Source organism: Micromys minutus (assembly GCF_963924665.1).
Source record: "Micromys minutus genome assembly, chromosome: 1".
NCBI classification, from domain to species: Eukaryota; Metazoa; Chordata; class Mammalia; order Rodentia; family Muridae; genus Micromys; species Micromys minutus.
Genome location: NC_137969.1, coordinates 129,317,071 through 129,386,235, shown reverse-complemented (window position 1 = coordinate 129,386,235; position 69,165 = coordinate 129,317,071). Strand labels below are relative to the sequence as shown.

Here is a 69,165-nt window from a genome sequence, read left to right as displayed (position 1 = left end):
TGCAAAATATGCCATTGCTTTACACAGACATTGTCTCAATTTAAGGACAGATTAGCACTGTTATGAGATACAATGTGGCAGTTGGCAGAATACCTAGTAGCCCCATGCCAAGTGCCCCCTCCCCCCCAGAAATCACCATGTGACACACCTGGTATAAGGGTGGGTTATTTAGGAAAAGGGAGGGGAGTGAGAAACTAAAGAAGGTGTAGACAGAGGGAACAGATCCACCAGGGCAGAGACGTGGGGACAGAAGAGGACAGAAAGAAGGACAAAAGGAGACAGGGAGACAGAAACCAGCTGAGAACGTGTGGGAACAGAGAAAGAGAGTGAGGGAGGGAGGGAAGGAGGAAGGGAGGGGGAAAGAAGGGAGGGAGGGAGAGAGAAAGAGAGAGAGAGAGAGAGAGAGAGAGAGAGAGAGAGAGAGAGAGCTGAGGAGGAAAAGAATCCTGCACCTGGTAGCAGGTAATGGCCCCAGGTGATGACATAAGCAGTTGCTAGGTCCCGGAAGGAGCCTAGCAGAATCGCCTGGAAGCTAACGTCATCACATGGCTTCACCTTTATCCCCCACCTACCTGTCATTTATTTCCCACATTCCCACCCTCACGAATCTAAATCCACGGTGGGTTTAGTCACGGACAAGAGCCCCATCCCAATGTCCCGCCTCCCTCCTCTTAACGAGAAAGGCCTCTCATTCCCCCCATTGCTGCCCTTCCAGCTCCCACATTGGAAAGGTCAGTGATGAATGGGAAGAGACAAGCACTGCAGAGAAACCAGCAGAGACAGACAGACAAGGATCCTCAACGGTTCTCAACCGTGTCCCCAGTAACTTACTTCAAAAGGGCGGGGGGTGTGATTTTTTTAAAAGCCATAGCAATGTGTTATGCTGTTCTTTTGGGGCAGCAAAGTGTCCAGCAATATACACATAGCTGCAGGGCAAAGAACCCCCTGGTGTGGGACTCCGCGGTCTGCTGCCCCATCTACATGATGTACTGTGTGGGCAAGTCACCCAATCAAGTCATAATTTCCTCCTCTGGAGAATGCCAGGATTATCTCTTGAGATCTAGCCCCAGCCTGTTAAGGTTGCCTCCCATCTTAGGAAAGAGTTCAGGAAAGCTAAACTCCTGACAAGACTATGTTCTGTAACTCCATTCATAAGGTGAAGATTTGAAACTCAAAATGTGTTTGCCCAACAGAATCATGCCACGTGGCGAGATGCCAAGGCAAAAAGTCAATAGATTCCCAACATGATGTGATTGTATGCCAGAAATCATCGTAAGATGAGAAGAAGAGGGGAGAAAACCTCACAACCAATGTTATGCTGCCACTTCAATAATATCATAAAATATATTCATCCAGATAAAGGCGTTCTCGGATCTGGGGAACCCACAGGTTATCAGATGCTGGAAGAACCGTTTTAAGATGTCCCAGGCTCCATCTGTCTTCCTGTGTTGGTGCAGAGATAACACAAGGAAACAACCAGCAAATGTTTGCCTTCAAGCCCGGTGGCCCCATGATTGACACATGTTCCAGGTCCAAGAGACTCGCTTTGTTCTTTCCCTTGTCAGAAGCAAGAGACACGAGCGAAAAGCTCAGGCACCGACAGCCAAAGTTGTTTAACAGAAGAATGAGAAGCACAGTGTCTACCACACAGAGAGCACTTGTGGAGATTCGATGGACTGTGGGCTTTATGTAAAGGCCCTCTCTACAGTAAGAACTCTAAATGTGACAGTCACCATGATGTCTGCACCCAGCATGAACCTTACCTTACTGAGCAGGCAGCAGCAGGTAGAGAAAGTACAAGGAGAAACTATTTGTATATTTTTAAACACACACACACACACACACACATATATATACATATATGTGTGTATATATGTATATATATTTATACACATATATGTATATATATGCATATATATGTATAATGGATTTATAGTAATACTGATAGTGAGAGTTTCTGCTCATTAAAAGAAAGAACTAATAGGGTTTCACACATCGAAATGCTTTGAAGAGCACTGATTTCTTCTTTTAGAGAACTAAAGCAAGGACAGTTATACCTCTAACCAGGTGGTCCCTCCACAGGAACAGCAAGCTAATGTCCTCAGCCACATAGGAAATCTTGAGTCTGTCCTTTTAGAATGTACCAGAAGCAAAGTCCTAGTCTCTTAAGGAGGTAACAAACTGGAGGAAAGGCAAGGGAAAGGGTTAGAGGAATGACCTCTGGTAACTGACCAGTCAGTCAAGCAAACTGGCCATAATCTTGGAGCCAGGAAGCAGGTTACTTCTCAGGGGTCTCATTAGACAGAGGAGTAAACTTCCCATAGAATTCACTAGAATTCACAAAATAAAGGAGAAAAAAATAAAGTCAAAGATGGTGCATGGAAATGGGTCTCCTCCTAAGATTGAGAAGCAGGTTTGTGGTAGCACCAGGGGCAAGAAGGAAGGAGTAAGAAACGGGCTGTAGGTGAAGGGCAAGTGTCTATCCTGGGGCCAGATGCTTTCTATGTGTTTGACACATGCGTGAGCCTGCCTCAACCCAAGCGCTAACCCCTTCAGATTTCAGGGACTTTGGATGGTGGCAAAATTGATATTCGGAAATGTCACTTTTCATGGTATGCAAGAATGAACTATATATCCAATACTCAAGGTTTCCCTGAAAAGACTTTCTCTGCTTTTTTTTTTTTTTTTTTTTAAGAGATAATGTGATTGGAGGGCGGAAGGCTAGACCAGAAGTCCTAATTTCTATTACCAGCACTGTCTTTGCACAAGTTGTCTCAGGCCTCAAAATTCTGTTTTTTCACCTAAGGGGGAAAAAGAGCTGAATTCTCAGACTTCCACTTCCTTCCAGCCCCATGGAAAGGATGCCGTGGGAATATTTTTCTAAAGATTCACCTATTTCACCCAGAGACTGAGCACAGAAGACGTGTATTGAGCATGTCTGATCATTTGTAACAGGTCAGTGTTTGGCCAAGTGCCTCCCGCTTTTTTCTTAATTAATTTTTTTGATGGCTATTTTGAGACTGCATTTCACTGTCTAGACCATGATGGGTAACCTGGGACTTACTCTGTAACCCAGGTTAGCCTCAAACTCAAAATTCTCTTGCCTCGGACGCCCTGGTGCTAGGTGTCAGGTGCACATCCCCACAGCTAGCTCCAAGTGTTCTTCGGTGTCTTTCTTTTGCCATTGTTTAGTGATTTTGCAGTTCATGACTTGAAGGGACCGGAAACCATCCACTCTCCAGAAGCCCTTTAATATAGACTAATTCTGTGAGAGAATAAACACATTTTATTGCATCGGTATTAGGTTGTAGAAAGCTGTAGTCATAGTCATCAACTACTCTCCAAATCCATGGGAATCTAAGTAGATATCACAGCCTCCCCTTTATCCTTTATCTATAAAGGATACATCTGAAGACCTTCAGCAGATGCCTGACACCCAAAAACGTACCAAACTCTGCGTGTCTATCTATTATCTATCTACCCATCTATTCATCTATCTATCTACCTACCTACCTATCTAGCTAGCTAGCTAGCTATCAAGTCTTATTCTATACCTACATACCAATTATTTTTATACAGACATCAATTTCTAAGTTAAGTATAGGATTTTCATAAAGATGACCAAAAGTAAAACAGAATAGCCATTATTACAATAGAGTATAATAACAAATTAAGTATACGCAGTCTCCTTGAAAGTATCTTGTATTTCCCCCCTTCCCTTAAAGGAAACACTTTGTGGCTTCTCTTTAATGTGCCCAAACTCCCAGCAGCTCTCCCCTTGCTCTTTGGTAGCATTATGAAAACAAGGCCAGTGGATGGTTCAGTGGTTAGACGCTCTTGTCACCTAACTTTCATTCCCTGGATCTGCATAGGAGAAGACAAGACTCGACTTCACAAGTTGTCCTCTGGCCTCTGTATGTGAACTGTGGCACGTGTGCCCCGCTCCACAAATAAATAGAATTTTTAAAGTGTCAGGAAGAGCCCACGCAGATGCACCATGTTTCCGTGACAGTGGATTTGATCATCAGGGCAGATGCTGGCTAGAGGATGAGTGGTGTATACAGTGTGAACACGTGCGCGGGGCAGAGATGCGGTTCACCACACGACTCGGGACACCGTCCAATTTTACATCTATGTTTAGTTCTGGTTTTCTGTCTCATATTTTTAGGCACAGTTAAACTTAAGCAACTGAAGTCACAGAAAAGAACAAGGAAGGCTACTGGCTCAATGGATTGAGATGGGATGAATGTTGCAATGTATTGAACATAAGCACCTTCTCTTCCTAATTTAACATCATAGCCCAGTGTCACACAGATGGCCCTGGTTGAGCTAAATGTGTAACAAAATAGAACTAATAATCATGAATCTTAGAAAGGGGTAGTATGGTGGTATGGGTGGGGTGGGAAGAGAGGGATTGGGTGAGAAGAGGGGGTAGGTGGGAAGAGAGAGGGTGGGAGTGGAAAGAGAGTGGTGGGGTGAGAAGAGAGAGGTGGGGGTGGGAAGAGAGGGGTGGGGGTGGGAAGAGAGAGATGGGGTGGGAAGAGAGGGGTAGGGTGGGAAGAAGAGAGGGGTGGGGTGGGAAGAGAGGGGTGGGGTGGGAAGAAGAGAGGGGTGGGGTGGGAAGAGAGGGTTGGGGGTGGGGAGAGAGAGATGGGGTGGGAAGAGAGGGGTGGGGGTGGGAAGAAGAGAGGGTTGGGGTGGGAAGAAGAGAGGGGTGGGGGTGGGAAGAGAGAGATGGGGTGGGAAGAGAGGGGTGGGGTGGGAAGAGAGGGGTGGGGTGGGAAGAGAGGGGTGGGGGTGGGGAGAGAGAGATGGGGTGGGAAGAGAGGGGTGGGGTGGGAAGAAGAGAGGGGTGGGGGTGGGAAGAGAGGGGTGGGGTGGGGAGAGAGGGGTGGGGTGGGGGAGAGAGGGGTGGGGTGGGAAGAGAGGGGTGGGGTGGGGAGAGAGGGGTGGGGGTGGGAAGAGAGGGGCGGGGGTGGGAAGAGAGGGCTGGGGGTGGGAAGAGAGGGATGGGGTGGGGAGAGAGGGGTGGGGGTGGGAAGAGAGGGGTGGGGTGGGGAGAGAGGGGTGGGGTGGGGAGAGAGGGGTGGGGGTGGGAAGAGAGGGGTGGGGTGGGAAGAAGAGAGGGGTGGGGTGGGAAGAAGAGAGGGGTGGGGTGGGAAGAAGAGAGGGGTGGGGTGGGAAGAAGAGAGGGGTGGGAAGAGAGGGGTGGGGGTGGGGAGAGAGGGGTGGGGGTGGGGAGAGAGGGGTGGGGGTGGGAAGAGAGGGGTGGGGGTAAAAAGAGAGGGGTGGGGTGGGAAGAGAGGGATGGGGTGGGGAGAGAGGGGTGGGGGTAGGAAGAGAGGGGTGGGGTGGGGAGAGGGGTGGGGGTGGGAAGAGAGGGGTGGGGTGGGGAGGGAGGGGTGGGGGTGGGGAGAGGGGTGGGGATGGGAGAGAGGGGTGGAGGTGGGAAGAGAGGGGTGGGGTGAGGAGAGAGGGGTGGGGTGGGAAGAGAGGGGTGGGAAGAGAGGGGTGGGGTGAGGAGAGAGGGGTGGGGTGGGAAGAGAGGGGTGGGAAGAGAGGGGTGGGGTGAGGAGAGAGGGGTGGGAAGAGAGGGGTGGGGTGAGGAGAGAGGGGTGGGGTGGGAAGAGATGGGTGGGAAGAGAGGGGTGGGGTGAGGAGAGAGGGTTGGGGTGGGAAGAGAGGGGTGGGAAGAGAGGGGTGGGGTGAGGAGAGAGGAGTGGGGTGGGAAGAGAGGGGTGGGAAGAGAGGGGTGGGGTGAGGAGAGAGGGGTGGGGTGGGAAGAGAGGGGTGGGAAGAGAGGGGTGGGGTGAGGAGAGAGGGGTGGGAAGAGAGGGGTGGGGTGAGGAGAGAGGGGTGGGGTGGGAAGAGAGGGGTGGGAAGAGAGGGGTGGGGTGAGGAGAGAGGGTTGGGGTGGGAAGAGAGGGGGTGGGAGAAGAGAGGGGTGGGGTGAGGAGAGAGGGTTGGGGTGGGAAGAGAGGGGTGGGAAGAGAGGGGTGGGATGAGGAGAGAGGGGTGGGGTGGGGGAGAGAGGGGTGGGGTGGGAAGGAGAGAAACTAGACTTCAGTATGTACATGTATAAATTGTCCAAGGATAATTCAATAAAAATTGTGACCTCAGTCATGTAGAGGGACAAAGCAGGGCACTGGAGACTGGGAAGTGTGGGAAGAAGCAGAAAGCAGCCCGGTAGAAGGCCCTGAAGCCCACGTCTGCATCTCTACAGCACAGCAGATCCTGGTTAAAGAGATCCATGACCATTTCCAAATGGCTGCTGTAAAAAAAGCTCTAGCACATAAAACCGATTGACATCTGAGGCAGCAGAAGTGCTTGACGCCCTGGCTAGTTTGTCAGACACTGCCATCCTGTGTCAAGCTATGAAAGCCCACTGCATCAAGATATGCCCATGTTATATTTCAATAGAAAAAAATGAGGCAAAAAATAGAAGCTTAAAAGTAGCACATCAAAAATAAATGGGAACAGGAGAGAGAGAGAGAGATGTTATTCTCATCTTAAATATAAAAAAAATATATAAACCAACCATGATATCCTGTCAGCCAGCTGTACTTTATAAGAAAAAAAGAAAGTTGATAAGTTCCAAAAAATATTAGAAAGTATTTACAGAGATATTATTAGGAAGTTTCAGTTATGGAAAAATACTGGAGAAATATTTATACAGTTTTGCTCTGCTTATTAGACAGGGATGATCTGCATGTTGTCCCTCTCCACAAAGGGAAGAAATTAGGTCCCAGAACAGCTCATGGTCCTGGACTCAACCAGAGAACACTGGTTCTGATGTTAGTGTTAGCAAGATGCCCAGAGATGTCCATAGAAGTTATTTAATCTCTATAGATTTCTCCCAAAGTCGTAAGATGACTTGCTAAGACCACATGACATACTGAGCTCACAGATTAGAACAGTCTTTAATGATCTCAACCATGGTACCATTATCTCTAAAGCATCCCTCATCAGGAATCAGGACGGCAACCCCACCACTTAGGCTGGACTCTCCATCTCCCCTCCAATGCAGTACCTGTCCTAGGAAGGGCCTGCAACCAGAGAAACTGACCAGCCACACCCCTCCCCCATGCATACCTCTCCCCCATAAATGCCTCTCCCTCATGGATACCCCTCCCCCACACATACCCCTCCCCCGGATATACCCTTCCCACACACATACCTCTCCCCCACGAATACACCCAAACTGCCAGGGCCATAATTTTATCCTGGAATCCAGCAACAGCTAACATCAGTGAAGCCAGGGTGGTTAGAGGCACTGGGGTAAGAGACATGAATCAAAAGAGATTACATGACACTAGTGTTACATGCTTTGTGTGGCTAGAAATGGGTACTTGATGTGAACAGAGGGCACTGTTGTATAAAGTATCAAGGGCGTCGTTAATATGTGTGATTTGTAGAGACCACAGCAGTGATGTCTGTAGAGACATTGTACCGTGCATTTGAGTTTTGTCCTTACGTCTTTCCAACTCTGGATCAGTGGGATTTTGTTTTTGTTTTCTGACCTACCTTCCAGGTAACAAATTTCCTCCAACTACTTGTTTATTCTGATGTTAATTTATTTCAGTGAATTTTTTTATTTCAGTTGTAATTTTTTAGAGTTCTAGAATTTATTTTCCTCTTTTCCAACCTGTTAGGTAAGTCTTTACACTTTTAGTTTCTTGCCAAAATGTTCAAACTTGGCTTCTCCTTAAACCTGGAAATTGCATTGACTTTGTAGGCTGGATCTGATTAATCCCACTCTGGAAGCTTCATTAGGTAGGTGTGCTTTTCTTGTCTGCTGTTCTATTGATAGTGGTTTATGCTCAGTCATCTTCGACTGTGTGCTGGACAGTGTATCTGAAAACACTGCAGAAGTGACTTCATTCATATTGTCTTTCCTAAGATTATTGATAGAAAAAGAATTGTTTTATCTGTACCAGTAAGACATGTGCATGTGTTACACATTTTGTGTGGCTAGAGATGGGTACTTGATGTGAACAAAGGCCACTGCTGCATAAAGTATCAGGGGCGTCATTAATATGTGCGATTTGTAGAGGCAGCGGGGATAAGGTCTGAGGAGTGTGTGCACGTGTGTTCTGTGCATATGGAAGCCATGTTAACATCAGGTGTTTACCTCTGTCACTCTCTACAAGTCTGTCACTGAGCCTGGCACTCACCCTCTCACTGGCTAGATTAGCTGGTTACTGAGCCCCCAGGACCTGGCTCTGCCAACACTGGCTTTTTGGAGGAAAGCTGCCATGACCGGTATTTTACAGAGGTACTGGTGATCCAAACTCAAGACAAAGTCTTGATGCTTGTGCAGCAAGTTACTTACCCATTGAACCATCTTCCCCAGCCCAAATGTTGCTGAAATAATTGATCACAAGTCAGCGGTTTTATTTTCCCTACGTCCTATCCACTTTATTTCTGGCAGTGTTGGGAATTGAAACTAGGCCCGACGCACACGAGGTAAGCCCTATACCACCGAGCTCCGGCTCCAGCCCTGAGCCTAACTCTCTTATATTAACACACTTTCTTTTTTAACAAAAGTGAGAGAGATGCCTTTATTAAGCGACATAGCTTATGAATTGATGGAATTCTCACTGCATGATGTCATCTTTTTTCATTTCTTTCTTTTTATTTAACTGCTCAGTTCTTCATGTGTGTTCTTCCATTTTCTTTTAAACTCTTCTTTGGGCTGTTACACATTTCCCCACTCGATAATGATGTCTTGTCTTCAAAGGTTCAAACGAAGTATTTGGGCGTGCTCATGTGGAAATGATGGGTGTTCTCATGATTGTGTCCTTCTTTGTAGGAACCAAATCTAAAAACAGAAAAAAACTGACATGGGAAAATGTCACAGGATACAGAGGGGTGTGTGTGTGTGTGTGTGTGTGTGTGTGTGTGTGTGTGTGACTATAGATAGATCATTTTATCCTTTTTTCCTTACATTTGCTAGGTTGGTATTATTGCATGGTATATGCATAGAAACAAGTGTTAGGTCAGCAAAGTGACAAAGTGACAAAGTGAGGTTTTCTATGCTCACCCCCTCATAGAAACACTGCTTTACACAACTATCCACATGCAAAACTACCTTCACACAAGTTAAAGAATCCAGGTGCATGATAAAAGCACTATAAAGACATATATATCACCTAACCATTTATTAACAGATGTATGATACTTAACATACATGGATCTTTTTATCGATAAAACAGTTACTTTCATATCATTCACACACTGCTGTGTGGCCATAGCTTGTCAGGTCAATCATTGGTACAGCTTACTGTGTTCACAGGCATGTAAGATTGTTGGGTAGCTTTCTTCTACTGTAATATGACTAAAACATGAAATTGGGCAGGGGAAGGGATGGGGGATAGAAAAGAGGGGAGGGGAAGGGAAAGGAGGAGATATGGTCTTAAAGTTATGAGATGTTTTGTATAAGCTCATGTAACTACAAAGAAAATCCTTGGTAGATGAATCAAGTCAAAAAGGAAGTCATCAGGAGAGGGAAAATACAATAACAGAACCTCAAAGCCATCAAAAATGATTGTTTAATGGAAATTCTATAAGTTCTTTTCTATCAACTGCTTTAAATGTAAATGTATCAAATTCTCCACACATGAAACAGATCAAAGTCAAATGAGTTTTTTGGCTTTTGTTTTTTTAAGATCCATCTTTAGGCTGCCCATGCAACTCAATTTAGTTTTAACAGCTTACACAAGCTGAAAGTGAATGACTGCAAAAATACTCCATTGGAACAACTAAGAGAGGACAGTATGGTTATGCTCACAGCAGAGAAAATAGATTGTAAGTCGAAAACTGTCACAGGAGACAAAGAAGGTCATTATATAATAATAAAGGATTCGGCTTATCAATAGAATATAATTGTTATTATATGTACATATAACATCAAAGGACATAAGTATATAAGGGGAGATCCCAAAGAATGGCATCAATAGAAGAGGAAGTCAACAACAGATGCAGGATGGAGCATACACAACACTAGAGCAAAATGAACTCAATAGATATATACCGTATAGTATAGGAGCAGATGAAATATTCCTTTCAAATTCACACATGGAACATTCTCCAGAATAGATCCTTACTAGGCCACAAAGCAGTCTAAATAAACTTAAGAACACTTGGACCATATCTATTATCTTTTCTAAACACAGTAGTATGAAACTGGAAATCAGTATCTGGAGGTAAAAGTCGCATAATTCACAAATATGTAGGAAGTAAAACAACATATTCACAGACGACCAATGACTCAAAAGAGTAATAAGAAAAAAAATTAAAATATTGATGTGAGTTGAAATGGAACTACAACATACGAAAACATACAGGTATACTAAGACTGGTTTTAAGAGAGAAGTTTGTGGACTAAGATGGAAAGACTTAGAAAGCTAAACTTTATGTGGTAGTAAAGTTAGAGCAAAAAACAAAACAAAGAAACAAACAAGAACCAGAGTCAATGTGAGAAATTTTAAAAAATGGAGCAAAATAACGAAAAGATAGAGAAACAAGATCAAAGGACTGAAGGTCACCCTCTTGAAAAGATTTAGAGACTGGTAAACCTTTAGCCACGCTTACTAACATTAAAGAGAAACCACAGTTAAACCATGAAAGATATCACAGAATCGCAGATCACCAGAGACTACCATGAGCGATTATATACCAACAAGCTGGATAACCTAGAATTGGATTTATTCATAGAAACACGAAACCTATCAGGACTAGACTTCAAAGAAATGTAAAATATAAACAGTTTAGCAGTGAGTAAGAAGGTTGAGTCAGTTATCAATCATGCCCCCCCCCAAATCAGTTCAAGACCTGGTGGTGTTGGTGACCTCTACGCAATACTTAAAGAAATGTTAATGCCAGCCTCTTCAGACTCTACCAAGAAGTTGAAAAAAGAAAGAAAGAAAGAAAGAAAGAAAGAAAGAAAGAACGAAAGAAAGAAAGAAGAGGAGGAGCAGGAGGAAGAAAAAGAGGAAGAAGAAGAAGAAGAAGGAGGAGGAGGAGGAGGAGGAGGAGAAGGAGAAGAAGAAGAAGAAGAAGAAGAAGAAGAAGAAGAAGAAGAAGAAGAGGAGGAGGAGGAGGAGGAGGAGGAGGAGGAGGGGGAGGAGGAGGAGGAGGAGAGGAAGAAGAAAAAGAAAAGGAAGAAGAAGGAGGAGGAGGAGGAGGAGAAGAAGAAGAAGAAGAAAAAGAAGAAGAAGAAGAAGAAGGAGGAGGAGGAGGAGGAGGAGGAGGAGGAGAGGAAGAAGAAAAAGAAAAGGAAGAAGAAGGAGGAGGAGAAGGAGAAGAAGGGGAAGGGGAAGGAGAAGGGGAAGGGGAAGGGGAAGGGGAAGGAGAAGGAGAAGGAGAAGGAGAAGAAGGAGACCAAGAAAAACAAGAAGCTTTCAAATGAATATATTTTATTAGGTCAGAATTTTTTAGTCAGAAAATGTGACAAAAATACACAGGAGCTGAACAGAGACCCCCCCCCCCCAAAAAAAAAAAAACAAATAAAAAAGTTTCATTCCAACAACTGACAGTTATATGGGGGAAATGCTACCAACCATTAACCAAGGAAACACAGGTAGAATCACAAGGAAGGAGATGGTCCTGTAAGATGGCCGAGTAATGCTGCCTCTGTATGACCTGGTTAAAGGGAGGAGTCAGCATAAGAAAGAATACACTCAGGCTGGGCTGTAGGTCCCTTGGTAGAGTGTCTGCCTTGCAAACAAGAAGCCTTGAGTTTGGTACCAATACCAATACTGCATACACTAAGCGTAGGGCTGTGATTGCGGCAAGCAGGGGGCCAAGGTCATCTTTGTCTATATAGTGAAGTTGGGATATAGATCCTGAGAGAGAAGAGGAAGAGAATAGGGGAAGAAAAGAAAGAAAGGTGGGAGTGGGGGTGGTGAGTATAGTTTACGAAAGAGAGGAAGAACTTTGGGAATTCACAAAGGTACTGATAGAACAGCTTAAAAATGTACTGAGAGAAAGATCGGCCATGACAACAATAGAAAGCTAGCCTCGTCTAACCCAGTTCTGTGTGGCTTTCCGCTGGAGGGAGGAGAAACAGAAACCTTGCAGGTAGGAAGCCAGGAGGCCCCACTGAAAAGTGACTGAGTAAGCTTCCCCACAGGGCATATATACAGTGCTTACAAAAACCTCAAATCCAGTCAGAGGCTTTGATGAGACGGTGACTCCTCTCAGCATCCAGATGGGTCAGCAGTGGAGAAGACTCTAAAAGTCCCATCCTGTATGAACAGGAGGGGTGGCCATTGCTGTCCTATGGCAAGGAAATTACAGTTTAAAGCTAAGCCACCTGAGAATGAGGGACAGCCATAAACAAATCAGAAAGCTTGAAATTGACTGTGCAGAGCCTCAAAGTGAGGATGGGGCTGTTGTGGAAAGCTGGGAAGGAAGCAGGTGCTGGCGAGCATTGCAGGAAGTCCACTCGCAGAGCTGGGAGCAGATGTCAACAGGGAATACCCATGGACTGACAGCCCTGAGCCTGAGGTCAGCAGATGGATGGCTTGGGGCGCTGTCTGATGTAATACAATAGAGTCTGGCACACTGCCACTCTAGTAGAATACTTGACAATCACTGCTGCACTGCCTGGGGGTGATCAGTTCTTGTGGGGCTTGGAACTACAAGATCTACGTTCTGTGGTTGCTTCACCTTTTTCTCACATATATGCAAGATGTCCTCTGTTAGAATCTCACCACCAGAGGCAGGAGGAGTCAGAGGGGAGCCCTGGGGAATCTTGGGAGAGTCAGACCTGCCCACCCACAGACATCAAAAGTGCAGGCGGCGGCTGCCCCTCCCCTAGGACTCAAGAGAATCTACTTAAATGAAAGAGCTCTGGCGGGCATCAGACTAGTGGCTAAGATAAGCTCAGCATCCACATAAACACAGAGAAGATGAGAGTCTCCAAATTCACTGCACAACCTTGCCGTGTATAGAACTCAAAGTCCACCGTTTTTTGAGGATCCACAAAAAAAGCTGAGCCAACTCTGCTTCCTTTTCTGTGCTTTTCTCTCTTTTTTTTTAAATTGGATACTCTCTGTGTTTACATTTCAAATGCTATTCCCTCCTCCCCCACTCCCATCCCCCCTCCCCCTCTACTTGCTACCATGAAGGTGCTCCCTCTCCCAACCACCCTCTCCACCTCAGTGCCTTGGTATGCATCTACACTGTGAAAAGGCACCTTCACTGGACCAAAGGCCTCTCCTCCCATTGATGCTAGACACTGCTATCCTCTTCTACACATGCAACTAGAGCCATGGGTCTCTCCCTATGTGCTCATTGGTTGGTGTTTTAGTTCCTGGGAGTTCTGGAGGGTTTGGTTAGTTGATAATGTTGTTCTTCCCATGGAGTTGCAGACCCTTTCAGCTCCTTCAGTCCTTTCTTTAGCTATTTCATTGGGGTCCCTGTGTTCAGTCCAATGATTGGCTGCAAACATCCTCCTCTGTATCTGTATGACTCTGGCAGAGCCTCTGAGAAGGCATCCATATCTAGCTCCTACCAGTAAGCACTTCTTGGCATCAGCAATAGTGCTTGGGTTTGGTGGCTGCATATGGAGTGTATCCCCAGGAATAGAGTCAGGGTCTCTATTCCTGCACAAACTTCATGACCAAGAAGCAAGTTGGGGAGGAAAGGGTTTATTCAGCTTACACTTCCATATTGCTGTTCATCACCAGAGGAAATCAGGACTGAACCCAAGCAGGTCAGGAAGCAGGAGCTGATGCAGAGGCCATGGAGGGATGTCACTTACTGACTTGCTTCCCATGGCTTGCTCAGCCTTCTTTCTTATAGAACCCAGGTCTACCCAAGCCCAGGGATGGCGCCACAATGGGCTGGGCCCTCCCTCCTTGATCACTAGTTGAAAAAATGCCTTACAGCCGTATTTCATGGAGGCATTTCCCCAACTGAGGCTCCTTTCTCTGTAATAACTCCAGCTTGTGTTGTGTTGACACAAAACCAGCCAGTACACCAGGTGAGGCAGTCTTTGGATGATCTCTTCTTCAATCTCTGCTCCTCTATTTGTCTCTGTATTTCTTTTCGTGATCATTTTGTTCTCCCTTTTAAGAAGGACTGGGGCATCCACATTCTGACCTTTCTTCTTTTTGAGCTTTATAAGGTCTGTGAACTGTTTCTTGGATATTCAGAGCTTTTGGGGGCTAGTGTCGTTTATCAGTGAGTACATACCATGTGTGTTCTTTTGTGACTGGGTTACCTCATTCAGGATGATATTCTCTAGTTCCATTTATTTGCCTAGGAATTTCATAAAGTCATTGTTTCTAATAGCTGAGTAGCACTCCATTGTATAAATGTACCACAGTTTCTGTATCCACTCCTCTGTTGAAGGACAATTGGGTTCTTTCCAGCTTCTGGCTATTATAAATAAGGCTGCTGTGAACATGGTGGAGCATGTGTCCTTGTTAGATGTTGAAGCATCTTTTGAGTATATGCCCAGGAGTGGAATAGCTGAGTCATCAGGTAGTACTACGTTCAATTTTCTGAGGAACTGCCAGACTGATTTCCAGAGTGGTTGTGCCAGCTTTCAGTCCCACCAACAGTGGAGGAGTGTTCCTCTTTCTCTGCATCCTCACCAGCATCTGCTGTCACCTGAGTTTTTTATCTTAGTCATTCTGACTGGCATGAGGTAAAGTCTCAGGGTTGTTTTGATTTGTATTTTCCTGATGGACCAGGAATGTTGAGCATTTCTTTAGTTGCTTTTCAGACATTCGGTATTCCTCAGTTGAAAATTCTTTGTTTAGCTCTGTACCCCACTTTTTAAATAGGATTATTTGATTCTCTGTAGTCTAACTTCTTGAGTTCTTTGTATATATTGGATATTAGCCCTCTATCAGATGTAGGACTGGTAAAGATCCCAATCTGTTGGCTGCCATTTTGTCTTCTTGAGCGTGTATTCAGCCTTAAAGAAACTTTACAGTTTCATGAGATACCATTTATAGATTCTTAAACTTGGAGCATAAGCCATTGGTGTGCTCTTCAGGAAATAATTCCTGTGCCTATGTGTTCTAAGATCTTCCCCACTTTCTGTTCTATTAGTTTCAGTGTGCCTGGTTTTATGTGGAGGTCTTTGATCCACTTAGACTTGAGTTTTGTACAAGGAGATAAGAACGGGTCTATTTTCATTCTTCTGCATGTTGACTGCCAGTTGAACCAGCACCATTTGATGAAGAGGCTGTGCTTTTTCCATCGAATGATTTTAGCTCCCTTGAAAAAGAGCAAGTGACTATAGGTGTGTGGGTCCATTTCTGGGTCTACTATTCTGTTCCATTGATCCACCTGCCTGTCTCTGTACCAATACCATGTTTTTGTTTTTGTTTTGTTTTGTTTTTAATCACAATTGATCTGTAATACAGCTTGAGGTTAGGGATGGTGATTCCCTGGGAAGTTTTTTTTTCTTGTTGAGAATAGTTTTTGCTATTTTGGGTTTTTTATTATTCCAGATGAATTTGCAAATTGCTCTTTCTAACACTATGAAGAATTGGGTTGGAATTTTGATGGGGATTGCATTGAATCTGTAGATTGCTTTTGGCAAGATGACCATTTTTACAATGTTGATCCTTCCAATCCATGAGCATGGGAGATCTTTCCATTTTCTGAGATCTTCCTTGATTTCCATCTTCAGAGATTTGAAGTTCTTGTCATACAGGTCCTTCACTTGCTTAGCTAGAGTCACACCAAGGTATTTCATATTGTTTCTGACTATTGTGAAGATTGTCATTTCCCTAATTTCTTTCTCAGCATGTTTATGTAGGAGTTCTCTGGTGAAATTTTTAGGGTCACTTAAGTATACTATTATATCATCTGCAAATAGTAAAATTTTGACTTCTTCCTTTCCAATGCTTTTACTTTCTCTTTACTGCACCTTCATTTTCTCTTAGTTATACTAAAAAAATAAAATCTTTATGAGGCCTGAAGAGATAGTTATGTAGTTGAGGGCACTTATTGCTCTTACAGAGGACCTGAATCCCATTTTCACTACCCAAATGATGGCTCATAGCTATCCTGAGTGCAGTTCCAGAGAACCCTGTTCCCTCATCTGACTCCTGTAGGCAACAAACACACATACATGGTTTGCATTCATATATGGGGGCTAAGCATTTGCACATACAATAAAGTCAATACATCCTTTAAAAAAACTTTAATTATTTTGTACTTTTTTTCCCACTACCAGGCAATCTTTAATCATTTTCTTTTTGTGTTCATTTATTCTTTGTTTTTTTTCCCCACCCCCTGACCTGCATCTTTTTCCCTTCTTTCTCCTTTCCCCCACCCTGCATTCTTTACCCTGTTTCCTCCCCTCCCCCAGGAACTGCTTAGCACTGGCACAGAGGTGTAACCAGTGGAATAGAACAGAAGAACCAGATGTCAGTCCACACAGCTACAGCTGCTTAATTTTCAACAAGTTTCTCAGATCAGTCTGTACCACAGAGCAACAGTGATTTAAAACCTCATGGAATTGGTATAGAAACAGACATGTGGATCAATGGACTGGAATTGAAGATACAGAAATAAACCCACACCCCTATAGATACTTGATTTTTGACAAAGAAACCAAACAATGGGTGGGGGGGAAGAAAGCATCTTCAACAAATGATGCTGGTCAAACCGGACATTTCCGTGTAAAAGAATACAAATAGATCCATATTTATCACCTTGCAGAAAAACTCAAGTGGCAGTGGATCAAAGAACTCAACATAAAACTGAATACACTAAGTCTGATAGAAAAGAAAATGGAGAAACTGGCAACAGGGAGGGGGTGGGGAGAGCATGTCCAAGCCTTGTGGGGTTCGCTTGAGTGAAGAAACCCATATACAGGTGGACGTCTTCAGACAAAATCTTTTCCAGGAGCTGATGACTTCCTCTGTACTTTCTTGCCATGGAAAAATCATATCCCTGAGTCAGTTCTTGCAGGAGGATCCCCTCAATGTGGCTGACCTCTCCTCCCTCCGGATCCCCCATTCCTATCCCAGATCCCCCACCCAAGGACAATGAGATGGAAACAGACAAGCAAGAAAAGAAAGAAGTCCCTAAGTGTGGCTTCCTCCCCAGAAATGAGAAGCTGCTGGCCCTCCTTGCAGTGGTTAGGCCAGAAGTCTGGACCCTCAAACAGAAGTGCATTTTGGTAATCACATGGATCCAGCACCAGATCCCCAAGATCGAGGATGGAAATGATTTTGGGGTGGCAATTCCGGAGAAGGTGCTAGAGAGAGTGAATGCTGTCAAGACCAAAGTAGAAGCTTTCCAGACGACCATTTCTAAGTACTTCTCAGAATGTGGGGATGCTCTAGCCAGGGCCTCCAAAGACATGTAATGGATTCCCGAGCCTTGGTGCATGAGGGAGATGAAGCTGCCTATGGGGCGCTTAGGGCCATGGTGCTGGACCTGAGGGCCTTCTATGCTGAGCTTTATCATATCAGCAGCAGCAACCTAGAGAAAATTGTCAACCCAAAGAGTAAAGAAAAGCCATCTATATACTGAGCTGAGGATTAGAAGGAAAACAAATGATTTATACTTTATGTAAAAAAAGAAAAGAAAATGGGAAATGGCCTTGAACTCATTGGTACAGGAAACAACTTCCTGAGCAGAATACCAATGGCTCAAGCTCTAAGATAAACAGTTGACAAATGGGACATCATGTATCTGAAAAACTTCTGTAAGGCAAATGATACCACCAATAGGACAAAATGACAGCCTGCAGATTTGGGAAAAGTTCTTCACCAACCCTACATCTGACAGAGGACTAATATCTAAAATTTACAAAGAATTCAAGAAGCTTGACACCAACAACCCAAATAACCCAATTTTAAAAATGGGGTACAGAGCAAAACAGAAAATTCTCAAGAGAGGAATCTCTAATGGCCGAGAAGCACTTACAGCAATGTTCAATGTCCTTAGTCGTCAGGGAAATACAAATCAAGACAACTCTGAAATTCCATCTTATACACATCAGAATGGATAAGATCAAAAACTCAAGGGGGAGCACACACGAGTTGCTGAAAGACGGTTTCTTTAACAAGTGATCCAGAAAACCTGAATTTCCATGAGTGGAACAATCAAACCAGGGCCTCTCTCTGCTCCAGAAGCAATTCAGAATCAACTGGAGACCGGAATGTAAGTCTGAAACTTTGAAACTTCTAGAATAAAACCTAAGTAAAGCAGTTGAAGATACAGGCAGGGGGAGGGAGCTCCTAACAGGACTCTGGCTGTACAAGAAATAACCAGAACCGGCCAGTGGCATTGCAGAGAACTTGATAGTTCTGTGAAGCAAACAAAACCATTGCCAGGGTACAGAGGAAACTTCCAGAATTTGTTTTTCAAAAAAAAGTTGCCAACTATTCATCAATCAGGTAATTAATCTTTAGACTCCATGGAAGAACTGTATAAGATAAATATCAAAAATCAGTCAAGCAGTAAATTGAGCTAATTAAACAAATAGGCAGTTCTCAAAAGAAAAAACACAGAAAGTCAATGAAATATTCGAAAGAGTACTCGATACCCTTAATCATCTGAGAAATGAAAATTAAAACTGCTTGGAGACTCCATCTTCCCTCATCAGGAGGACTGTTGTCAGGAAAACACCAGGGAAGACACGGAGAAAGAAGGAAGAGTCTGCTCTGTTGGAGGGAAGGTAAATACGTAGAGCTGCCATGAAATCTGCGTGGAGGCTTTCAAAAGCGAAAACTGGAACTACCATGGGCCCATCTATACCTCTCCTGGGTACATACCCAAAAGACTATAAATGGACATTCACAGAGATCCCTGCAGGTAATATATTACCTCTCTGTTCACATCAGTTAGGAAAGGAAACCTCCCTCAGGGTCTATCAACCTGTGAGTGGTTTAAAAAAACAAAGTGGTATATACACACAATGGAATTTTACTCAGTCCCAGAGAAAAACTGAAATCGTGTCTTCAGAAAGCAGGTGCAACGGGAAATCATTACGTTAAGCGAAATAAGCCAGATGCAGAAAAGTCAGATGCCCCGTGTTCAATGTGGGAAATACAGATTGAAATCTGCATGTGCGAGTCAGGGTGTCTATGTATGTGTCTGTTCATCTCTGTGTGTGCATGTTTGGGAGTGTGCACATGTCATGTGCATCTGTATGTATGTGCATGCATGTGCATGTGAGTATATATGCATGTGTGTGTGTGTTCATCTGCTGGTGCACATATATTCCTGTGCATACACATGTCATATGCATCTGTATGTATGTGTGCATGTGTGTGGTGAAAGTTATGAAGTGCAGTGTGAGGAGGAAGAGATGTAAGGAGGGTGAAGAGGTGGGAAGAGACAGTAACGTGTAAGTGACAGAACTCTTATAACACTGTCTGGGGAAGGAGAGTTGGAGGACGGCAGGAGGGGAAAGAATGAGTAAGAAAGTTACAATATATATGTTTTTAAACTCCATAATGAAACCCCATCACTTTGCATGCTAACTTAAAGGTTGGATTTAAAAGGAGGTAGCTCTCAAATGTGGAGATATCTCAGTCAATAAAATACTTGCTGGTTACCACGGAGATCTGAGTTGGATTCCTAGGACCTTCATTTTAAAAGTCAGGTGGCATGCTCTTGCTATCCAGGAGCTGGAGAGACAGAGACAGGCAGATGGAAAAGGAATGCTGGCCTAGCCAGTTTAGCCTAGTGAATTCTAGGCTAATGCAAACATATCTGAAAAATCAAGGACAGCTCTGAGAAATCAGGACCAACACGCCCAAGGCTGACCTGGGTCCACACACACTGGAGCATTATTCAACCCTCAAAACAGAAAATGCTGCGTTCTGCTGCACCATGAATAAACCTAGAGGCACTAGGACCAGTGAACCAATCAGACACATGTCACCTCACCACCTGGGAAACAAGAGGCAGGAGACTTGAGCCTGTTCAAAACCAGTCTGGGTTAGATAGTAAGTTCAAGGTCATCCTGAGCTACAGAGTGTGGACCCTATTCCAAAGAAAAACCCTGTTTGATCCCCAGGAGAAAGAAGTTGGGGGAGGAGAGCCTGCAAGCACAGGAGAGTGTGCTCTCTCTCAAGTAGAGCTTTTTTTTTTTTTTTTTTAAGTTATACTTGCAGAAGCAGAGATCAAAGTAACAGTAACTGCCTAAGGCAGGCTGGCTGGAGATGCCGGTCAAATGATTCGATTCCAGCTGCACCGGGTGAGATATCTGCTCTTAGGCACTGTGTCTGAAGTTCACAGTGGTGCAGAGAATACTTAAGATGTCTGAGAGCCTATGTAAGTGCCGTGAACAGGCCTCCCCCAGCACCTCCACCACTCTTGAAACAGAACAAGAAAATAGACGTGGCTCAGCTACACCTGTCTTGGCTCAATCTGCAGTTGTGGTTCACTAAAAATAGGTTTTTTGGGACATTTGCCACATTCTTGGTATATGAAGAATAAAAAAAGGGGGGGGGGAGATCATTTCTGCCCAAAAGTTTACTTTTCCATTTAAGAAGTCATCTCATTCAGCAAAAAAAGCGGTCTCTGGGCTGCCTAGTTTTATGTCAGCTTGGTATGAACTTGAGTCATTTGAGAGGTGGGAGCCTCAGCTGAGAAAATGCCTCTACACGACTGGGTTGCAAGCAAGCCTTTAGGGCATTTTCTTAATTGGTGATTCAAGTGGGAAGGCCTAACCCAGCATAGTGGGGGCCACTGCTGGACCCGTGGTCCTGGGTTCTAAGAGAAAGCAGGCTTGCCTCATTACTGCAGCAGTTAGGAGAGCTAGTCCTGGGGTCATAAGAGCAAGTGAGGCCCTGCCTCTTTCTGGCTGAGCAGCACAGGGGAGTGGGCCCTGCATCTCTCCTGGGCAGCACAGGAGTGTTGGCCCTGGTTGAGGGGGTACATACAGGTGAGCTAGGAGTGAGAGCATGAGAGAGCTGCCCCCTCCCCCCAGGTCTTAAGAGCAGAAGAGCTAGCCCTGCCCCTTTACTAGCTGTAGTCCAGAGCTAGCACCGCCTCCTGCTGATAACAGCATTGGATGGCCTGGTTGGAGCAGAGCTGAAAAGCTCACCCTGGAGAGCCAGCACCCTAACCTGCTCAGCTGCCACCTAGGCCCAAATCCAGGGCTCTGCGTTGGCCCACCCTAAAATCTATATCGTCTCTGAACAGTCAGGATGTGTGGAAGGGTCAGTCCTGCTCATCTAAAACTACAGTATCTCCATGACACAGGGCGTGAACAGGATAACCAGGAGGAAGCTTAGTAGAAGGATCCAATATTGATGGTGTCACAGAAGACAGATATATGTCTCACCAGACCAGTGACTCATTGCAATAAACATTTGCAAGGGAAGATGTGTGGACAGAGGGTTATACTGTGGGACATACTACACATTAGAGCTTCCTCGATCAGGTGTTTTCTATGCTTTGTTTTTTGTTTTTGTTGATGGTGGTGGTGGTGGTGGTGGTGCGTGTGTCTGTCTCTCTGTGTGTGTGTGTGTGTGTGTGTGTGTGTGTGTGTGTGTGTGTGTGTGAGGGGACAGGGAGATGAGCAGGACTGGGGTACATGATGTGAAACTCACAAAGAATCAATAAAAAGTTAAAGAAAGGAAGAAGGAAGGAAGGAAGGAAGGAAAGAAGGAAGCTAGTTTAACAAGCCATAAAGAGCAAGCCAGTAAGCAGCACCCCTCCATGGCCTCTGTGTCTGCATCTGCATCCCGGTTCCTGCTCTGTTTTGATTTCCTCTGATGGTGAACAGCACTGTGGAAGCATAAGTCAAATTAACCCTTTCCTCCCTGACTTGCTCTTGATCGTGGGTCTCATCGTAACAGTAGAAACTCTAGCATAAAGGATGATACATGTTCATGGGAACGATCAGGCTAATCATATGCATTCCCATCTTTTCTCTGGCAAGACTACAGAGGCTGAGCCCACCATCACTTACATATCTGGCAGGCAAGAAACACAGCAACAAAGCAAGGCTGGGTTTTCCCTTACATGAATCACTACACTCTGATACAGTTGTCTCCAAGAGACAAGGAACTAAACAAATGAAATGTAGGTTTGTTCCTGACAAAGTGAAAGTTGTCGCAGCTATGAGCTAGTAAAGTGGAAATGTTGAGTGATAATCATGTCTAGGGCTTGCTTGGCACCTGGGCTGACACGGAAGTCCTGTCTCACCATCCACTGTGGCAGAGAAAAGAGCACGTGCTTCAAATCATATGCTTGGCTACAAACAGATGTCGTAGATAACCACTATTAAAAACTAAGCAAAATAAAATTCAGTAGCTCTTTCCTGGGAGGACATCTGCCATGTAAGAGAATGAAAAATCATGGTCTCAGCGTGAATTGCCCACTGAAATAAGCTGGGAAGAATATTTTAAGTCCCCAAACCAAGTATCATCACAGGGAGTCCCAATGAGTTGATTTGGGGCCAGACTTAGCAGTGCCATTTTCAAATGCTCTCAGGCAGAATGGAAGGTTCAACCAGCAAGAAATCTCAGCAACCCTGTGGTGCTAATGGGCCTCCTTCCTCCTCAACAGCTCTGTCACTGACTAGTCACCTAAGCCTAATGCAATCGTATTCCTCAGCCTGAACTTCCTCCTCAAAAAACCATTACTAACAGCAGTTAACAATCCAATGAGTTAAACTGAGGTAACACATAAAGAATCTAGAACAGCGATGGGAAATGGGAGCGCTCAGAATATTCACTGTCATGGTCATGTTAATGATGGGGCTTGGAGGGGGGGTGGTGATAATGGTGATGTTGATGGTGGTAGCAGTTGTGAGGATGGTGACAATGATGGTGGTGGTAGTTAGTGGTAATAAAGAAACAATGAGATGTTTTCCCTGGGGTTAGGGCTACAACACATTTCATTACAGAAAGCAAAAGTTATGAATTCAATCAATGAGTTATAATCCTTACCATAGCTTCCTTCACTTGAAATGAGTCTCTAGAGCCCACCACAATCTGGAGCATGTATGAGGAGATACCTGGGCTCCATGAGGACATATGGTAGCTTGTGTCTGTTCTACAGCAGACAGGCGCCCACTCACCTGGGGTTGAAATGAATGTTCTTGGGAACTCCTCCATGGTCTATGACGACTTTCTGGTTGTCTCTGTAATTGGCAGGATCATCCGGGATCCTGAATTTGGCCATCTGAATCTCGGAGTCACTCAGTTCAGCATGGGAGATTCTTGCGTAGCCCAACCTTCAGTAGAATTAGAAATGGTTTCTAAAATGTCTCATTATAAAAACACTACGAGTACAGTGAAGGCCCAACGAAAACCCAGCAAACTCTAACAGCTAACACCTTCTGAATTAAGGTAGTTTTCCATTTCTAACTCGACTCTGAGTATCATGACTAGAATTAACTTGATTTATTACCCTAAAGATGAACAGAAATACTGTTTTCATAACATGATAAATGAATAAGGAATGTGTACATATATTTAATTAACTCCGCTTACTTCTAACTTGCTTTACTTCTGTCCTTGGGTGAATGTTCTGTCCACACAATTTGCTTATTATATTGAGTTAATAACAGGATTTCTTCAGCCTGGCAAGTGTATATGCTTACATTTCTTTTCCTTCTCCACATTTCTTTTCCTTCTCCTTTTCAAAAATCCAAAATCCTCGTGCATATTCCTAGGCACATTTCCTAGTCTAAAATTCAGGATTTTATGTCTGGGGGAAAAAATGTCCACATCCTGTTTGGCTTACAGAGTTCAGCTCTCTGGAAAAGTCAAAACACTTTATAGACACTATCCAAAGAGTCTGAGTGAAGTTCTCAGACAGGAAAATGAATGAACCACAGCATCAAGAGCTTCATTTTCATTTGTTTACATCCTGACTCTTCCAGAAAGGGCATTTGCATCATTTTCGATCGCTTATGGATTTGATGAGGTTTCTATAGCAGCATTTTAAGTTGAGAGGGTGGCCAAGAGGTAAGATGACGTCCTTGCTCCCACTGACCATTTGATCTAGTTGGGAGACAAAGTTCATTGGGAGAAGGTAGATAAGTCCTGTGGGAAAGAACAGGGAATAAGAAGTCCAGCGTACGAGAAGAGCTAAGAAAGGCAAAGGCATGGGAGGAGACGTGTGTGGGGTTTGGGGATTCAGTCAGAACTGGAGGAAGAAAAGCAATGGACTTGAGGTAGAGGGGAAGCGAGCAGCAGAACCCTTCCTCCAACACATCTGTGAGGACTCAGACTCTTATCCAAGAGGGAGAGGAGGATGTGGGAATCCATCAGAGGGGGTGAGGAAGAGATCTGTAGTGGCTGCTGATTAGACACACCATGGGAAGGTGAGAAGTAGAGAGGTGAAGGGAAAGGTAAAAAGAAAGGGGGGCTTCAGCCAGAGTAGAGGCACCTGCAAGAGAAACAAAAAATCTGGGTGGGTGGAGCTAGCCCACATTCCCAGGAAAAAGAGAAGGATGAGAGCTGGGGTCCTGTCAGATCGGGGATCTGAGCTGTCACTGGCTAAGCTCCTGCACTGTAGCTCTGAATCATTCTAAAGCACTGTCTCCAGCAAATCTGGGCTGTTGATTTCCAGAATCTCCAAGATCGAAGCTTTAACCGGTTTCAGAAATGTGACCTTCAAGGATATTCCTGAAGTCTTTGAAGATAAGGAGTTGCAACTCTATATGTTGTTCCCTGAAGAGGGAGGCTCCCGTTGTTAAACTATTAAAACCCACTAAGCACAAGGGCAACTAACTGGGTGATTGAGTGCTGAGGAATGACCGTGTGACCCCTGGACAAGAAGACAGCCATTTGCCACCCAAAGGGAGAATCCTCGCCAGACTCCAACCCCGCTGCCTTGGTTTATACAGGTTCTAGACCTTTGAGAACATAATTAGCTTTTATTTAAGCCACCCACTCATTTTGCATTATTTGCCAGGGAAATCAAGGTAGAACAATGGAGAGGCTATAACACGCGCATACATGCATGCACACGTGCCCACAGAGAAGCACCACTTATCTTAAATATGCTGTATTTAAAAGGCTAGCCATCTTTTGTAACTTGGAACTATTATACCTATTTCAGTCCACGCCCAACCTTGTTTTCTAGAATTCTGATATCCTGTGACAAATACTTGAATACAGGATGAAATAAAAACAGTGTTCTCTATCTTAGATATGAAGTGATTTATGAAGCAGCATGCTCTTCTACCGTAGCTCTTTGGGAACATTGGGCAGGCTAGCTCTCGAGCAGCTGTCTGAGAGCAATGGCTGGGCCTCTTAGAGTCTTTGAAGCAGTGTTGTAACCAGAATGGCCTTTATAGCACCTAATTGGTTTCCTGGACTTCCTTCAGTAAGTACATGAGCCAACCAGGTAAACCATCCAAGGACCAATGAGGTGTCCAGATGCTTATAATAAAAGTCCTTAATATGGGTCCATAAAACCCTTACAAGATCTACTCCCCTCCCCAGGATGACAGCGTTCACCTGCTACCTCAACCACCTTTCTAGCCCAACACATACTGCAACTTCCCTAGTGTCACCCTCTTCAAACAGAATGCTCTTGTGTTAAGGTGTCTGTCCCCATATCTGGAAGGGTTGTCTCCCAATGGTACCCTTCTTATTGTGCCTTACTTATATACCATTGTGTTTAATAGTTGTGGTGGCTTGTATATGCCTGGCTCCAAGAGTGGCACTACTTAGAGGTGTGGCCTTGTTGGAGTAGATGTGCTTTAAGACCCATCTCTTAGCTGTCTGGAATCAAGTCTTCCACTAGCAGTCTTCAGATGGAGAGGTTGAACTCTAAAGTCTGTCGGCACCATGCCAGCCTAGATGCTGCTATGTTCCTGCCTTGATGATAATGGACTGAACCTGTAAGCCAGTCCCAATTAAATGTTGTCCTTTATAAGACTTGCCTTGGTCATGGTGTCTGTTTACAGCAGTAAAACCCTAACTGAGACAGAAATTGTTACCAGCATAGTATGGTATTCCTGTGGCAACCTGACCATGTTTTGGGGCACAACTTTGGAACTTTGGACTAGAAGAGCCACTGGATGTTAAGAGCTCTGTGGGATGATCTGTAGGAGCTTGGAAGATAATGTTGAGAACAGTGCAGAAGATGGAAGCCTGGCTTGTGAAACTTCAGAGGGAAGATTAAAAACTCTTATCAGAACTATTGCTGTTTTGATTGTGAAGATTCTGTGGTTTTGGTTAGCTGGGGCTGACGAATCAGCTATGATTAACAAGATACCAGAACTACTAGAGCAAAACCTTTGCATTACTGGGACTATTGATACTGGTTGGCTGGAACCAAGAAATTAGTGGTGATTAAGAGAAGATCAGCATCATTGAGGTGAAATTTTCTGGAAAGTGTTTTTTGAGAACACAAAGAGGCTGTATTCCAGAGATAGCTAAGGTTGTGCCTCATGCTGTGGCTGAACTTGGTAATGTATAAGTGTCACCCAAGTAGTACTGGTTTTGAAGGCATGAAAGGGTCATGAAGAGCAGTTAAGGCTCAGTACTGTGAGAGGCCCTGGAAGGCTATTGGTGAAGATGTAGCCTCAGTTGCAATTGATGGCCCAGGACTGAAGGGGTCATGCAAAGGAGTTGAGGCTTGGCACCATGAAGAAAGCCTATGAGAGGCTATTGGTGAAGCCTAGTTGAAGATAGCAGTGTTTTGGAGATGCCAGTACCATGAGATGACCACCAAGAACAGCAGTGGCAGTGGAGAACAGGCAGCTGGAACCTAGAAGACAAGGTGTGTGCTATAAAGAAGTGACCCAAGCCCTTGAAGGAACCCAGAAGATCAGGAGAGGATCCCAGACATTGGACAGGTAGACTTCATTTTGCTTTTGATTGTGACTGTGCCCTGATATTTTTCCCTCTTGAAGGAAGAAAGTATTTTAGTGAAGCCCACAGTTAAGAGACTTAGAATTGATTAAAAAGACTTTGAATTTTAAAAGAGATTGGATATTTTAAAGAGATTGAAATTTTAATATGTAAGAATTTGTAAAGACTGTGGGACTTTTAATGTTATTTAGATCGTGGGGATGGATAAGAAAGTAAAGGTTGAGGCTTAGTAATGATGTGTTCGTGTGTCAAGTTGACAAGGGGTCAATTTACTGGCTGGTTTTGTGTCAACTTGACACAGATGGAGTTATCACAGAGAAAAGGGCTTCAGTTGAGGAAATGCTAAGCAAGCCAGGGGAAGCAAGCCAGTAAGTAACATCCTTCCATGGCCTCTGCATCAGCTCCTGCCTCCTGACCTGCTTGAGTTCCAGTCCTGACTTCCTTTGTTGATGAACAGCGATATGGAAGTGTAAGCTGAATAAACCATTTTCTTCCTAACTCACTTCTTGGACATGATGTTTGTGCAGGAATAGAAACCCTAAGACAATAGTTTACAAAGCCCTTATGATACCTCTAACTTTGCTTAGCTGGTTTTGTCTTCTTAGACTATTAAGTGCCAAAACTGTTAAATAGTGTAACCAACAAAATCAATATTTATAAAGAACTGCAAAAATTAATTGCCTCCATGACTCTTTGCCTTCTAGAATTCACAGAATTTTTTTTAGCACCAGTGCTCACCTGATCAGGCCCCGATACATGATGTACTCGCACCATCTGTCTTGATCTGAGCTGTCGATGTCCTATTCAAGAGCAGAGAGGAGAATGCTTAGAAGATAGAAAACAATGCTGTAACTTGAATTACTCACAAAAAGAGAAGAAAAGAGGTGAACGAGAAGAACAGATTATCTCCTACCCTCCTACCCATCCTCCATGCATGATAATTCATTCACTCCCGAGATGCTTTTGGAATAGTTCCTATGTCCCTCCCTATCTCTTCGTGGATGCTGGAAACACAGAAAGATGGGTAAGTCTGCAGTTGCACTGAGGTCTCACCTCCTGCAGCTCTCTAAATCTGTCAGCACCAGCAGAACTGAGAGCTTGGACCCAGTCCCCAGTCCTCCCAGTCAGGCCCTGCACCCTGGCTGCACCCCACACCTCAGTGGCTTGTTTGGAAAAAGCACAGAGAAAAGATGAGAAATGTTCTGGCTGCTTCCTTTGCTCTCACTTGCCTCTCTGTGCAAAGGGAATCCCATCCATCAACCTTCAGCTGCCTGGTACTTAAATCCTGGTGTTCTGTGGGTGCTTGGTCTGTGTTTACTAAATCAGATCATGGACAGAAACGCATTCAGATGCAATCAAGAGTCTTTTGATGTTGAAGGCTTGAAACCAGACTCATTTTTCATCAGAGAAGGAGAAAAAAAATTTTTTCTATAATGTACTGGAAAAAAAACTGTAAATATGGAGATTTGTAGAATAAAGAAGAAATCTCCACTTCCTTCTTTTTAAACAGCCTGTAAATAATATATTTATATTTGACTTTTTACCATCTCTAGGTTTTAACTATTAGAATTTAACTTAAAGTACATTTTATATTACTACAAATACTACACAATTTATGATTTCTATTTGTTACATGATATGTATCTGGATGCTAATCTTACTTACTATTTATGCTATATATTCCATTTGTATACAAAAGGAAGTGCAAATGAATCTTAGAGATTTATAGTTATTAAATGCTTAATAACTATAAAAACAAATGCATAGAAGTGTCCACTTGCCTTGGGAAAGGTAGTAAGTTAGTCTTTTAGCTATAGATACTATAGCTAATCAGCTATACATCTGTTTAACTGTTATTTTACTTCATTGGAATTTTATGCAATGCTGTAAAAATTTAAGACCAGAGAACTTAATTACTCATTTCTTAAGGAGAAAAATCTGTTCATCCAAGCATATATTAAAATTCCTCTATATGTCAATGAACTTCTTCATGGAAAAGCAATATTAGAGTGAATTACCAATCAAAACAGCTTTTAGCCATTACACAGAAAAACAACAGAGGGACAAATGAGAAGCCAAGTTGGAGGCTGCTTTCCTCACAGAGAACGGCAAGCCTGTGACCAAAAGCTCTAGCTTTTTCTTTGACTGTCCTGACACCTGAGAATGGCACCAGCTCTCTCTCTCTCTCTCTCTCTCTCTCTCTCTTTCTCTCTCTCTCTCTCTCTCTCTCTCTCTCTCTCTCTCTGTCTTTCTCACCCTCCCCCTCTCTCTCACACATACACCATCCCATAATAGCTATCAGTTGAATGTGAGTTAAACACACACACACACACACACACACACAGAGAGAGAGCTTCATGGGATGGTCTCTTGGACCCATGATGACCTTGTTGAGGTATGGAAATTCTGTAGGTCAGGGCCTTGTCAAAACTGGCCAAGTCAAGAAGGCACGTCTTTCAGAGGGGATTGATGCTGGTCTCACAGAGCCAGTTACATCTAGCTAGATGAACCAGTACTTGCCCCCTCTCTTCCTGGGGCCATTTCCAGTACCTTTCATCTGATGTCGTGAGATGGCCTGAATAGATTAATGCTGCCTAATCTTATAATGCCAGCCTTCAGAACAATAAGGCAGGCAAATGTCTTCTTCAGAGACTACCCAGAACCAGGTACTCTGTGGACACACAACCCAGAACAACAGCATGCAGTTCCCCACCCCAAACTTAAAGGACTCAAGAAGGCCGCCCACAGCAACAGCTTGAAGGACTTGATCCCTATCTCTAATCCTAAGTGAGCTCCTGGATTCTAGATCTCTACATCCTCTTATCTCTGGGTATCTCTCCACTCTGCCACACACATGCCTTAAACTCAGCTGGGCTCCTTGTCTTTGCAATGCTGTTCTTCTTCCTGTCTTCTCTGTAATAAACATCCCGACAAAAAAGGGGACCACGTTGGCTGTACTCCTGCCCCATCCACGAATACAGAGGACAGCGCATCTCCCCAATGTTTCTCTTTTCCCAAAGACTCAGCTTCCTCTGTATACAGGTATCAAGATGGATTGTTCTACCCCAGTCTTCTGTACAGTGAAGCATGACCATACGGCTGAATTCCAGCCAAAGAAATAAAAAACACTGGATCCCTCTTCCCAGTGTGCATGCAGAGGTGATCTGCATTCACCCTGGGCCTCCTCTTTAGCTCTGTCTCTATCTTCCCAAATAGAATACAGATGCTGTTTTACATGATCAGACTATAGGATGGAGACCAGGGAGGGTGGAGGCCATGATGGAGGATGGGAGGAGGCAAGGCAGCAACAGAGACCATGCAGCAGAGGCCTGATTGAGTGGGGCTGCATTAGAGAAATAACAGTTCCAGACAACACAGAGTGAGTGTCATATCAAGGCCAATTCTCCACCAAGGCTTCAGGACCAACCACGCTTCTCTATCTTACTGAGTATCTGTCCCCTGCCAAAACCCTCATTACACCACCCTCTCTGTCACCTTCCAATGCTATGCTCTAAGGACAGAGCTCTCTGCTGAGCCTAATCAAACACAGCAACCGAGTTCTCGATATGCATTCATTCGTGTCCCATTCTGGTGCATGGATCGGTCTCTTCCGGGTTTGGTGTGCATGTTATTTCCTGAGAGCTTGTTTACAAGGCCCTGGGTGACTGGACGCCCCTCTTCCTGATACTCCATTTCAGCTTTTAGAGCCTTATAACTAACGTTCACAGTATGGTGGATTTCATTTTCTAAGTACAGTTAGAATCACAGCTCACGGGCCATGGTGTCCTTCCGAGACGTCTTTGACATTCCCCACAGAATGAGGTTGATGATCCTTCAGGTGAATGTGACAAGAATTATGACTAAAACAGAGGTGACACTGTGCCGCTTAGAAGGACAAGTCCTAGAGGACAATGCAGGCTCTCCCCTTGTCTACTGTCCAGAACCCAGACACAGTAAGGGAGGAAGCCAGTTAGCCCAGGAGGAGGAGTGGTGGTCCTGAGTCAAAAGCATCCTTTGTGAATCCTCCACACAGGAAATCCTGTCCCTGTGTGGAGCACAACTGAGCTGTCCCCACTGAGCCCTGTCCACAGCACAGATTTGTGAGCAGGCCCCTGTGTGTGTCCTGCTGTTCTGAGGCAGTGGGCTGTGGAGTGCTTTTGTGCTCACAAAGCACAGAATACATCAAGTTGTCAGGGGATGTAACCCGCTGGGAGGGTCACTCAGATGGAAAGAGGTCCAGATCCCCAGCACACAGAAAAATCTGGGCACACTTGGTACACACTTGTGATTCTAGCCCTGGGAAAGCAGATGCAAGCAGACCCCAGCATCTATCCCATGAGCTCCCGATTCAGTGAGAGACCCTGTCTTGAAATAATGTGAAAAACAATGGAGGTCACATGATGTCCAACTTAAACCTCCAACTCTACACACACACACATACACATGCATACACACATGCACACACATGTGTGTACAAGTACACACATATGTGGGCTGGTGCACATAGATACACACAACCACACACACATATACACACACATACACACGCATGCACACACATGCACAAACACATAAACGAGCACACACACAAGCTTTTTGGGTTGAATTTTTTTAAGTGTATAGGAATAAAGAAGCATTTAACTTAGTTGATCAGAAGAGATATTAAACTTGCGTTACCTTCACGTTGCCATGTTCTGTGAGTTGTACATAATCTCTGGAGCCAGGTTCTGAAGTAATATAGCCCAGAAATATCACTTGATTTGAACAATTTTTCAGCAGTTTGGAAACTGCAATAGCCTGTAGCTTCCTGTCAAGGTCATCTCTAAAAATAATGCAGAAAGGAGCCTCTTCACCACACGTGTAAAACAAAAAATAAAATAAAAAAAAAAAGGTAACCAAATCCCCTCAACATATCCTCAAACGGGGTACAAAGCCAGAGCTATTTCTGTTGGGAGAAGGTCTGAATTTTTACAGTGAATAAGACATAGAACCACATTTCAAAGTGGGCTTGACAAACACACTTGACTAAGAAAAACCTTTCTCTAGAAACCAGTGAGTCACATTCATTCAGAAACCTTTCTTAGGGCTGAAGAGCTTAGCACTTAAGAGCACTTACTGCTCTTGCAGAAGAATGGAATTTGGTCATGTCAACCAGCTCATAACCCCTGTGACGTCAGCATCAAGGTGTCTGTTACACTCTTCTAGCCTTCTCAGGCGCCCACATGCAGGTGTACGTCCCCACTCATAGGGGCACACATGCACATATTTAAAAATAGATCAAATCTTTACGTTTCTATTCCAAGCACAGAATCTGTTCAACCTTTTTTTCAGTATTAAGAAATCATGGCAGGTACAGAGATGTGGCTCAGTGGCTCAGTGGCCCAGTAACCCAGTGGCCCAGTGACCCAATGACCCAGTGGCCCAGTAGCTCAGTAGCCCAGTGGCCCAGTGACCCAGTAGCCCAGTGGCTTAGTGGCTCAGTTGCTCAGTGGCTCAGTGGCTCAGTGGCTCAGTGGCCCAGTGGCAGAATGCTTGCCTCACACACACAAAGGCTCTACACTTACTCTCAACATTGCAAGTGAATTTAATACAAAAATAAAATAAGAAAGTATGGCAGTGATGTGAGACCCAGTCATCGGGATAAAATTGAAGGATAAAAATCAAAGTAAAAGATCCAGAGACACTCATGAGAGGGAGAGCTGTAACCTGCACAGAATAGTTCAGGCTCATGTACCCTACACTGTTACCTCAACCAAATGTTATCCAGATGTCTCCTCTGCTCTCTTACCCAAATACTGGCAGTGTATCTTGCCTTTAATATACTAATTACTGTAGGCATGAAACAGAAAAATGGGCAAGTACATTAAACTTTCTTTCAAGGGACTTATAGTTCCAGAAAAAAAGAACATCAATATCAGGAGAATAGAGGCACCTCAGGAATTTAATATAGGGAATTGGTCACTTGGGTGATGAGAAGCCAATCGGGGACCAGAGATGCAATCAGAGGTTGTCAGCAATGAGACACTAGAACTGTCTGTACCACTAGAGGACAGGCAGGCGGAAGTGACACTACAGAGTCAGTAGAAAGGCAGCACTGGCTAGAGGGGGATGAACTAATGCAGGGCTTCCGAGATGAAAGCAACCTCTGCACTGCAGCCACAGAAGAGGGTCAACTGCAGCTACCAGAAAAAGCCCAGAGAAGGGGTAAAATGCTCTGGCTTCTTCCTCGTGTTGACTTCCAACCTTATGACTCTTGTTAACCTAATCCACCTAGAAAACAGAAAGCAAAGGACTCTGGGAACCGTCATTCCTTGCACTGTATAGACACATGTGGGTGCAAGGGATAGGTCCACCGGTAAATGTGTAATTGGCAGAGGCATTTTCCTAGAAAGACGGGTGAGTGCTACAGGGACAAAAGAGATGGAGGTAGATCACTGGGAACCGAGAGGACCGGAGAGCTCTCGAAGAAGGTTCGCAGACAGGACCTGGTGGAGTGTATGTGTTGGATGGCCAATGTTACCTACCAGTTGTTTGTGAAAACGTGAGAGAGAAGGGACTGTCACTTAGTGCCCTCGAGTCCCAGTGATACAGGTATTTGTGCCAATGACCCTGTAAGGAAGGGAGTGTGTTGTTGCTGTTGTTTCTGTAGTCTAGTTTCAGGTGTAGAACCAAGCGCTTCTGAGCTACAGCTTTGTTCTGAATCTTCCCAGCAACCAAGGGACAATAATCTAAGGGGTGTTTGTTTGTTTTTGAGATAGAAAGTAAGAAAGGCTATTTCAGTGTTTAAAAAAATCAAAGTAATATGTTAATATCAGTTCCTGGCATTTGTATACTATTAAGTAATTCAAAGAAACTCACTCATGATTCCCGAAGTGTGTCACCACAAAATCCACCAGTCTGCTGGAGACGTTAACTGTCACGGTTATGGCTGGCGCGATCTCGCCCTCTGGCGATGGAAGAAGGTGATGTTCCGACCTCACAATCGGGTACCTAGACAGCACCATAATCCTGCAGGAGAATGAGAAAAAGCAGAGCAGTCTGGTTCTCAGACAGTCATGCAGACGAGACCAAGGACGTGCATTAAAAAGTCATGTCACATGACAAGTATTCACCGAGGGCCACTCAGAGCAGGAGTGTGGTGAAGACTTTAATGGAAGTCTGATTGCTGGTTCATTCAGCCTGTCTTACTGTATTAATCACAGTACCAGGTGCATTGTAGCAAATGCCGTAGAGACAAGAAAATGGCAGCATCAATAAAATGAAAAGCCCACCTGGCTTGTGTTGTTTCTGTAACAATATCCCACGGCCACTACCCACTCCACTCCCCACCCCTTCTCCTCCCTCCCTCCCTCCCTCCCTCTCTCTCTCTCTCTCTCTCTCTCTCTCTCTCTCTCTCTCTCTCTCTCTGCAGCTTGTTTTCCTCCGGAATAGCAAGTATCACAGTCTCAGACTGGTTTATTTCTTTGTGAACATGTTTCTAGTTGTGCTTCAGTCTCTGAAGAGGACTGGTTCCAAGATGCTCACAGAAACACACATGTTCAGATGATTGTCCTATGGAAAATCATGTCACATTTACATACAATCTATACCTGTCTTCCTGAGTGTGTTAACTCATCTCTAGGCTACCTTATAAGTTTATACTTGAATTCAATATAGTACATAATGAGTGGTGAATTCAAGTCTTACCTTTTTTTGAAACTTTCTACTTTTTAAAGACTTTTACTTATTTATTGGGGTGGGGGTGCGCCCGTCTGTGCTCTCAGAGGCAAAAAGAGGAAGTCAGATCCCTCAGAACTGAAGTTCCAGTATTTGCAGAGATGCCCAGTTTGCTATGTGTGGTGGGATTTTAACTCTGGTCCTCATGATTGTGTAGCAAGTGCCCATAGGTGTTAAGCCATCTCTCCAGCCCCACTCTTTGGAATGCTCTAAACTTTTTTTTCAAATATGTTCAGTTTCAAATTGTTTAAATCCAGGAGTAAAGAAGCTGATATGGAAGGCCAATTGTGTTCCTGTCTTTTACACTACACTATAGCTTACCTGAAAATATCAGACAGGTCCAGCATTATGACCCCCACCCCAATCTTGAAGGGCTGATCTATATGAAGAAACAGTAATGTCCCGCCCTCAGGAACCACTGTGAAAATTCATGGCTATGCATAGTGTTAACAGTTCCCTGCATCCCTGTCACTGAGTCACTGAGACACTGTCACAGGACAGTGTCAACATCCCAGCCCAAGTCACAGATGTTTATTCTCCATGTCTCTGCTTGGCATCAGTCCCCAAGTTCCACTCACCCCCAGGTGTGATCCCTGGTGCTTGGTCCAAAGTCTGTATAGAAACCCAGCTTCTCCCCCAGCCACATGGTCAAGTCATTGTTCCCCATATAGGGCTTAGAAGCATCACTCTCCAAAATAGTAATAAAATCTGCACCTGTTTGAGGGAAAGGGGACCAAAAAGCAGCCAGTAAGAAAACAACACTATAAAAGGCAATTAGCATAAACGTTATGGGTTTTGTTATTGTTATGTTTTATTGAGGCAAGGGCTCATTTGGTAGTTAGGGCTGGCCTTGAACTTGTGATTTTCCTACTTCTACCTCCCAAGTGCTCAGACTACAGATGCATACCACCATGCCCAGCAAAATGTTATTCTTGACCCTTGCCTTTACTCATAAACCCCAAAACAAATCATTCTTATGTTTCACAAGAATATGGTTCAAATCTGTGCTGGGTGCTTAGAATTTAATTAAGGTGTAGGACATTTTAAGGAAGGAGAAAAGTGTGACTTTTCTACACTTTTTACTATTTCATGGTTTTTGATTTGCTTTTTGTTTTCTTTTCCTTTGTTTGTTGTTGAGACAGAGTTTCTCTGTGTATCCCTGGCTGTCCTGGAACTTGCTCTGTAGACTGAGCTGGCTTAGAACTCAGAGATCTGCCTACCCCTGCCTCTGAGTACTGAGATTAAAGGCTGGTGTCACCACTGCCCCACTAGTTTTAAAATAGTCTTGACACTTTCCCCAGAAGTTTAAATAATCTTTGTGCCATTTACAAATTCACAACGTATGTTCAGAAACCATAAAATGGTGTACATTTGGCTTTTTATGTTTTTAAGATAGGGTGTCATGTATTATCCCAAGCTGGCCTCTTAATGTAGCTAAGGATGACCTTGAACCTCTGTCATATCTCCACCTCCAGAGTGCTGGAGTTTACAGGTACACATCACCATGCCTACTTCACTCAGCGGTGGGGACTGAACCCAGGGCTCTGCGTACAGTAGGCAAGCACTCTACCCGTATCTCCAACCCCACAAAGACATTTTAGTTCAAGGCTAAAAGATCCACGGTATTGGTATAAACATGAGTTTAGCAGCTTTTCTTAGACTCTGGACTGATGTGTCTGTGAGCCTTCTAATAAGGACAAAAGCACTGTGCTCAAAACGACCCGGAAATATGTCTCAGGAGGTGTGCTTCCTTAACACACCTTAGTTGTGTGTGTTCACACACACCTAACAGAACAAACAGAACCCTTAGTCCTTTACGATCCCGATGCACGCACTATGAAGTGTTCAGACCCACATCCCCACACGCCTTGGGATGCTTCATAAAAGAAAACTCCCCAAGGGCACAGAGACAAGACTAGCCCTAAGGTTTTATGAAAACATTTTTTTCTTTTTTTTTTTTAATGTGCATTAGTGTTTTGCCTGCACGTATCTCTGTGTGAGGATGTCAGATTCTCTGTAACTGGCGTTACAAACAGGTATAAGTGGCCACGTGAGTGTTGGGAATTGAATCTGGGTCCTCTAGAACAGTCAGTGCTCCTAACCACTGAGACATCCTCTCTCTAGACCCTGAAAACAATTTTCACCGTACATTCAACTCTTTCTGCTTTTTTAGGTTCTCGGTCCCCAGCAGTAGATCCCCAGATGGCAAGGGCAGGAACATCTCTAACAACAAAGGCATGAGATGAATCTTGAAAAGCCAGTAGGCTAGGCTTTTCAAGGTCAGTGGACCGATTGCTCCAAAGGACAGCTGTGGTGCAGGATTATAGACCTGACCAACTGAAGCCTCGTTAGGAAGTTAGCGCACACACAGCAATCCTATGGATAGAATAAAGGGAACAGTGGTTTCTCAGAATCTACAGCCAGTTTCAGCAGGACTCACCCGTCTGCTTGAGGAGCTGAGCAGACCTCTCTAGACTGGACCATCCTTCATTATCATACCCAAACCTAAAAGGCCAGATGGCAGCCGAGACCACTTCCGCTGGTGCCTGGGGAATTGAGGTGACAATTCTGTGTAACTGTGATCAATGGAAGTTTGGGGTCCCAGCCTTCTCCGCCTCTCTCCTATTAAAATTCACATCCCAGCAAAGAAAACCCCATAGGCATTTTGCCCAGATTTAATTCATAAAATATAAGGAGCTTACCTTATGATCCTCACAAGCAAATTTGTGATCTTGTAGCTCAAACTTGGCTGCTCAGAGAAATGTTTGGAAAGTGTTTCTAATAATCATTGTTAAAGTAGCTCTGTATGTGTGTGTGTGTGTGTGTGTGTGTGTGTGTGTGTGTGTGTGTGTATGCGTGTGTGTGTGATATGACATATGTGTGTGTTGATGCATAGGATACTACTTATCCCCTATAAATTAGTCCCACCACAGAAAAATCATAAGCAAATGAGGTTATGTACATGTAACAGAACCCTATGCAGCCTTAACAGATGAAGTTGGGAATGAATCTCATAAAGATGGTTTTAAGTTTTAAAAAAAGCAAGTGTTCAAGTAAAACAATAAAAGTAACAATTCAGGCAGTGGTGGTGCACCCCTTTAATCCCAGCACTTGGGAGTCAGAGGCAGGCAAACTCTGAGTTCCAGGCTAACCCCAGTCTATAGTGGAAGCTCCTGGACAGCCGAGGCTACATTAAAAAACAAAAACCCTGTCTCGAAAACTCAAAAAAAAAAAAAAAAAAAAAAAAAAAAAAAGTAAGCTGCAAGCAATTTAGCTGGAATTAAAAACATAGGCACAACCATATTGTTTGGGGTTTTATAATATGCAATGACACTGTAAAAAATGCATGAGAATTGATTTTTTTAAATGCCTAGGGATAGAGAAAGGGCTTGATGGTTTAAAATGTGTATTGGTGTTGCTGAGGATCTAAGGTCAGACCCCAGAACCCATGTTCTTTGATTCACAACTTCGTGGAACTTCAGGTCCAGGTGAATCCAATGCCTGTGGTCTGTAATGGCCCTTGTACTCAATCGCACATATTCAGACACAGGCAGGTACATGCACAATCATGTAATTAAGAATAAGATAAATCTGAGGCATGAGAGATCACTCAGTGGTTAAGAGCACTGACTGCTCCTCCAAAGGTCCTGAGTTTAATTTCCAGCAACCACATGGTGGCTCACAACCTTCTATAATGAGATCTGATGCCCTCTTCTGGTGTGTCTGAAGACAGCAACTATGTACTCAAATAAATAAATTAAATTAAATCTTTTTTAAAAAGAGAGAATAAGATAAATCTCAAATAAGCAAGCAAATAAGGAAAAACCACCTCCCTCAAGGATGTGACTTAAATGCCAATTTCCTCCAAAGCTCATTTGCTTAAACTAGTGTCTGGGGAGGTCGGAGTGCTGATTTGAGAAGTTGTGGAACATTTTGGATATGTAGCCACACTGGCAGGTGAAGGACTGTAAGGGCACGGATTATGAGGTTATGTTCCTGATGTGTCCAGATGTCACAGGTCACCAAGCAAGCTCCCACCACCACAGAGAGTCCCAACCAATGCTTCCCCTCCCCTGAAACTGTGAGCTGGGATAAATCCTTCTTTTAGCCTGTTCCAACAAGTGTTTTGTCCCAGCAATGACAAGAGCCTTCAATTCCAGCACTTGGCAGAGGCAGAAGGATTTCTTTAAGTTACAGAGTAGCCAAGGCTACCCAGAGACACTGTCTTAAATGTGTTTGTATGCATGTGTGTGTGTCTGTGTATCTTTGTGTGTGCATGTATATATGTGCATGCATGTGTTTAAGTGTGTGTATGCACATGTGTTTATGCATGTGTGTATGCATGTGAGTGAAAGTATTTCCTTGAGTGTATGTGTGTATGCATATTTGTATGATATTTGTGTGCATGTGAGTGCAGCATGCATGCCTGCGTGTGTGTATATGTGTATATGTATATATGTGTGAGAGTGGAAGTATATTCATGAGAGTATGTGTGTATGTGTGTGCTTGTTTGTGTGATATTTATGTACATGTGTGAGCATGTATGCATGTGAGCACACACGTGTGTGTGTGAGTGTGTGTGCATGTGAATGTGCGTGTGTTCTAAATCCCTACACTTCTCTGTACTACTCTACTCAGAAAACCTCTTTCTTGGACCACCAAAAGGCCTCCTACATTTTTTTTCTTTGACTTTAGCAGCCATGTTTCAAATCTCTTCTTTATCCTTCACAGGTGTCTCCCTGTGGTGAGTGAACCCTGTGTGATGAGGCCCTCCTCAGCCTCTGCACCTGCATCAGCCTCCACTCCATATCACATCAGTCTCTCAGATGCATGTCAAACACTCTAAGCTGGCTGTCCCTCAATCCTTCATACAAATTTCCTCCCTGCATCACAGCTGAATTCCATCAAGTCTCATCTCAAATGTCAGAGGAACCTTCCCTAACCACCCAGACACTAACTTTACATTCTACAGTCTCGCTTCCTAAGAGGCTGCCAGGTCTACGGCCAGAGATTTTTTTTTCTCATGAATACCATCTTTATCCACTAGAATTCGAAGTGAGGGATAGCGGAGACCTTGTCCAGCCTCTCCGGTCTCTGTACCTCTGGCACTGGGCATAAGAGGCAGTATGGAGAGGACATTGTAACAGTGATAACTGACATGGGAAGGGTATCCAAAAGTGCCTTATTGATGCTTTATTACTAGTTACTTACTAAGAAAAGGTAAGTAGGTGAGGCCTGGGTTGGGTCCTGAGCAGGACTCTGGGGTGAGGAGTAGGAGGGGGAGGGGAGGAGAGCCAGAGAAGCATGAAAGCGGTCTCCTTCCTTATGATACCTTTTTTACTGAATATGAATCCATTTTTTCCTGGTAGTACAGATTACTAAGTTTCAGCAATAACTCTCAAATTCTATTTTACCTCAAACTGCAACTCGGGCTGCACTGTGAAATACAATTATCTCTTTACCAGAACGGATGGAAAGCATAGCCTCGCGATGACTTCTTGCTTCTGTCTCTAGGGGCAAGCATCTAAATGTCTAAAGTTACAAAAAGCGAAGGACAATAAAATGTTCACACCATGCCAACATACAAGATATGCATCACTTACAAAACCAAGATTTCTTTCCTGGGACTTTTCTTGAATAGAAGATGCTCATAGTCACATCTTCAGCACTCTATCAAATACAAATTCCTTTCTCCTTTTTCAATTTCTATTAATTAAGCCATGAATGGAAAACCAAGTGCACATGAAAAGCATGAGCAAGCTGCTTAGTCATTCCATCTTATGAGCAGCCGAAGAGTAAAGGCAATGGGACCCAGGGTCTTAAGGTCACTGCACCCAGGTCTACCACTGAGTCACAATAGTGACATAGAAATAGCAACAGAAGGGGCTAGAGCGATGGCTCAGTGGTTAAGAGCACTGACTGCTCTTCCAGAGGTCCTGAGTTCAATTCCCAGCAACCACATGGTGGCTCACAACCATCTGTAATGGGATCTGATGCCCTCTTCTGGTGTGTCTGAAGACAGCGACAGTGTACTCACATACATAAAATAAATAATTAAAAAAAATAGCAACAGAAACAAACAGCGAACTGAAGGCATTTTCTGGCTATATATCTGACACAAAATTAGTATCTATACTACACAAAGAACTCAGAACTACTTAAACAGCCAAACCAAAATTGCCCCAGCAATTAGTGAGTTAATGAAGCAAACTAATTCTTCTCTTCACATGAATAAATGTAAGTGACCAATAAGTGTAAGGAAAAACTTTAAACATCCCTAGCCTTCAGGAAAATTCAAATTAATGAATGCTATATTGTGAGGATGACTGCTGTCCAGAAAACGCACAAGAACACAGATGGAGAACGAGAAGACTCTAGAACATCAAGTAGCACAGCCAACTAGGACGTCAGTGTAGAGGTCAGACACTGGGACCACCAGGCTGCGGTGATGGCTCAGCAGCTAAGAATATTAACCGTTCTTACAGAGAACCTGGGTTTGATTCCCAATGCCCACGTGTCGGCTCACAACCTCCCATTCTAGGAGATCTGAATCCCTCTTTTGACCTCTTCTGACCTATGTAGGCACCAGGTACCCACATGCTGTACAGAGATACTTACAGGCATAGCACATACACAAAACAAAAGTAAATACATCTACAACAACAACTAAACCACAAGCACCATAGAGTCAGCTTATACAGCTTTTGGCTGTCTACCTAATGGGATCTAAGTTGGCACAGCACAGATGTTTGAACATCCACATTTACTGCTATAGTATTCACAATAGCCAACACTTGGAACCAACCAAGAGTCCCACCAGTAAATTAATGAGTAAAGACAACGTTGCACAAACACACAATAGAGTTTTGCTGAGCCAAAAAGAAGAGTGAAATCGTGCCATTTGCACGCAAACAGACACAACTAGAGGCCATCGTGTTAAGTGAAATAAGCTGGATTCAGAAAAATAAATGTTGCAGGACAATATGTTTTGTGCACTGTGTAAAGTTTACCCTGATGCTATTCAGCTGCTGATTTCTCTGCCTTTATATCTTGTTCCAATCTGGACACAGCATTGTAATGCTTAAATGTTCCTGCCTCACGTTTGTGCAAACAGTTCTTACCATTTATTATCTGCCTTGTCAATAAATGCTGGTCACCCAATGGCTGAGTCAAATAGAGAATAAGGTGGGACATCTGCCAACCACAGAAAAGAGAGAGGAGAGAAGGAAAGAGGGAGAGAGAGGGGGAGAGGGGGAGAGAGAGGGAAAGAGGGGGAGAGGGGGAAAGAGGGGAAGAGGGAGGGGAGAGAGGGTGATACAGGTCAGCTGGCAGGATGGAAGACTTGGAGCCATAAAGAAGGGCTCCAAAGAACCAGACCAATACTAACTAATACACAAGCATCGTGGGATGGGGCTGGGAGGTAACCAGATTAGAAAGTAATGGTAGATCATTAATTTGCTCAGCTATTGAGGTGCAGTTTTAAATAAATGTTCGTTTACCTGTGTAGTTATTGGGGACAAACATAAAGTGAAGAAATACAGTCACCGGATTAATTTATCGTTTACATTTATATTAATAATGATTCATTTACAAAACACCACCTGTTTTCTCTCGTATTTATAATTGAAATAGATATATACTGTAAAGTAGGAGAACTGTGGGGAGAAAAAGTTATCCAAAGATAAGATAGGTGGACAAAAAATAAGTAATGGGAGTGAATATGCATAATATGTGCATGTGCATGCAAATTTCATCATGAAACATAGTGCTTTATATGCTAAGTAAAAATATTTAACAGAAAGGGAAAAGAAAGAGAGAAAGGAGGCCAAGTGTCAAAACACTGTCAAATAAAAGTTTAAAATTACAAGTAAATCAGATAGATAGATAGATAGATAGATAGATAGATAGATAGATGGATAGATAGATAGATAGATAGGAAATAAAACTTCATTTCAAAAATGTTAATTACTTACCTCTTGGCCTAATCTTCTCTCATAGTTTCTGTGCCGTAGTCCTAATCCCAATAACCCCACACCAACAAGCAGCCACAAAACTAAACAACAAAAAAGAAAGAATTGTTAAAAAGAAACTAAAAATTTTAAATAACTTTTTTCAAAATTATATCTATTGACCAAGGAGTCTGTGCAGGACATATATACATAACTCACACTTTAAACCCAGGCCTTTAAAGACTATTCCCTGAGACATTCCAAAAGCAATAACATAAAGTAAAAATAAACTATAGAATGTACAAGAAAAAATATTTTGTGGGCACTAAATGGCAGGAAAAGATGTCCTTATAAACCAGGCACACAAAGGCCTTAGATGTCAAAAAAATTAAGAATTAGAATATAAGGTAAGTATGCCTAGTGTGTTTAAAAAGAAGAGGGCATGCCAAAGAATGGCTGGGTATCTAAGTCTAAAGACAAAATAACCATGGAAGTTCGTAAAGAAATAAAGCAGACTTTCATAGATAAAAATGTAGGGGAGATAGACTTAGGAAAGAGCGTTGGACCCAAGTTTCATCCACAGCTCGTGGCAGCTCCAACTGCCTATCACTCTCTTTCCAGAGGATCTGACAGCCTTTTCTGGCCTCCATGGGCACCAGGCATGCATAAGGTACACAGACATACATGTTAGTGAACACACACACACACACACAGACACACACACACTAAAATAAATTTCAAAAATGGAAATAAAAATATGTAACTTAATGAATGAGAAAAGGTAAACGGGCAAGATTTAGACCACATTGGACAAAGCTGACTGGAGAATTAAGACAAAAGGCAGCCCAGAGGTCAGGGTCAGCAAGATGGCGCATTAGATAAAGGCTAAGCTGCCAAGACTGGAGACCTGAGTTCCATCCCCAAGACCCACATGGTGGAAAAAGAACAGACTTTCTTAAGTTGTCCTCTGTCATCTCTACACATGTCCCACCCCCTTGTTGAGTAGATAAGTAAATATGTATTCTCTGAGGGTTTTTTTTTTTTTTTTTTTTTTTTTTTTTTTTTTTTTTTTTTGATTAAACAGAGGCAGAAAAAAACAGAAGCACTTAAAAACACAAAGACCAGAAGAAGGCTCAGTCTAACCAGTTAGCATTAAAAAAGACGGAGGAAAGGGAACAAGAAAAATAATTGATAAGCATGGAAGAGCCCACGGACTCCCAAGCAGGGTGTAGACAACTCCATCTCCACACGTGACATTTGAAGCAGTGGACACGAAACACACTGAGAAAAATCTCATTTTAAATATGATGAGACATGTATGACAGGTTTTACCTAATGGTGCAAGTACTCATGACACACCATTTAGAGATATTTCAAGGGTCTTTATAGCTTCAACTGTGGCCTATCTCTTTTACAATAAGATTTTGTGTCCTTTGGTAAAGCTTCAAACTTTTAAAGGTAGAAACCACTATTCACGTGTGCCACAACATTATGGTCCATTCCTCAAGACCCACTTCCTACAGCTCCGTCACACCTCCCAAAGATTCCTCAACCTTCCAAAACTGTGACACTAGGGGGCTGGGGCGGGGCTGGAGAGATGACTCCTCGGTTAAGAGCACTGACTGCTCTTCCAGAGGTCCTGAGTTCAAATCCCAGCAACTACATGGTGGCTCACAACCATCTGCAATGGGATCAGTTGCCCTCCTCTGATATCAGAAGACAACTACAGTGTACTCATAAAATAAATTTTAAAATTTTTTAAAAAAGGAAATGAAATAAAACCACACAGTCTATTTAGGGTTGAAATTCCACAGAATTTGGGGATTTGCTTAAATGCATTTTAATGAACCAGGAGAAAGGCAAGAAGACAACAGCAGAAAAATATGGCTTCATGATCCTCTTAAGTCCCATGCTAGAGAATATCTAGAACATGAGCTAGGCGTGGTGGTACACACCTTTAGTCCCAGCACTGGGGAGACAAAAGTAGAGGGAGCTCTGTGAGGTCATGGCCAGCCTGGGCTACATAGCAAGTTTCAGCACAGCCAAGGCTATATAAAGAGAACCTGTATAGCAAAAGAAGAAAAGGGGATGGGGAAGCTGGGAGGAAGGAAGGAAGGGAGGGAGGGAGGGAGGGAGGGAGGGAGGGAGGGAGAAAGGGAGGGAGGGAGAAAAGAGGGAGAAAGGGAGGGAGGGAGAAAAGAGGGAGGGAAGGAGAGAAAGAGAAAAAGAGGGAGGGAAGGAGAGAAAGAGAAAAAGAGGGAGGGGGAGGGAGGGAGGGAAGAAGGGAAAAAAATGTATACACCAAACTTTCGTAAAAGTGAGTAAAATTATACTTACCAAGTGTCATGTATTTTTCACTGCTTCTCAAGAGCATTTTAGAACTGTTTTTTGTTTGAAGGAGAAAGTTGAGGTTTTTCTTAGGTCCAAACAGCATGCTCAATCCAATAATTACCATTATGGTTCCTGTTAAAAGAGACAGAGAGAGAGAGAGAGAGAGAGAGAGAGAGAGAGAGAGAGAGAGAGAGAGAGAGAAGGATGGGTATAGCTCAGTGGCAAGTGTCTCCTTAGCATGCATTAGTCCCTAGGTTTAGTGCCCAGTATCATAAAAATTAATTCTTTAAAAACCGGGAGATTGGACTGAAAAGACCCAGTGGCTAAGAGCACTCGATGCTTTTTCAGAGTGTAACATGGAGAAATGCAGCTGCTACACAGCTGTAACACATGCCCACTGGTCTATAGTGGCAGGGATGCTACAGGAGTAACCAACCACTCCTCTCTCTTTTTTTAAATTTAGACCCACTCACAAACATGAAGCCTATATCTGACACTGAGGCCAAGAATGTGAAACTAGACAAGTCATGGGCCCTAGAGCAAAACCTACTTCTATTACTCTGCTAAGAGGTCACGGCAATAAAACAATTTCTAGTGACATACTGCTCTATCCGTATATAGAGCTGTGCCTCACTCAAACCTCATTATAGAAGCTTCTTCTCGTAGAAGATGCTAATTAATGGAGACCCACACCGGACAACGTACAGAGAATCAGAGACTTCATAGTGCTCAGGAGCTATGCAGAAGAGGGGATGGAAATATTGTGACAGCCCTTCTCAGATCCCATAGAACTGATTGAGAGATGGTGACAGCAGGTAAGACCTGCACAGGTTCAAACCAGGTGAAGTACCAGCACACACAGGGAAGTGGGCACCAAGTCCCACCACTAACCAGGAAGCCATTTGCCACGGGGAGAGGGTAAATCAGCTTTTCCCAATGGAGTGACAGTGGGTATGGCAACCACACACCAAGGCAGGCTGCATGCTTGGGAGTAGCTGGCTGACAGAAATCAGACTCCTGGTCTTTTTGAGCACTTTTCGTTTGCCTTTTTCATGATTGTGTTTGTGTCCATAGAGAGAAAAATATGGAGTTCAGTGGGTGGAGAGGTGAGGGACGATCCCAGAGGACTTAGGGAAGGGGAAGAATATAGTCAACATCTATTGTATAAAATTCTCAAGAAACGAGTGGAGATATTTTGTAGAAACCTACTCAGTGTTACCAACTTTCTTTGCCCCATTAGCACACACCACTCTTGAGAAGGAGGGCTCTCGTTTGCGTGAGGCTAAAATAAAGCAGTTTCCAGTCCCATGAGCAGGGAGATCGAGCCATCAAAGTTCCTCAGTCACAGAGGTCCAAAGAAGCAAAGGCAGGCACCGCACAGCTCTTTCTTCCTCCCATCCTCCACCCTGAGCAAGCTGGAGTAAGGAAAAAAAAAGAAAAACCAGGACACCGGAGAGAGCAGAGGCCGACAGAGCAGACCCACCTGAAAGAAACCACAAGAGTTTGCAAAGCCAGGTACCTGCAGAGAAAATTCGGGAAATTGAGCATAAAGTTCCACGCCTTACCCAGAAGCTAATTCTAAGTGAGATCTACTGGGAGAAGGAGAAACCAAATTTCCTCAGCAGAGTGTTGCTCGGGTAGGTCACATGCCAACACGAATCAGACTCCATGAATTCTGATGGTGTGTGTGTGTGTGTGTGTGTGTGTGTGTGTGTGTGTGTGTGTGTGTGAGGCTGGGTGGGTTGGGAGGTGGAGAAGAATCTGTGTGGAGTGGAGACCATGGCTCTAAGTTCTTCTAAGGAAGTGAGAGCTCCGGCCAAGAATGGAATAGGAATTCTCAAAGATCCTGCTCCAAGTCTTTGCAAAGCAACCTGGCAGGTGTCTAGGTTGCTTAAAGTGACATCAGTGGCTGGAGACCTGAAGTGGAGTGTTCGTGGAAGCCACACCTCTGCCATCAGGTACTCAGGCCCTGGAAATGACCTAAGGATTTGTTTACTGTTTTACCTAGGTTTGATCCCATCCCCCATCCCAGCAGCCTTCCAGGTAGCCAGGAACACGTGCTTTTCCTCTCCGGCACCTGGCACTGTGCCAGCGGCATAGTCCGTGCACAGCAAATGACATTGTGAGAACAAATGGCCAAGTTTAAAACTGGAAGTGTGAACAAGCCAGAACCGGATCCCTGTCAGGGTAGACGCCCCCCAGCTTTCTAAGGTTCTGCTGAGAAAGGACTGGCTTTGCTTGGATATTAAAGAGGTAGGAAGTTCTAATGGCTCACATCCATAATCCCAGCGCTTTGGAAGCCAAAGAAGAAGAATTTGCATGATCAACAGAGTGAACTCCTGCCAGCCTAGGCTACAAAGTAAGGCTCTGTCACAAAAAGAAGGAAGAGAGGGAACTGTTGACAATGTTTGGTTTTCTGAATACCTGCTATAAATCAAAATTTCCATTTTTTTCAGAAAAATATCTTTTAACATATTGATTATTATAACATTTATTATATAATAATTAAATAATATAATAAATTATACTTACTATATAGTAAATATGTAATCATATATAAAATAAATATATATATAATAAATATATATATAATAAGATAAAATACTAAAATAGGAATCATAGTTAAATTAAATCAATCATTTATCACATTAATTATAATAATTAATTATAATTAAATAACATTTATTAATGTGAAATAAGCTTATGAACATTGAATTTTGGTGAGTTCATAACACTAATGTTTATACACAGGCTTTACTATGATTTAGACATTTTTTTCCTCAACTAGTTCATTTCATTTGCTTGTTTATTTGAGGCACAGGCTTGCTATGTAGCCCTAGCCAAGCTGGAACTCGGCATATAAGCTGAGCCAAATGAACTCACAGAAATCCACCTGCCTCTGCCTCCAAAACAATGGGATTAAATGCTCACAGCACTCATTTTCTCATTTTAAAGGCCAGCCGAGTCATCAGCGCTGTAGAAGTGTACTTAACTAGAGTAACATTCCAGTTTTGACATCCCTCTGGGTCTTCCTTACCCGGAGTCTGTCTCACCAAGAACATGGACTGTCCTTGTCCTTCTGTTTCTTTTCAGACATCATAGACGGCACTGAGTCCAGGCAGGTGTTAGAGACCTTGGGTCAGTTTCTTTAACAAGATCTGTTAGAGTGTACTCACCCAACAGCACATCAGATCTTTCTCTAGCGTAGACGCCTCCAGGAACAAACTTAAACGCCGTGCACCAGGCACAGAAAAATATTTGGAAAACATAAAGGCTCATGCCAGTGGCCATGGCTCCTCCAGGGTTTGTCCCTGAGTTCACAAGATGTCCAAGTACTTGAGGCCACATAGACCCTGTGAAGATGGCCAGCACGCATCCAGAAACAGCGGCTGCCCATGTGCGCAGGTAAAGGAGACCCAGGGCTGAAGCTGCTCCTGTTTGTAAGGAACAACGCAGAAGATGATATGTCAGGCAAGAGAACAGCAAAGCTCCTGGCATGCCCAGTTCATAGCAGGTGATAGCCCGAGAGGACCTGAAGGGGCCACTGGTTCGATCCCCAGCAAAGCAAGGTGCAGCAGCTTAATGCCATCTGCTCAAAGCCACAGCCTGGCACTGGCCCTCCTAAAAGTTGAACGTCCAGCAAACCTCAGGCCAATGCTCATTCTTTGGGAAGGGGTAGGAGTGGGCACTGCAGCCTTACAATCTTTGAGGTAATAGAAATTGAAATTATATCCTGAGTGAGGTAACCCAGTCACAAAAGAACAGACATAATATACAGTCACTGATAATTGGATACTAACCCCAGAAAGCTCTGAACACCCCAGAAACAACTCAGACTATATGAAGTTCAAGAAAAACAAAGGCCAAAAAAAAAAAAAAAAAGAAAAGAAAAAGAAAAAGAAAGAAAATGAAAAACCATTATGCTTAATCTTTACACACCAAGAAAACTTTGACTATTTCCAGGTTATATCTTGTTTTACATGTACTTTATGCTCATTGTAACTAGTAAGATTTTAATGCTTACTATCAAACCTTTAAAAAGATCAAGTACTGACAAAAATGTACTCATATACTTTTATGAAAAACTGCTTAAAATCTTTACATTTATCTTTGTTTTTTAAAATAAAGTTGTTCAATTTTTAAAAAAATAAATAAATAAATGACCAACAAGGAAGGAAAGCACATTGGAGAGAGAGGGGGTAGTAATGATTAAAAACAGCAACAACAATAATAATAAAATCTGGAAATATCTGTTAATTTATTCTATAACACTGATAAACTGAAGGCTGCCATCACTTCTGTGTGGCATAAAATCCCAAGCAATACCTTATCTAATCATTGAAACAGTACACAAAACTAAGTTTGCTCTTTGATGTGTTTTTTGGAACTATCTTGAGTAAACTAGTGACTAGGTGGTAGGAGAAAAATTAAAGGCTTTTTAAGTCTGAACAAAAATAAAAAAAAAAAACCTTAAACTCACATGACACAATAAAACTGGTTCTGAAAGGCAAGTTCTTAGCACTATGTCCCCATATAAAATAAAAAAGGAGGTATCTCATATTAGTAACATAACTACCCCTAAAAACTCTAAAACAACAACAACTGCAACAAACAACCCATAATACCATAAAAGAGTAAACAATAAGAAATAGAGAAGCACAGAGTCACCTTCCCAAAAAAAAATTGAAATCATTTAAAAAAAGCTAGATGTATATTCATTAAGTAGAACCATCCAGATGCAAGAAAGTGGGAAACATAGGGTCTGTGTGGTTTCTAGAGCTTTTCTGCTCAGGCACTAAGTAATTGTTGTTTGTTTGTGTGCTGTCTGTCAGTTCATTGGTTCTTCAACTACACAGACCCAAGAAAGGATGCCATAAAGATTCCAGAGACATTCACTGCTAGGGAAAGTCTATACCTGTCCACTGCTTTCCCAGAGCCTGCGGGGTCGGAACTGTGCATTCTCCCTGGTCCATGACAGGCAGTGGCTTAGCCAATGTTAACACAACACTGAAGTCATGTAACATTTTATATATGTATATGTATGTGTGTGTATAGATAAATAGATAGATAGATAGATAGATAGATAGATAGATAGATAGATAGATAATGTATAGATATATACACACATACATATTGGGTCACATAGAATATGTATGTGCATGTGTATGTATATCAGTTGTTTGAGACAGGGTTTCTTTGTGTGGCCTTCTTTAACCTCCATCTCATACAGATCCACCTGCCTCTGCCTCCCAAGTCCTGGGATTAAAGGTCTTGCTGCTACCACCAGCCCAGCAATAGTATATCCATTTTCCTTGGTGTTCTTCAGAAAGACACCTCACTGGGGCAATGACAATGCATTTGCAGGTCAGTTCCACATACCTGTCATCCACCAGGCTAGCCCAGCACCACGAAGCCAGGATGAGCCCGATAACATCAGTCCACTTGCGAAGCCCAGCAGAACTGCACCTCTGTAAATAAATGAAAATAGAAAGCAAAATAGTCAAGCAAGCACAGAAATGTGTCTACTAGCTCTAGCTATACCCATTCTTATCACACCATGGATATCAACAGTAGCGGTGATGAGAGCTCTTGTCCACAGAACATGCAGGGAGGGCTGATGGTGTCACTCAGCCGAAGGGCACTTGCCTAGCATGCAGGAGACAGTAGAATCAATATCCAGTGTCAAAACCGAAATAAAGCAAAATAGAACGCTGAGGTAGCCAAACATCCAACAAATGGCTCCTATAGTCTTTCTCGGTCATGTAGATGCAGTAACTGAATTGTCAGCTCTTAAGTTACGGCTCATCGCAGCCCCTGACATTTCACACGATTCTGCCAAAGACCAAAGGAAAAGCCTTTGCCAGGGTTTGTCTTGGTGTTTTCCTCTCTCTGTCTCTGTTCTGTCTCGGTGCTCCTTTTATCTAGTGTCTGCGTGGCTAAAGTAGGTGACAGTGACAGTTTGATCTATTTTTAACTACTACAGGCTACTCTATTGTTTTATCGTTTTTATAAAGACTTAACAGGAGAAGAATTTAAAATGGGCTGGAGAGATGGCTCAGCAGTTAACACACTTGTTGCTCTTGCAGAGAATCTGGGTTTGGTTGCCAGCACCCCGATGGTGGCTCACAAACATATGTAGCTGCAGTTCCAGGGGATCAGACACCCTATTCTGGCCCACACGAGCATCAGGCAAACACACTTTACACAGATAGACATGCATACAAAAAGCACACACACACACACACACACACACACACACACATAGATAATCACATAAAATATATACATAATCACACATATATAATCACATATATAATCATATATAATATATATAATCATATATATATATATATATATATATATATATATATATATATAATTGAACTAAAATCCAGTAGCAATGGGAGCTACAACAAAGCATTGCTTAAGTAACTGAAATCTAATCTCAAACTCAGCTCTTATGATACACCAGGCACTGTCTTAGGACTGTCACCAGGGTTATTATCCACTTAATCCTCTTAAGTGTATGAGGAAAATAATACCCTTCTGCCATCTTCAGGAGAGAACACAAGGAAGAGTCTAGTGATGCTGTGATCATCTAACAAACACCCAGTGCTGGCACCAGAGAAAAGAATGACCTCAGCTGATATTGTGATATCCCACCGCAGGCTAGGGATTCCTCAGCTTCCCAGGACTGGATGTGGGGACCCATTCAGCCCTCAGTTTCCTTCAGCTATCCCACAATCCTCCAGTACTGAGCAGACACCCTTACAGAGCTGAACTCACCCAAAAGGATTAGGATCAGGCCCTGGGTGAGGATGACCACTCACTGCCCATCTGGAAACAATGGAGACCTCTCCAAAGATCCAGTGAGTGAGAAACATGAGGCTCCCAAAGGCGGCACCTGGCAACAGCCAGCTAGACAGAGAGGTCCAGCCTGTGGCAACCTCACTGGGCTTCTTCCCCTCGGGGTTTCGGTAGTCACCATCTGGAATTTACAAAACAGACAAAAAGGACAAGAAAGAGAATGGAGAAGGCCTATCGTATAAGAGGGGAAACTGCACCCTAAGAGGATGAGTGCACCCGAGCTATGTGATGGGGGGATCATTTCTGGCTGGCTCTGGGCTGGTGGTGTAAGGAGAAAGCAGAGAAACCTGACACGTAAAACTGCAGAAAGCTACTAACTTCATGAGAAGCTAACAGTGAGAGAAATATGGGCAGGAAGAAGAGGATGTGACCTCAAGAGTGCAAATGTTATCCAACATGAGCGCAACATCTCGGAAAAAAAAAAAAAAAAAAAAAAAAACCTGCTTTCTCGTGGAAGAACAGGATCTCACAGACCACTCTGGGTACCCAGGATCCTAACTGTGTGTTGGTGAGCCTCAGCAATGTGAGCCCCTACTCTACTGCCTTCCGAGGTCTGCTTTATTTCTGATCCCAGTTTACAGGTTAGAATCCACGCCCACAGAGACCAACTAAGTGGTCCGAGATCACACCGCTCATAAAGAGAAGCTGACGTTGACGGGAAGGCAGTGTACCTCCTTACCAAAGTGACCTGCTGGCCTGATCCTAAGCACTGTTTAGCCAGAGACTCGAATCGAAGGCACTTCACACACTAAACTGAGGCCATGGGAGGCAATGTTGGCAGAACTTCTTTGTACCCCCATAAGAACCTAGTGCAGAGATGCTTCACACTTCCTTGAAGGCTTCTATAGACAGAAGGCAGCCCTGCGGCCTGACCTGACCAGGGGACCGGCGACCCGGCAGCCGGAATTTTACTGGGAAAAAGAAAGTTATTTTGACAAGAGCAGGATCCCTGAGAGCTACAGGGAGGCTGAGGAACAGGAGCGGCTGGTGAGGACAGAGAGGGGTCTAGGATCTGAGAATCAACCCGAGAGAGTGCAGAGCGAAGGGGCCATCTGAGCTGTATTCATTGAATACAATACCATCAGCTGTGGCAAGGGTCTTCTGCCCCTAGGACCCAACACGTCTTCAGACAGAAAGTCGAAGAACACCACTGTGTTCACACACCCAGAGAGTCTGAGGTTTGGAAATAAGGGCACAGGGCAGAGAGATGCGGAGAATGGAGACCTCTTCTGAGAAGTGGGAAGAGGGCGAAAATGACCCAAGCTGAAGGATCGATCTGCTTGAGACCCCCCTCGGACACATGGACACGCCCCTCACTTTCCACCAGCCATGTGTGCCCTGGAAAGGAGCCCGGGGCCTTCTGTCTCCATAACAGCCCATTACAGTCTGTATCTACTACTATTCAACAGGAGGGAAAATTGAATGGAGTTTTATTGCAGGAAAGCTATTTTTACTCGTTTCGGGGGCTAGGGGCTTAAGTTAGTTAGTAGAGTTCTCTTCCCCCCTCCCCCCAGCACCACCACAGAGGGAAATGCTTCTTCAAATGTGCTATTGCACAGGAAAGAGAAGCCACCAGAAAGAAGATCCCGGAACAAACCTAGTATATCCTCACCTGCACCAATTCGATCTAACACGGCTATCACACTCAGTGACAGAATCACTCTGTTGGACATCTGATAGCTCCAAATTGGGTTTAATGACGTGTACCATATTCGGAGGACAAGAAGAAGAACGTGTCCCAGAATGAATCCCCAGATTTTGAGGTACCTGGAAGGGAAAGTAGTTTGTGAAAGACCGTAGGTGTGGATTCAGCGTGCCCCATCCACCGTGGATTCCTTTGACAGAGTGTGGATCTTCAGTCCTGTTGCCAGTGATCAGTGATGTCCCTGACCTAGCCTTTCCAGCGTCCAGTCCAAGCCTATGTGGTAAGTATAGGCAACTTATAATAATTTTCCCAACAAAATACTTTTATTAATTATTTGGGAATTTCATACAATGTACCCTGATCACACTCAATTTCCATTCTTCCCAGGTCTGTCCTTCCACTGTTGTACCCTGCTCCTACACATAAAAAAAAAAAAAAATCCCACCAACTACAATTTGTGTTGCCATGGGACCAGCGAGATGCCAGGCTTGCTGCTAAAACCTAGCTACCTGAGTTTAATTCCCTGGGATCCACACGGTAAAAGAAGAGACTCCATGGGGCTGGAGAGATGGCTCAGTGGTTAAGAGCACTGACTACTCTTCCGGAGGTCCTGAGTTCAATGCCCAGCAACCACATGGTAGCTCACAACCATTTATAATATAATCCAATGCTCTCTTCAGACACACCACAGCAGCGTACTCATGTACATTAAATAAATATACAAAAAAATCTCTATAAAGAGTTTTAAAGAAGAAAATCCACTACTGGATGCTGTCCTTTGGGCTGTACACGCACACACACACACACACATACACACACTTTATTGGGGCTGAAAGTACACCAGAGCAGCAGGAAGAATACCAAATACACTCAATGCCTAGGTCCAGTCCCTAGTACCAAGAGCAAAATAAGATTGGTGGCAACTATTTGAACCTTTGCATTTTGAAAAGGAAGAGGGACTCTTACAAAGCCCTGTGAATGGGAAAACTGCCCTGAAACTAATGGTCAGCACTTCCCCCGGGGAACTAGTCACACCTGTTTGTCTGTCATACTGAAGACCTGAGTCATACCTTTGCCATCCACTTCCTGACCACCAGGTCACAGTTTGCACTATCAGGGAAGAAGACACACCGAGGGCAAGGACTATGAGCCGAAGCCTGGCATTCGGAGCCTCAAAGGAGGCTATGCTGCCTACGAACAGGGAAAGGAGAGGTGAGCTGGCGAGCATGCCCTAGCACCTGACAGTCTGCAGTTGCTAAGCCCTGTGTCTGAAGAAGACAGAATTAACACATACCAATGCATATCCTTGATCTGTATTCACTTAGGTAGGATTCTCACATAAGGGTCACAATGTGAACATTTAGAACTTAAACAAGTCTTGGGCACATTCAAAGTTGGAAGCTATCACCACTAATTTTAGAACATTCTCTCCACCAGCACCCCCCAAAAAAATCGCCCTTCTCCTTCCTCTCCCACACCTACACCCTAGCAATCACTAACCTCTCTGTTCCATGGATCCTTCCTATCTAGGGAGTTTTACACACATCAAATGTCACTTATGTAGCCCTTGATGGTTGGCTTCCTGTCCTCAGCATAATGTCTTCAAGGTCTACCCATACTGTAATTTAGATTAGTCCTTCACTCTTCTATGACTAAATAATATTCCACTGTATAAACTGTAAAACTGTATTTTGTTTACTCATTTATTAGTTGATAGGCACTTGCTTGTTTCTATGTCTGGACTTTCATAAATAATGCTATGAACACTTGTACACAATTTCTGTACAAACATATGTTTGCATTTTTCTCTAGACTATATGAGAAGGTTGAGAGCTCTGCTTAATATCCGAGGCACTGCTACGCAGTTTCCCAAAGCACCTACGCTCCTTACATTTCTTGCATGTCCATTAACAATACGTGAAAATTCAATTGTTCCACCTTTTATCAGCACTTGGTATTGTCTGTCCTTTTCAGCCATCCAAATGAGTCAAAATATTTATGGTCAAAAAGTTAAATTAAAAATGGAACTTAGTTTCATGGTTAGTTGCATGGTGATTAATTTTAAATACCTGAGATGTCAGAGGCAAGAGTGCATATAGCAGTGTGGGTGCCAGATCCTCTGGATTTGGAGTTAGACAGTTGTGAGCTGCCGTGTGGGTGGTGGGAATTGAATTGGGGTCCTCTGGAAGAGCAGCCAGAGGCTCTTCACTGCTGAGCCACTGTCTCCAGCCCCCTGCCTACCTATTTCTACAGTTCTTCCACTCAGAGTTGTTATGAAGCAACACAGGGAGTACCATTACTAGCTGTCACGATGGGCAATACTGGCTGTCAACATCAGGATTCCTGTCGTCAGGCTTGGCAGCAAAGGACCTTACCTATTGAATCAGTGTGAGGGTTCAATTTTATTGTATTTTCAAGAACTAGCTGTATTATCTTTCCAGGGACTTTGTATATCTTCTGCTGGGTCTTTGGGGGGTGGTCTTTTAATATTGGTTTGTTGATATTGTATGGGAAATAGCATTTCAAATAGTTTTCGCCTGCTGTTTGACCACCTACTCTGATGTTTCTGATCCCTAAGTCAGTTCGTATATGGTACTAGTGGGCTGGCTATCTTTCTTATTACTTGTAAGCCTTGTGACCATTGGCCTGTTCTCCAAGGCACCTTTCACTCCTTATCCCAGTGAATTTTAGGTGTTTCCTTCTCAGGCATAGACATTTTAAAAATGAATTGACTCGGTATGGTTTTCCAACTTCACTAAGATTTTTCTGAGGCGATAGTAAGGAAAAGACTTTTAAAAGTTAACAGTTCCTCAAATAATAGACAGTCTACACCGTTTGCTTTGACTAACAGAAGAATCCCAGACACTGAGACCTTACCTACGGTGACGATCCTCAGCAGAGAGAGTGCCCACTTTCTTTGGACGAGTTTCCAGAATGGGAGGATTGTTAAGAGTACCGGAGAGAGAAAGGCTACTCCGAACAATTCCAGCCCTGTGAGCTCCAGTGTTTGCAGGGGAAAGTAATAGATCATGGGGCCCAGCCCATGGTAGAGAGACCAGGAGACATAGCCTAGGAAGAAATGTGTAAGAGAGAAAGTGAGTCTAGTCTAGTATAGCATAATCCCTGACTACAGCCTGACACTCCATCCATTCCGAATTTCCTGCCTCTGGCTTCATCTGGGTGTTGGTAAGACTCGGTTCCCTCCCCAGCAGGCAGGGTGGAGGACAGGCTGTATGAGTCTATCACCTTCTCTTTGTAACACTGATTATGGAGTCATAAAACCACAACTATGCCGGTAGATGATCTCTATAGGAAAATGGCAAAGGCTGGACCATCTAAGACAGATCCACTTTCTCTCTGGATACTGATTGATAAAATACCCACACCTAATTTGTCCCATACACAGGTAAGGAGAAATATCCTAAAACTGAAGGAGTGGCTTTCCCCTCCACCCTACCCCAACTTACACCCTGGAGCCCTTTAGTTAAGCAACAGACTTTTACTTGTGAGTAGACCATCCTAAACCTGCCCTAGCTGGGCAGGGCTGGGAGATGAAGCAGATGTGCAGTCAGCAGCACCTCTGTGGGACAGGCAGTGTGACAACGACAGCAATGGGGCTCGCCCTGTGCCAGGCTGAGCTGGGTTTTAACCAGATAGCTTATTCCTCATACAAGCCACATCCCAGGAGGTAAACGTATACACCTTATCCCCCCTTCTAACCAACAACACGAACCTCTGAGAACCGGAAAGTTCAGTGACTGCCTGACTACTAAATGTCACAGAGAGCTTAGATCCCAGCAACCCACTTAAACGCCCAAGTCCTTCTCAGGTGCGGGTTAGGAATCTGCAGGTGTCACACCGCCTCACAGTTCTCAGAATACATCAAGCGTTCCGGAGGAACTCAGTGTGACTCACTTCACACCTCGCAATTTTCTAGGCACCCAAGGAGTGAGGGGGAAAAATGAGTTTCAATCTCTCCTGAGACAAGCTGCCCGCAGAAACTCTAGTTTCTCCGGAGAGCGCCCTCCACAGACCAAAACGATGCTTGCTTCCAAGTGAACCGCAAGACTTAGCCATTTCCCAAAAGTTTCCTTTTCTAAGTATATTAAGACCCCTCAAATAGGGAGCCAGAGCCAAAGACGGTTACCCTGATGCTTACCTACAGCCCCTGGGGAACACAGGTGCCCTTTCCTTGGGAAAGTTAAGTTCAGTACTAAAGTGTATGGGGGTGTTGAAGGTCACGGTCCGGGGCTGCGCGAGATCAGCGCAGACACAGGGAGAAGTCTCCACGCGCAACCCCAGGGAGGCGCGGGAGCTGCCTGGGAACCTTCGCTTCCACCCTGGGGGCGATAAGCATCTCCATTCCTGGCACCGGGCCTCTTCTCCCGGCTCTGTCACCCTCCTCCCCCACGCGGGGAACAAGCCCAGCCAGTGTGCTCCTGGACAGCCTTGACTTACCTAGCAATGTCTCCAGGGCGATTGCTCGCCACAGGCTTAGCATGACTGCGGCCGCCAGGAAAGCCGCGAGGACCGTCCCTCCTGTCCCGCGTGTGCCCCGCGCTCCCTGCGGGGTCCTCCGGGTCTGCCTGTTCGGTGTCCCCGAGTGACTCGCGGGTCTGAGTCCTGGCTGGGTGCGGCACCTCCTCCCTGGCACACCTGCGCGCCGCCCCGCCAGACGCCACCTATGCCTTCGGCAAGGCTGGGGAAGTGCCACCCTACTGCAGCCTGCGCGCTCCAAACCTGCCACCCAGCCCGAAGTCGGCTGGTCCCCATCCCACTCTCCACTCCCCTAAGAGAGAACACATGGAAGATGGAGCGCTCCCCACCCGCCCGGGAGGAAGGGGAAGACCCGAATAGGTGATGTCATCGTTTAATCTCTAAGTCCACGCAGAGACCCGACTTTGGGCTCATCCTCTGCGCTGCATAGACACTCTGTGGTGGTGCATACCTAAAGTCCTCAGCATTTAGGAGATGGAGACCAGAGAATCGGTCGGGGTGAGCAGGTTGGAATTCAGATGCTGGGAGAGAGTCTGGAAGAGAGCAGGAGACTCAGTCCTGAGCAGAGAGTAGTGCGAGCCTCCATCTTCTTCAGACCAAGGTGACTCCGGGCCTAATCCCTTAACTGATTTTAGTTTTGGCGGTAAATGCAACTCAGGAACTGTCAGCGGCATCCCGGAAACCAACGAAAGGGGGAGACATCGTAAATAACAGAGCAGGTGAACTATGGCGGGGTGCCTAAATTTTAAGAAATAGCTTAAAATGCTCGTTGTTACAAGTCTACAGCAACCTTGAGCACAGAAATAGCTGGATGCGTTTACAAAATAAAATAGAGCCTCTAGAACCCTATCAGGCATCAAGTGATTTTTTTTACAACCTTAATCAAACAATTAAACAAGGGGGAGGACTTCTTCCAGCAAATGACCAAGGGAAAATTAACTACCCAAGTAGGAAGGACCAAGTTGAACCCCTACCTCACATATATATATATACAAAACCCAACTCAGGCTCTGTCATTGTTTGAATGAAAATGTTCTCCCAGGCACAGATATTTGAATACTTGGTCACCAGTGGGTGGCACTGTTTTGGGGATGGTACAGCCGTCCTAGAGGAAGTGCCTCGCTAGGGGTGGGCTTTGAGAGCTCACAACCTCTCTGGGCATGCTAATTGCTCTCTCTGCTTCATGATTTCTGGGTTTTTCACTCTGGCCTCCCTGATACAAGTCCTCCTTGATGGGCTCTCATTCTGGAACAGGAAAACCAAATAAACTCTTCCTTGACTGTTTCTGTGATGGTTTAGCACAGCAACAGAAACACAACAAATACAAAGACCAAAGACTGTATCAAATCATGAATGCTTTTAAAGAAAAAGAAAGAAAGAAAGTAGGTCTCCATGGTTTTAAGGCTTAAGCAATAGATTCTCAGTTCAGCATCAAAAGCATAAGAGACAAAAGAGAATGATACATGAATGGACAGCCTCTGAGATTGAAAAGGTTTCAGCCAGGAGCAGCAGTGTGCCCCTGTGGTGGGAAGGATTAGCCCAGGAGGTCCAAGCCTGCCTTTGCCACAAAGCAAACCTTCATCTCAAAAATAAATAAAAATAAACCAACAAAAAATGGAAATATTTTTGCTTCAAAAGACTGGAAAAAGGCTGGTGAGAGGGCTCAGTAAATAAAGGTCTTACCACCTGAGGCCATCTTTGGGATCCAGAGCACTGAAAGAGAAAACTGACTCTTAACAAGTTGCTCTCTGAACTCCACACTGATGATGAGACATTGGTGCTTCCTCAATTTCCCTGTCTATCTCCTCTCTCTCTCTCTCTCTCTCTCTCTCTCTCTCTCTCTCTCTCTCTCTCTCTGTCTCTGTCTCTCTCTCTCATACACACATACACACACTATAAAAAATAATATAATAAAATATCTTTTAAGAAAAATATCTTTTAAGAGAGTGAAAAGAGCTGAATTTAGCTTAATGATAAAACAGGTCCTCGGCAAACCCAAGGTCCTACCCTAGAGTTCAAACCCTAGCATATACTCACAGACACACCCAAGCAAGGGAGGGAAACCGGGAAGGGAGACAATGTCTCTAAGCTATTCATGTTTCAGTTGTCCAGTTCCACTTCACTTGCTGAGATGTTTGCCCTGCCTCCTCCATCTGACTTACTGAAAGCTGTCTGTGAATTTTCCTACTCTGGACAATTTGCACAGATTGACTCATACAGTGAGCGCTCAGCCTTCCACCTCTGGTCAGAAGTTCTTGGACAGTGTAGTGAAATATGATGCCTTTTTTTTTTTCTTTCTTTCTTTTTTTTTTTTTTTTTTTTTTTTTTTTTTTTTTTGGTGTTTGACTAGAAAACATACAGGGAGGATTGAGTGATCTCCTATTGCCCTTCCATTGACTTCTCATGACCCTACACTGAGATGGTGTCTCGTAGAAAACCAACTATCAACTCAGTGTAAGTTTTCCTCAAGCGTGTGATCTTGTCAGTCTGTAAATGTGTTGAATCCCAGGGCAGTGATCCCGGATGAGCTGACTCTCTGTTACAGCATGGGGAGTCTCCATCACATGGCAAGCAAAGGCTTTCTTTTTCCTGCAGTTCTGCAGACATCCAATGACAGAGCGCTGTCAGCGTTAGCCTTGAGTTCCTCCTCAGTCCTGGCTGGACTCATAGCTAGAGGGTGGGGGTGGGGTGGAGTGTTTGTTGTTTAGTCATTAAAAGGAAACGAAGCAATGACTGGTACAGGCTCTAACAAGAATCTGGAAAGTATCCCAGCGCAGGACACATGTGATTACCTGGACTCATTTATATGAACCATCTAGAGCAGGGTATCCCTTAAAAAGCAAAAAGCACTGTTATGGTAACTGGGAAAAGGGGGGGGGAGACCAGGAAGTACCTGCTCAAAGGTAATGCTTTTCTTTTAGGGGGTGTGGTGGTTTGAATATGCTTGACCCATAGAAAGTGGTATTGCTAGGAGGTGTGGCCTTGTTGGAGGAGGTGTGACACTATGGGGGTGGGCTTTGGAGGTCTCCTTGTGTGCTCAGACTTTACCCATTTGGGAAGAGATCTTCCTCCTAATTGCCTGATGATGACAGTCTTCTGGTTGCCTTCGGAACAAAAGGTAGAACCCTCGCCTCCTCCAGCACTATGTCTAACTGGACACTGCCGTGCTTCCTACCATGATGATAATGAACCTCTGAACCTGTAAGCCAGCCCCAAGTAAATGTTGTCCTTCATAAAGTTGCCTTTGTCATGGTGTCTGTTCACAGTAATGGAAACCCTAACCAACACAGGGGTGATGAAAATATTTTGGAGTTAGGCTGTGGTACCAAATACTTAACAAATACACAAAGCCATTTCTTCACTCTTTGAGAAGATAAACTTGATGGCATACAAATTTTACTTCAGTTGAAAATGAGCCTCCTGGTATACTGTCTGTATTTTAAAAGTATTAGCAAGCCGCGAAAGCACACATTTGTAATCTCAGCACTTGGGAGTGGGAGGCAGAAGGATACGGAATTCAAGGTCATTCTCAGCTGTGTTGTGAGTTCAAAGCCAAACTGAGAAACATGAGCCTTTAGAAAGCAAAAGTTGGGGCAGGAGAGATGGCTCAGTGGTTATCGCTGACTCCACTTCCAGAGGTCCTGTGTTCGATTCCCAGCAACCACATGGTGGCTCATAACCATCTGCAATGGGATCTGATGCCCTCTTCTGGTGTGTCTGAAGACAGAAACAGTACATAAAATAAAGAAACCTTAAAAGAAGAAGAATGTAGAAAGCAAAGGTTAAAACAACACTATGGAAATTCTGATTTTTTTTTAATCAGATGCTAACATGTTGACAAGGATGTGCAGACCATGTTGGAGGGGACAGGAAGTGGTGCAGCTATGTTGGAAAACATTCTATCGGTTCCTTAAGCAGTTAAATAGAGAGAGTGTGTATGATCCAACCACTGCACTCCAGTACTGGAGAAAGGGGCCAGTGTACAACACCCATCCACGCACAGATGTTTACAGCTGCACTGCTTCTAACAGCCCCGAAGGGACGCAGTCCAAATACACAAGCTCTGATTATAGTGTCATAGACATACACTAGAACACCATTCAGCAATGAAAAGGTATTGCTGTATACAATGGCATGGCTGAATCTTGACACTGTGTTAAGAGAACAAAGCCAATCATTAAAAAAAAGAATAAAAACTTGTACAATCCTGTTTATGAGAAATATGAATAGGCAAATTGAGAGTGACTAAGAGAAGCTTAGAGGTTACTCAGGGATATTCACATAGGTGGAGGAGGAAATGGGTTGGTGACTCCGGTTTCTCATAGAGTAGATGACACTGCTCTAAAATTGGCTTGTGGCTGGTAACTTCACAACTGTCAGTGTGCTAACAGCACTTCCCCTACCCATATACGCTAAGTTCTGAATCACAGGAGGTAAGAATTACATCTCCGAAACACTTAGCAGTGTTTTGGGTGGGGCTGCAGTCTGAATGCCAAGCTTTCTCCGCAAGTGAAGAACTCAGCAAAGACATCAGACACCCCCCCCACCCCACCCCCACCCCCCACCCCCCCCACCCCCCCCCACCCCCCCCCCCCCCCCCCGCACTGTCTTGCCCTGGTGCCTCCCTGTTTCCCTCTGTACTGATTACATTTCTCACCATATCTGGCAAAACACCTGAAGAAAGGAAGGGAAGGTTTACTAGGGCTTGTGCTTTGAAATTGAGGGTGCAGTTCACAACTTCAGAGAAGGCCCGGGGCGCCAGCGCCTCATTGCTACATTGTATTCACAGCCAGGAGGCAGAGAGAAACAAAGGCTGGCGCCGGCTCTCTTTCTCCTCTTTACTCTGTTGAAGAGCAGATCCCTCGGGATGGTGGTGCCGCCCACAACTAGGGTGGATCTTCCCTCCGCAGTTAAGCCTCGGAAACACCCTCACGGACACACCTTGAGGTAAGCTTTTCTGGGTGGCTCTGAATCCAGTCTGGTTGACAACCGAAGAGCAGTTTCCATACACTCTAAACAAAACAATGCGCACACATATCTACCTGAGCGCTGCATATCTGCGCAGGGCTTTGCTAGTTTATTATAACGCTTGTTTCTTTTCTTATTCTCTAACTTGCTACAGTTGCTACTCTTTGACTGCAGCATAGCACAGGTGTGTCTGGAAAATGCAGTCTGTCCGTGAACCTAAACCGGATGTGAAATCTTGGTGAGCAGCTGTCCATCCCTGCTACAAAAGTCCACTGTATAGAGACTTGTTTTGACATTTGAATAGATAAAGAGACGGCCTTCACTGTAGCCCCCATGGTATTCACAGAACTCAGGATACTGGGTGTGTGTGTGGGGGGGGTGTATCATTCGTTAAGCCACCATGATGTTTGGCCTAGTGCAGGAGAGGTCTTCGGGACAAGTCTGGCAAGTTTAACAGTGACATCTCTGTCCTGAGAGTACCTTAATTGCCTTCTTGAGGCTTTCTGTAATCATGTTGGCATTCTCCCAACTGCAGATTCCACACCAGCACTCGGGTACAGGGAAGGGTTTCGTCATCGGCCCTCACCAGTCTCCAGAGAAAGAAGAGTACCCCACGCTGGGCAGTTAGTTCTCTTTCTGATTTTCTAGTTGGGCCCTTCATGGCACAAGGGGCTCCTGAGGCTCTCCTACACCCCTTTACTGTGTAGTTGAGTTAAAGGATCCAGAGCAGGTTAGTTAGGAAACAGATTCTAATTTCCTTGCTAGGAAATCGTATGTCGTATGTTAAGTAGAGGGCTCCTATGAAGCTTTAATTACCTGGCTCTCCACCTGCCTTATTGTTTTTTAACTACAGAGATTATAGACTGTTTACACTGAACACACAGGATATGAGCTATTTGGATACTGATAACCAAATGTTCAGCCTGGCCTGCTCGGCGTGCGTTCAATGAACTTCAGTTTCCCACTAGAGTCACTACCTCCATTTTCCTATTTATAAGTGGTTTGGCTTACACGTAAATTTCAAAGGCCTTAGCATCTGACTTTTCACGGGGGGCAGGGGGATCTCTTCTTCGCCCTGAAGCTATCATTGGCATTCTTCCATTACCTGGACAAAGTCCCTAACTGCCACACCAACTGCTTGTCCGTCCCCTTGTCTGTGGAGCATGACCACATCCAGTTCAGTCAGAACACACTGAAACTGTTTTTCATTTTATCAGAAAACAAGGACCTCTGGCGTGACCTAACAGTGTGTGTTATGATAAAGAACTGATCTCCTGGCGAGAGAGTTAGAAATGTTCCTCGTTAAAGAGGTGTGGTGAGAAGAAGCATCACCTCCATCACTACCACCACCATGACAGTCAGGACTCATTTGGTTCATAAAAACATCCATCCACGTTACCATAGGAAAGGACCAGTTCCTGGTTTGCAACGACTTATATCTGTGTCTTCCCTGTATCCCACATCCATGTTACCATAGAAAAGGACCAATTCCTGGTTTTCAACGACTTACATCTGTGTCTTCCTTGTATCCCACATCCATCCCAGGTCAGATGCAGCAATAGTCAGCTGGGACCTGGGTGAGAAATCAGCCTCCTACTGTGTGTCTCATGGAGTTACCACATGGTTTTCCTTCCCAGCCATCGAACCAAGGGGCTTAGGTTACCAGTACAAGACCCGGGTTCTATCTCCACTACTGCTGAGGATAGGCATAGGCAGAAGAAGAGAGAAAAAATAGAAAAGAAAGCAGGCAAACCCAGCACTCTAGCCTTCCCAAGCCGGGCAGTCTTGTGGCTCTAAACATGTCCTCTAAGAGATAAAGTCCAGTGAGACATTCTATAGTCACAGAGACACACGCTTAAGATAAGTGTTGAGACCCCAATGTCTCTCTTTAGCTCTCTTTCTGTTTGGCCACCTCGAATCCCAGCTGTCTTGCCACAGGCCTGAAAGCAATGGAGTCTCCAGACTGTGGGCTCCACCCTCAAACAGAACTTTTCTCTCTGTAGGTGGATGGTTTCCGATATTTGTTACGGTAACAAAAGAAAACTGACTAACTCAGTGTCTACTCAAAGAGGCAGAAAATGTTTTGAGAACCAGTAATCTACTGCAGCTCTTTCCTACATGAACTCCTAGTTCCTTTTTTCTCCTTCATAACTGATTGGCAGCTATTTACCCAAAGGAAAGCTTTGATTGCTTTCCTTTCTTTAGCTTGAGGATTTCTTAGTTGCTGCTTGTTTTCCTTGTTTGCCCAGTATTTTGAGAGTGTTTTTTCTCATGGCAAAAGAGGATCCTTTTTCATATGATCCTTAATGGTGTAATGATCCCATGGCATAGTAACATATAATTTACTCAGCCAGCCACCCATCCACTTTGAAATCTGTTTACATGGTTTTATTCGTGGTGATTCTTAAATAAACAAACCTCCTAACTTTTTGTCAGTATGCAGATCACTTGGATTTAAATAAATATCTCCTACCTCTACCACCACATGAAATCAGTCCTCCTCTACATGCCATGGAAGAGGAGGAGGAGGACTGAGGGTTAGGGCACAAGTGAGAAAGCTCAGAGGTACCAAATGGATGAAATCAGTGGCTACGCAGATACTCTGACACTCAGCAATTATTTGGAAAGGACTATAGAAGAATGTTTCAATATCTTGTTTGAGTTTGTTTAAAAGAGGAAGGAAGGAAAGAAAGAAAGAAAGAAAGAAAGAAAGAAAGAAAGAAAGAAAGAAAGAAAGAAAGAGGAAGAGACAGAGAAAGAAGGAAGGAAAGAAGGAAGGGTGTTATTGATTCATCTGATAAAAAAAGTCATTGCTGAGGAAGAAAGACTGAATGCAAAAACTATGGGTCCTCTTGTTTTGCTGAAGTTCTCATTAATGAGAAGAGAGCAAATCAAGAAACAAAGCTACCATTTCCTAAGACGTCATAACAACAAAAAAAGGTCATCCATTCCTGCTTTGTAGTCTGGAATGTGTGACAGTGTTGCATCAAGTTCAGCTCATCTCCAAGATTCCGTAAGTCTTAAAGGATATGTGAGAGGCAGGTCTTTTAGGCCTGGTCATCATCAGCCAATCAGAAGAGGGCTTGAAGAAATATGTCTCAAAGGAAGTTCCCAAAGAGACTTGTGTCAACACAGAACCACATATTCAATGACTGAAGGAAGCAGAGGAAGAATCCTTGGGTGGTGAGGAAGAAGACGAAAATATTGAGATGGTATATTTGAAGACAGCAGGGTACCAAAAGTTGAAACTGAGAAGTCAGCGAACCAGATGCTGACATTGATATTGATGCCCTTTAAAAGGATGGATGTAACTGAGATTAACAGTGTGATGCTACGAAGTTTTCTCCATTCTCCCCCAGAAATGCAACATGTCTGTGTAAGGGTGAAAATGGCTGACCATGATGCCACACTTGCTCCTAAAAAACCATTACTGTGAGTGGCCTATAATAAAACCCCATGAGACGTCTAGACAGTCCATTCATATCAGTGAGCAGCTGCAGTTTGGTGGACACATTTAGGTCACGTCTATACAGTTATAAAAAAATAAAGATTTGATTTTGGTCAAAATAATTTTTCTCATGTGTCTCCGACAAGAATGTAAAACTTCTCAAAGAAGATGGTTCCCGACTCAGTTTCACCTAAAGCCATTATGGTGTCACTAATTCTGCTTAAAGGTTTCCTTCAGTTTGTGGCTGCAGTGAGTGGGATGTGTTTTTTGCAGCCTCTTTGGTGTCGTTAGGTCTGTTTTGGTCCTGAGATGGGAAGACAGGAGAAACTTGCCTCAGAAGACAAGGTTAGTGTCTTAGTTAGGGTTTTACTGCTGTGAACAGACACCATGATCAAGGCAACTCTTATACATTTAATTGAGGCTGGCTTACGGGTTCAGTCCATTATCATCAAGGCAGGAACATGGCAGCATTCAGGCAGGCATGGTGCAGGAGGAGCTGAGAGTTCTACATCTTCATCTGATGGCCTGATGGCTGCTAGTGAAAGACTGACTTCAGACAGCTAGGATGAGGGTCTTAAGTCCACACCCACAGTGACACACCTACTCCAACGAGCCACACCTCCTAATAATGCCACTCCCATATACAAACCGTCACAGTTACCTAGTTTACCAAACATCCGGATTGTCCTCCTCTGTCTATCAAACACAGTTGCTGCTAGAGAGAAGCCCCGGACTGGGGACTACCTGCTTAGATGGCCAGATTACGCAGACGGTCAACTTGACCAGATCTAAAATCACCTCAGAAACAAGCTTTGGAGGCATGTCTATGAGGAAGTTTTAAATAGGTTCACTGAGGTAGAATGACCTATGGCCTGTGCCATCCTATGGGCAGAGATGCCAGACTGAATAAAAAGGAGAAACTTAATGGCTTTCATCTTTCTCTCTTCTGTGACTGCAGATACAATGGTACCTAAGGCTCCTATGGCTATACGTTTCCTGCTATGATGAACTACACCCTTCAGTTACAAACCAAAACAAATACCCTTCCTTCCTTCCTTCTTCCTTCCTTCCTTTCTTCTTCCTTCCTTCTTCCTTCCTTCCTTTCTTCCTTCCTTCCTTAGGCTGCTTCTGAAGGTGTTTTCTCACATCACTGGGAAGTAACTACCACACTTGACATCTCCCTGGGGTCTTAGGTGACTTTTCTCACAGTGGCAAGGACCAGAGTGTACCTGTTACTGCTTAGGAAGCTCTGCTTGTCTCCTCCCTGTTCCTCTTCTGAAGAGATAGTTCTAGGGTGTGGCTGAGCCCCAAGGGACAGGACGAGCACTCGGAAGAAAGTGAGCCTGCTTTGGGGCTTGGATCTAAGGCTGTATGGACAGCAGAGCCGTGTGAAGCCACTGGGAAAATTGGGTTCATTCATTTCACACCAGCAAGACCTTTCCTGGTACAACCGTAGCTGGTTCTCCTCTGAGGTTGAGGGCATTAAAGTTAAAAGACAGTGCTGAGGCTATGGCACAGTCGGTAAGGGGCTGGCAATGAAAGCATGAGGGCTCCCTAGTCTCCACTTAGAAGGGAGCAGCAGCATGTGTCTGTAATTCCAGTACTAAGGAAAAGAGAGTAAGAGACAGGATCCCGGAGGTCCAAAGGCCACCAGTCTTGCCACAACCGTGAACTCAGTGATCCAGTGAAAGGCTGCTGGGAAAGCTAACAAGGAGTAGCCAGGGGGTGGTAGGGCATGCCTTTAATTCCAGCACTCTGAAGGCAGTGGCAAGCAGAAGTCTCTGAGTTTGAGGCCAGCCTGATCTACAGATCGAATTACAGGATAGCCAGGACTATGCAGAGAACACAACAAAACAAAAATTAATGTAGGGAACTGAGAATTATATCCAACGTCAACCTCTGACTCTACACGCAGACTCGTGTGTGAGTCTGTGTGGGTGTGCCCATGCACACACACACACATACACACACAATGCCAATGAGCCTTTATCTTACATCCATTTAGGCAAAAGAAAGCTAGAGAGAGATCAGGGTGGGCGTGATGACTCTGTGGATGAAGGCGATAGCCATCAAGCCTGAAGATCTGAGCTCCATTCCCAGAACCTACTTGCTGAAAGGAGAAAACTGACTGCAAGTTGCCCCTGACCTCAGCACATAAATAAACATAAGTATCTGAGCGTTTAAAGAAAGAGAATCAGCCCGCAGCATGCATCAGAGCTGCTCCCTCCCCTGGAAGGTGAGGCTGCTCTGGGTGTTTGTTCTCTGAGAGCTGACCAGGTAGATCCGTCCAGGCAGAATCCGGTCTCCCCATTCACAGAGTCTGCTGCCAGAGTTCCACCTAAGACTGCTTGTGAGGTCATCGCCTCCTGAAAACTCTGGGAACGGGATGTGCCATTAAGGCTGGAGCCTTAGAGCAAACTGTGTTCGGAACCTGGCTTGACCAGTGATTGGCTTAGGGCCACATTTTCGAAAACAGCAGCTCTGTGTAACCAACCAGAGCAGAAATGTTCTTAGCATGGGGTGCCAGAGGCCATGTTCACACGGCCGCCGTGCCTCAGCTGGGAACATCTGTGCCAGCCCCAAAGCCATTGTTGCCGAACCCTGCCCTTCCTCCTTCCCCCTCCCTCTCCCTCTTTCTCCTTGTTTTTTGAGACAGGGTCTCAGTATGTACTGGTTGGCCTAGAACTCCTCATGTAGCCCTGGCTAGCCTTGAACTTGCAATCCATCTGCCTCAGACCCCCACCAAACACTGGGACAATGGATTATAGATATGGCATATGTCAACCACGCCACACATCTGGCTTCAGCAACCATTCCTACCATCACCTTCAGAGAGGGTCGGTCAAAAGTAGGTCCCTGGGAAAAAGAAAACAAGACAAAATTAGAAGTGGTTGAGACTTTTTTAAGGGAGATATCCAGGAGAGATGTGTGGCAGAAGAGAGGTTTGTGGGGTGCTCCAGCCAGAAC

The 69,165-nt window shown here is 44.2% G+C and overlaps 1 protein-coding gene and 1 pseudogene across 3 annotated transcripts; one reads left to right on the top strand and one right to left on the bottom strand.

The window, feature by feature from the left end:
• Window positions 1–8,693: 8,693 nt before the first annotated feature.
• CWH43 (cell wall biogenesis 43 C-terminal homolog) lies at window positions 8,694–57,786 on the bottom strand (the record flags this gene model as incomplete). 2 transcript variants are annotated; one of them, XM_080919579.1, is made up of 16 exons in its annotated part: window positions 8,694–8,821; window positions 23,024–23,179; window positions 27,516–27,577; window positions 31,455–31,599; window positions 33,636–33,785; window positions 35,072–35,207; window positions 36,934–37,039; window positions 42,467–42,546; window positions 44,780–44,905; window positions 47,950–48,207; window positions 50,153–50,241; window positions 51,560–51,761; window positions 53,253–53,407; window positions 54,356–54,476; window positions 56,163–56,354; window positions 57,744–57,786. In XM_080919579.1, 16 exons carry the CDS (start codon window positions 57,784–57,786, stop codon window positions 8,743–8,745), a joined length of 2,100 nt encoding a protein of 699 aa, XP_080775705.1. In that variant the 3' UTR covers window positions 8,694–8,742. The 2 variants fall into 2 exon arrangements, with proteins under 2 accessions (XP_080775705.1, XP_080775706.1); XM_080919580.1 differs by lacking the exon at window positions 47,950–48,207.
• On the top strand, window positions 16,801–17,511 carry LOC308438583 (proteasome activator complex subunit 2-like; annotated as a pseudogene). The gene has a single exon. The product of its transcript is annotated as a proteasome activator complex subunit 2-like (transcript).
• Window positions 57,787–69,165: the final 11,379 nt, after the last annotated feature.